This window comes from Parasteatoda tepidariorum, chromosome 10, assembly GCF_982258835.1.
Source record: "Parasteatoda tepidariorum strain Cologne lab strain chromosome 10, Ptep-v5.0, whole genome shotgun sequence".
In the NCBI taxonomy this organism is placed as follows: Eukaryota; Metazoa; Arthropoda; class Arachnida; order Araneae; family Theridiidae; genus Parasteatoda; species Parasteatoda tepidariorum.
Genome location: NC_141764.1, coordinates 30,608,459 through 30,680,547, shown reverse-complemented (window position 1 = coordinate 30,680,547; position 72,089 = coordinate 30,608,459). Strand labels below are relative to the sequence as shown.

The 72,089-nt window shown below is 28.5% G+C and overlaps 1 protein-coding gene across 1 annotated transcript; it reads right to left on the bottom strand.

Moving 5' to 3' along the window:
- Positions 1 to 46,241: 46,241 nt before the first annotated feature.
- LOC147802477 (uncharacterized) lies at positions 46,242 to 50,765 on the bottom strand. Its single transcript, XM_087153055.1, has 2 exons — positions 50,527 to 50,765; positions 46,242 to 49,215 (listed from the first exon to the last, which is right to left on the bottom strand). The coding sequence occupies exon 2, from the start codon at positions 49,213 to 49,215 to the stop codon at positions 46,390 to 46,392; it is 2,826 nt and encodes a 941-aa protein (XP_087009181.1). The 5' UTR covers positions 50,527 to 50,765; the 3' UTR covers positions 46,242 to 46,389.
- Positions 50,766 to 72,089: the final 21,324 nt, after the last annotated feature.

Genomic DNA, 72,089 nt, shown 5'->3' with positions numbered 1-72,089 from the left:
TCAAATCCCACAAATATTTCTTAAAGGATATAGTAATCTATTTCTCACTAAATTAATAAAAAAAAATCACCAGCGACGCCACGAATGCCACAATTTTTGGGAGTTACACTTTACTTTACACTTTGTTTTGTAGTGCAAAACTAATGCAACTTTAGAAATTTGAAAATGAAAAAGTGAGTAATAAATGTGCAGGGTGTACGAAGGCGAAGTAAAAAAATTACATTCGATAATTAGTTTCAGATTTATTAACACTTAAACTTGTTGTTAAAAGCACCGTGCAGACCACGATGCAGCTCACAAATGCAGTATGTCAAAAAAACTGTTTCTCTTAATACGAAAAGTGATGGCAATAAATTTACTTCAGAAATGTTGTTATAAAATACCCTTGATAGTCTCAGCATAGTGAACACCAAAAATAAACCATTGCATTTTTGAAGTACAAGTAGTTGTCACTATTATTGGTATTCAGTTTCACTAAAACTTGTGACTAAAACAGGCAGATAAGATAGATTCCAAATATTAGAGAGTAATTTTTTTATTATTTTTATGCTTTAATTTGTAGTACGAACTATTAATTTAGAATCTTTGAACGTATTCCTACGTATAGATATCGTGATTCTTGTAATAAAAATTGTTCATTTAGCAACCCTATGTACACTAAAAAGAGAATATTAAAAAACTTAGAATTAAGCTTAATGGAATAAAAGTTGATAGAAAGTAAATGTTATAATTGGAGATGATGTAATTGGAGAATTAGTGTAAATCGCCTCATGATAGCATAATTATCTTTATTACACAGCTAAAAATATGTATGCATCTTATAATAGTGAGCTTTTTTTCTAGGGTATGCATAGCAGAGTATGTGACGACAAAAAAACTAATAACTTCTAGTACTTAAGAATAAACAAACTGTCGTTTGCTATTTAACGATTTTCAAACGTTGCTAAGATGTGACGTTTTCGGAGAAAAAGAACAATTTATAATAGGTGCAAATGCATGAAAAATAAATGAAAGCATTCTTCATAATTGGTGTTTAGATTTAAGCACTACCTTTAAAGGTAATATATACATCCGATATGGTGTTAACTTGAAAAGAAATATTCATTCCGACATTATTTGGAGTTTTTTAAGAAAACTATACTACAGTTTTTACTGAGTATATAACTAAACAGTTGAAATTTAACATTCTGAGTAAGCTGTATATTTTTATAAACTTAACGCTGTTTCTTTTGAAATTCCAATTTAAAAAATGTAAAGAAATTTTTCTTAATTTCCTATGAGCTGCACAATCAGTCTTCCCGATGAGCAGACCAAGTTCTTCAGAAGTGGTATCCACTCTTTCAGGACCACCACAATGGGTGAGATACCGTTGGCCATGTTAATTTGGACGTCTGGTTTCTGCCACACTAGATGGCAGCACCGAGACTCTATTTGGATGCTAAAGTGCACTAGGAATTTATTTTGCCGGAAGTGCCAAGAAGGCACACCAGGGATGTTTTACATGCCGCAATAATCATACGACATGGCCGTTGAGGATTTTCTGCATCCCGAAAATCTGGTGTCTGGGCGGGGGATCAAACCAGCAGACTTGGACTCAGAAGGCCGACGACAAACCAACTGCGCCACCCAGCCACAATTTAATGAAATTGTTTTTTGCCTATTTATGAATTATTTAAGTTTTTTTACTTATCTCGAGATCTTTGCGTCCTTGTGACATGTTTTGCAGAACTTTTTGCGTCCTCGAGACTTGATAAAGAAAGATTTAAAATTATTTTAAGAAAAAAGTTATCTATCTAATGATTTATTTACTAAAGAATTTACTGCAGGATTAATTATTTCATGCTTCTCTGCGAAAATTAGAAGTATTGTGTAAAATTAAACTGACTCATTCTGAATCACAAGGAATTAAAATTTAAAAACTGAATAAATTTAATAAATTATATCTAAAATTTAAATAAAATATCAACGTATCATTTATATATCATTCATATTTAATGTCTTATTTGAATCCTGCTTTGTATATTTATTTATTTCTTCTTCAATTGAATTTGGAAATAAAGTCTCTAAAGGATATGAATTATTCATTGTATTAATGAAAAGATATTAAATTATTCATGACATAATAAAGAAAACTAAGTTATTGAAAAAAATATTAATAGATTTTTCCTTCTTCAAGAATAATGAAAGTGTATTGTTACATTGAACAAAGAAATTGTAACTTAATTCAAATATTAAATACCATTATTATTATTATTTTCTGATGAATCTTTTTATAAGCTTTGATAATGAGTTAAAATAAAAAAGAAATACTAAAAGCCAATTAATATCTATAAAATTAGTACAAAATAAAATATGACAAGTTTTTTTAAAAAAATATTTGGCTAGGAATTTGCATTACTTAAATTGCAACCAATTTTGGGATGATGTGTTATGTTAAAATAAAACTATTATTTTTAAAAAGAAATGTCGAAATATTTAGAAATATAAAGAATTTAATCTTTGTTTCACACATATTAATATACTACAAGGTGTCGAACGGCCTGTGTAGGGGTTAGGGAACTGCCCTTGCATCAGAAAGTTTCTGGGTGCAAATCCCGGGCAAGGCATGGATGTTCTTTCCTTTTCTGTACTACCTGCCATTACTGTGGGGGCAACGTTGGCCCACCTAATATGGTGCCCCTGAAAGAGTGGCCAACAAATCTACCCTTCAGGTGCCTGCATGACCTAGGTCATTATCCAGGTGGACATTGGAAAAAAAATATATACTACAAGGTGAAGCATACATTCTTAGACTCATTTATATTGAATTTAAAAAATGCTGCAATTTGGAAAACAAGAAAACTTTATTTTTACATAAATATTTTGTTTTCACATAAAAAAATATTCTTTTCACTTCGAAATGATTTCCTTTTTTTGTGATACAAAGGTGGAGTTGCTTTCGCCAATTCCCTCACGAATGTGGTTCCTAGAAAATTTACCCCATTCTTTCTTAAGGCATGCTCTTAATGACTCAAAACTCTTGTGCTGATTTGTGTTTATCCTTTCCTCCAATTCACCCCGGACTGCACAGTCCAAAGCATTTAGATCTGGTGATGATGGGGGTCAGTCTGTGCTTAATGTGGAATCAGAGAAATTTTGCTGGCATCTGATTTGTCTGCGTGGATGCGTGGGACATCTCAGTTGTTAGAATGAAAGTCTTGTTGGAATGTTTTCGCACTGTTTCTGAAGATAATATTTGAAATCGCACTTTGTTTTGTCACTCTCACGCACTGTTTGTTCTATTAGTTTATCATATATATATATATATATATATATATATATATATATATATATATATATATATATATATATATATATATATATATATATATATATATATATATATATATATATATATATATATATATATATATATATATATTTACCAAAAATGCTCTGAAAAGACTTTTTAGAATATTTTGAAAAATAGTGGCTTGTAATTGTGTAAATTTAATCTATTTACATATTTACGTTAATAAAACATTTAACTTTTTTATCAATTGTATTATAAAAATTTTATCATAATCATATTATTTTAATATCCAAATTCACGTACAGAATTAGCACTAATAAATGTCTGAATTCTACAATTTTTATTAAATAATAAAAATTGATCCAAAAAAAATTAAAATACATGTGCTGGTTTTTTCAGTTACAGGTTTTTAATACATGTCAATATGTAAGCATGTTCGATCTATCAGCCTTGTAGTTTCAGACTGTCAATGACTCCTAATGCTTCACAAATACGTAATTTAAGTTCTAGAAATCTTTTTAACATCGGTAGTTTATATAAACGTATGGTTTTTTGACGTAACCCCAAAGAAATAAATCAAATTGCGTTAGATCTGAGGATCTTAGTGGTCTAGTGATTAAGAGTAAATCACTATCACCCAAACGCAAAAGTCACTGTTAATAAACTGCCGATGTGGAAGGACTCCGAGAACTTACAATGACAACCACACGCTGACGTAAAATATCCTAAGTGGTAAACGTAAATTAGGTAAGAATCTCTTTACTGTTGGACTAATCATGGGAGGTTTTAATTATTTCTCTCTTCATGTAACGCAAATGCTTAGTTAATCCCTCGAAAAAATCTTCCACGAAGATTAGTTTGTCCTATTACCTAATCGATGAGTTCCCTTTCCTTCTGAATTGGTTTAAAAAATTATGAGGCTACCGAGCTGAATATTGATAGTCATAAAAATCAAAATTGGGACGACAATTGAATGGCGCCTGTTATTAAATGAAATAAAGTAAAATGAGGAATCACATTCTTGCAGCATTAGGAATATCTTTGGCAGAGTAAGACAGCAAAATGTGTTAAATGAACATTTGGTTATACATTAGACGTTTGTTGTGTAATAAAAGAGTTACTTATCTAACTTCAGTAACTGGACGTGCTTTAGAAAATTCCACTAATTTATAAGATTCCGTGTATCAATTATAGTAATATGTGCAATAGCTTAAAAATTTAAATATTAGATGTACGGTCATTCATTTGTGTCAAAATTGTACGAAGTGGTATCGAATAATAAAATAATGAATTCAATTCATCTACGATTTCAGTTCAAACCAATCTTGTTTAAGCTTACTTTTCGACAATTACTACTCTATTTCAATGATTAATAACTAAAATCACTAAATCGAGCACATAGAATAATATCTCATTTAAATTTCCCTCCATATCAGCTTTTCGCGTTAGCTAATTGTTTAAGTTTCATATATTATTAACGAAAGTGTGAGGAACGAATTAAGATTAATGGCAGTTTCCTGGCATTTAAATGATATTAAGCCGAGAATTGGGATGAATTATTTGAATTCCTCTCAAACTTTTCATATCATCTGTTTCTCAAATGATATAATTTTCTACAAATTTTACATTGTATTACAATAATTTTCCCTTTTATAAAAATTGAATTTATTGAAGAATTTTAGGATGAACAATAAATGTTGAATTTGAATTGATTGATTTTAAATAAACGTTAGTTGGAATGAACTCTTTCGAAATTATTTAATTTTCTATTATTTTTTACCTGAAAGTGAAATTATTTAACTTTATAAGGGCCGTTTTTTATGTTTATCTGCAATTGGTGTTTTCAAACTTTCATTTTGAAAAATAAAAGAAGTATTTATATTTTAAATTTTTTTCTGTCTTCTATAAAATAACTAAATACAAAGAATCCGGGTGTCAGCACAACAAAATCCAGGTTTGAATCTATTGTGGCATTAGAATTCTGTGAGTATATTGTGGTGTTCATAAAATCTAAATCGGTCTCCGAGCATTAAAACGTAGTGGCAATTATTTTGCATAATATTGTTTAACCTTAGCAACTCAATATATTAGTTTTATCTTTAATTAATAGATGGCAGCAGAATGATTTTTTATTCATTATTGGAAAGTAATTGGATGCTTTTAATAAATTAAACATTTTAGAAACATAAATTTTAAGAAAAAGCATTTGTTGAAAAAGATGAATTAATAGTTTGTGAAATAATTTAATTAATAGTTTGTTAAAAATTATTCTTATACTGTTGGGAGAATATATTTTTAGAATTAAAGCGTTTTTGTAAAAGTGATCTGAGTATGTTAAACGCATCAAAATGCTCCTACACTTGATAATTGCTTGGAAAAAAATAATTGATTCGTTACAGTTAAGAAAAATTACTGTGTTCTGGAAATTTAACCGACTAGATTGAGAATTTATTCAGTTTATTGCACATTCCCAGTTAAACATTCTTTTAAAATGTTATATTATGAATAATTTAATTTTATAGCTTCTCTTAAACAAAATTTTATTTCACATGAAAATAATTTTCTTATCTTTTTGAGGAATTAATATTTCACAAAGAATTTTCTACTATGTTCTTAATTCGTACTGGAAGGAATTACAATTAAAATTTTTGCAAGAAAAATTTCAAATGCTTTTTAAAGTTTTTAAATTTATAAATATTTCCGTTATTTTAATATCAAGTTTAAAGTTTTAATTTAAATTTAGCTTTCAATACTGTTTAGCATATTTTTGAATTTTTATTAAATTTCAGTATAAAATTACAGAATTTATGAAACATTTGAAGCTTCTACGGAGTTTTACTATTATTATATCAACACGGTGTGGAAAAATATATATATTTATCAAAACATTCAGTTGACTCAATTCCAACTCTGGGAAATTCTAATCCCTGTATAATTAAGGATTATGGTTGGTGTTGAGCTTTTGAAAGTTTCGAATGTTGACAGTCATCTTCTTAACTCTGTAGTATCAGGAATTACATCTTTGCAACATCTTGCGTAGTAAAACTTATGATGCATAGAATATTTGGGTCATTTTGGTGGTCTTACATCCAAAATTCTGATTACGGTCTTCTAATAATTGCTTCGATTCACCTGCGTGGATTATAAGAAGCAGTAAATAAAATAATCCTTGGAGTTTTAAGTATATTTGCAATTATTTTATCCATAGATTGAATAAGATAGAGGTTGGAAGGAAATGAAGAATTCAGCTAACGTGAATAATTTTTAAGAGGGTGGTGGGTACAAAAATTTAAGAAGATTATAATTTTTTGCATTACTTAGAAAATAATTGTAATTTTCATTCAATGGTACAACAAATGTATTACAACAAAGCTAAAGCAAGTAAGTGTATGTAGGCTATGACTTACACCGAAGAGCCATTACATTATAACTACCCTGCTAATAACATGTAGGACCACCTTTAGCCCTCAAAACTGCTTGCACCCGCCGTGGCATTGATTCCACAAGGTGCTGATATGTAGTCTGAGGTATCTGGTACCAAGCGCTTACCAACTGGTCTTGCAATTCCCTCACATTGCGAGGGGGTAGCGTGGCAGCACGGATTTGGTTTTCTAAATAGGACCACAAATGCTTTATTGGATTAAGGTCATGTAAATTTAGGGGCCAAGACATGACTTGAAAGTCACTGGAATGTTCCTCGCACCAATCCATGATGATTTGACCCTTATGACATGGTGCATTATCCTGTTGGTAAACAGCATCCCCCGCAGGAAAAACTGTTGTCATGAATGGGTGAACCTGGTCTGCAACTATGTTCAAATAGCTTACAGACGTCAGGGATTGTTCTATGAGGATTATGGGTCCTAATGTGCCCCATGAAAGCATTGTTCCTGGGCGAGAAACCATGAAAACCTGTGCGAACCCATTGTTATAGATGGAGGGTGGTCATAATGTAATGGCTCTTCGGTGAATAACTGCAGGTTATTTGTTACCTGTAGCTATAACTGCAAATTTTAGTTGCAGAGTATAACTTGAATTAAAATCCCCTTTGCAGTTTCACATCATCCTTATCCATCATTAATATCATCTTTGCTCCTCCTTCAATATCCTTGGGGACAAATATTTTTTATATCGTAACTATCGCAACCGTAAAAATAATCGATATCGAGTCGGATTAAAAGTCAGAGTCACTTTGCTATGATTTCAGAGTAGGGACACAGTTTCTGCAAATTGAAACGTTCAACCGAATTCAAAGTCAACGTAAACCCTATCGTAAGTAAACTTCTTCTTAGTAAGCTCAGAAAAAGAATCCCTTAATGTAATATGTGTGAACATGCAAATGGATAAGTCAGATGTGTACTTTAACACCATGTCCCGGAATAATACAACAGGTGCCATAAATGACGTGTACGAGGTCATTAGAGAAATCAAGTAGATATATTCACCACAAAGAAAACACAATCTCTCGGACGATAACTGCACTGTAGGCTGCAGGTCACAAATTTGAAAATTCGAAAAATTAACGAAATGTCAAACATGATATCCAGAAATCACAAATTCGTCTGGAAGATAGTAATAAATTGCAAGTTCGAGAAATTCATCTAGAAGACTTAAAAATTGCTAATTCAAATATGGATTGACGGAAAAAACTTCATTAAGATATAGCCAAAATCTGAAGATAAAAAAATTACGGAGGAAACGAAAACAAATACAGGTTGGCAGTAATAGAATAAATAAATATTTTGTCAGAAAATTACGAGATAAATTTTGATGGAACTGGTTGGAAATGCGTAAAACAACTGATTGGAAATGCGTAAAGGACTCGAAGTATATTTCAAGGTGAAAGCATTTCAAAAATTTCTGAGAAGAAAATTATGGGAGAAATCTATTTTGTCAATTTAATCATTTTTAATGCGGAAGTCTAATTAGGAAATAGACCAACTGATTGGAAATGCATAAATGAGTCGAATTATATTTCAAACTGAATGATATTTTAAGCATTGCTAAAAAGAAAATTATGGGGGAAATATATTTTGTCAATTTAATGATATTTTTAATAAGAAAATCTATTAAAAATATTCTGCTAAATTATAATATAATACTAGTTAGGTAAAAATGAGAAAATTGAAAGTTTAAAAAGTATTCAAAGTCAAAATATGATAGTAAACGATTATCAATAATCTTACGTAGCTGGGTCTCTATTCGTAGATTTGAATTTTCTTCTGCTAAAAGCATTGAGAGAAATTTTATCAAAGGAAAAACCACTCGTTTTCTCCAAAAAGGCGATGCTGCGAGTTTGTGGCATTTTGCCAAATCCGCTTTTGATATATATATATATATATATATATATATATATATATTAATATTTAGTAAATTGAATTTCTATAATTGGTATAGAAAGATGCTCAGACCAATCAACTCTTTGTCGGAGAGAGAAGGCCACCGCACAGGTTGCCATAAACGAAAAGTCCGATCCTTTAGTAATCCGAACGTGGTGGCGTGGTGAACGTAGCCACAGGGCAGTTCATGTGCGTCAAGTGGGACTGTTAAATTCATCCGTATGGAAAACTTTTCTCCTTTAGTAGGTTTTGGATCAATTTGAGTCAATTGGTGGTATTACTTTCTCTTAAGCCCTGCTTCCCAAGACAGTGACCTGGATTTCGTATAAACATTTCATGTTTCAAAAAATTTCTGTAAATTTAGTTAACATTATTTCAAGTTTTTATTCTTCCTAACGTTTAGATATTTTTTCTGTGTCGTTCTAAACCTGGAATTTTCTTAACAGTTGCTTCCTATATCCTTTCCCTTGCTCGAGTTTGTTCTCGTTGTAATTCAACATTCTTTTAGTCTTGCTGTAACTTGTTTTGCTATTTTCTTCTGTGCCACTGAGTTTTCCTCTTTTATTTAGTGTTCGGACACTCAGACAGGGTCTCATTACAGAACTAAAATTATAATATATGCTCATACTGTGGTTTTTTCACTTTACTTAGCTAATTTATGCTTAATTTTTGCTTTTTTCACAATATTTAGCTTAATTTTCGGTATCGTACAGCATTTGATCTACCTCTTAATTCTGACATGTATTTAATAAGTTGAAGAAACAAAGCGATATAAACTTTATAAGGTTTTATAAAATACCATAAAATACCATTTATAAAAGATCATAGTTTGTAGTAAATTTTTTATTTTTTTTCTGCGATTAATTTTTATTTATATCGAAATAGCCATACATATATTGCCTATTTTTACAAATGCAGAGCTTATTAACAAAAATGAAAGATGAATATTTTCAAAATTGATAATATAACTTTTTCATTACCATAATACGAACTGTATATAGTTATTCTGTGAAATTACTAATAATTTTATGATTGCTTCTTGTTATAGATCATAAAATGAATTATTTAAACCACATTTACATAACTAGCATTGCTAATTGATCATATTCGATATGGTTATAATATAATGTATAATATCGTAAACCAATGTATAATTGCCTCATGTAATACAGCCCCAGTGATAAATCTGTTATCCCTGTTTCAGTCTGCTTGATAATATCGGTGTAATGCCGCTTCATTAATCTATCAATCAATAATGGCTGCAGTTCCTGACATTTGACGTGGCTTGGTGTTGCCGATATGTGCATTTATCGAATTTCTATTATTCGTTTAAGAGATAAGCTATAGTATTCTATTAATACAAATATCATATAAGTATATAGTAAATATATTTTATTAGTAGTAATTTATGATTACTTTAGAATAATGCTCAACGTAAAACATTAAAAAAATCATGTTTAGAATTTCAATTATTAAAAATACGCTTAAATTGAAATTACGTGCTTTTTATAAAAAGTTATTTTAGATTATTCGATATTATTAGTTTTTGTTGGAGGAATGGATAGTTTATATTTACTTTACAAATCAGGTAATGACAGAACTGGAATGTTTTTTGTAAAAATAAAATGAAATATAACGTCAGGTGAAAATTTTGAACGTAAAAGTACATTTTGCTATTGATAATAATGAATTCTTCCATCTAAGTAATGTGTCATGTTTGGTCTTGATTATACTTTGCCATTCGTTTTTTTAAAAAAGTCTGTAAAATACCCAGAAAGCTTTTTGAGGGAAAAAATGTAAGAATCATAAATATATAAGCAAAAAGTGTTAGTAAGAATTAATAACGAGAAAGGAAAAAATAAAGCGAAAAAAAAACTATTCAAAGTTCATTCAAAGTTTTATTACATCAAACCAAATGTGAAAATTTGCAGAATTAAATCTAATTAAATCTTTTTGATTTGATGTTATTTAAAAAAGAGACAAATTTAAAGAATATGCTTTAAGAGTGTGGTCAAGATTTAACCAAAAAATAGTTACCTGTCGTGGTTTGTATATGAATAAATACACTCTATACTGTAAAAATTCCGGATCAAATTAGGATATATAAAAACTGGCAGTCAGAGAGCTGGTACATTTTATCATGAATTTCAATTTAGAGGAACATGTCACGGAACAAAACTTTGATGTACCTTGATTTATGCAATTATTAATTACTGTAAAATAACTGAATCACTCTAATTAAACAAATGTTTTAGTACAAATTATTGTACTTGTATAAATACTTTACGGTAAAATGGATTTTACAAATGATGCACCCAAAAGTGCTGGTACTTAAAACCGTAATTTGATCCAGAATCTTTTACAGTGAACTTATTGAAGTTTTTAAAAGAGGACATCACTAGAGTATGTTGTCTAAAAACTCTTTAAAAGAACATAAAACCTTTAATAAGAAAGAATCAAAATTTTTTTAAACATACACAAATCTGAGAAAAAAAAGCTTTCGAGTTTATCACTATCTTTTATTTAGGAGAGAGATTTTATCAAAGCAAGAGATTACCTAAGTGTAATGGGAAAAGTTTGAAATGATGGGAGATTATATTTCATTTAAGCTTGTGTTCAATGAGAAAAATATTCGAAAGATTTCAGACTTATTTCTTTGAAATAGTTGTCATTTTAGAAGGGATGTGACAAAAGATTTTTGTTACATAGCTATTTCAGATTAATATTTCAATTTTACTCGAATCTGAAACTCTTTGTACTCTTATGAAAAAAATTCTAAAAATTTTAAATCGCGTGTATTATTCTAGTTTCTTTCCTTGAAGATATTATTTTTCGAAGTAAAAGTATATAAACTACAAAAATGAGCTATAAACACTTCTAAAACTGCTCTAATGACTCCTAAAGACAGTCTTTGAACTTCCACCTAATATGTTTCAAACTGAGATCCATTTGCTCTAATGCATTTCTGTATTTGAATGTAAGAGATTCAGTAACAACTTTTAATGTCTTTTTCGGAATGCTTTTTAAATCCAAAATTGAGTTTTCTTTAATGATTTCAACATTATTAAATTCTGCTTTCTTAAGATTTCTTTAAAAAATTTTTTGGAGGTTGTGGACATAAGTAAGTTACACATACACTTCGGTCAAGTATTTTGAAGGCTTTAGGTTTCAAAACAAAACAAACAAACAAACAAAAGCATTTAAGGATGACGAAGGCATTAAAAACATCATAATCGAGTTGGATTCAATTTGAAACGTAGATTTTAGAAGTTGTTCCGCAACATTTCACATTCGGGAATCCAAAACATAGCAGCAGATACAGATTACTTTGTAGTTTATAAAATGGATGTGTAATTCCCAATACTTTTTCAGGAGTTATTAAATCAGTCCTGGAAATAAGTTGTTATGCCTCGCATTTACGAAAAAATGTGTGAATAATAATTCTGCGCGACAAAAATTAAAATCTTGATATAGAAATCAGAAAATAAAATGTTTCCTTTTCAGAAAAGAAAATGTTTTTAACATTCATAAACAAGTTAGATTCGACATTTTGATGCCAATAAAACGTATGAAATTAAGTTAAGCATAATATTAGAAGTTTATCTATGACAAACTTTTTTCTCAAGTCATTCTAATAATATTTTTAAATGAATATTTGTTGTGTACCAAAACTTTTTTCGACTATTTTGCTTATTTGGAATAGATCGGCATTTGACAAAAATTAAAAACTTCATGTAGAAAAAGGAAAATAAAATGTTTCCATTTCAGAAAGAAAAATGTTTCATATATTCATAAACAAATTAGATTCGACTTTTATGGCAATAAAATGCATTTCTATACGTAATTATATTTAAAATTGATGAAGTTTTGTTAGGAAAATATGGGTGAAGTTTATCTTTATCTAAATTTTTCTCATCCCTTAATATTCTAATAATAATTTTAAATGAATATTTTAGTCGCAAAACTTTTTTTCGAAAATTCGGCTCCGATCGTAACGCATATAAAGTATTAGTGGTTTCCTTTGTGTCTGTCTTAATAAATCTTCAATCGTAAAATTATACAAATCTGTTAGCTAACTAAACAGTCTTAGCTAGCCTGCTAACTAACTGAAAACTAAAATGATATTTATTTTCAAATGCTAAGTAACAGTTTTTTATTACAAAAATACTGTTTTTATTTATTAGATCGAAATTCCAAACCCAGGTGTAAATCTTAATTAACAAATGAAAGCCAAAAAAAAAACAGATGTATTTAATAAAAGTTTTTATATAAATATAATAAAAATATTTTTAGTTCATTTAAATTTATCAAATGAAAAGCAAAGCTAAAACTAATTGTTTGCAAGCAATTTATGCCTTTAAAACTCATTTAAATGAATTATTTACCGTTTATGGCTTTCAAATGTAATAGCAGCGAGTAAATTTAAAAAAATACTTCAACAAATTACATCAAAATTTTAAATTATCCCATTGTTTTTTTAGAATGTTTAATGTAATTTTTGTGAGTGTTTATGTAACATTCATGATACTTGTCTCACGCAAATATCGTTAATCCTTCTTAAATCTTATAATGTTATGTATGCTTAATGTAAAAAAAATAAGTAACATAAGTACATACAACATTACTAATGACAAAATTATGGTCAAAACAGAATACTAAGGTTTCCATAAAAACTATATGGAATACGATTGAAGAAAGATACATCTACGGTGCTGTAATCATTTTTACATTATAGTTTTTGCATGAGCCACTGAGACTTTCTAGACTGATTTAAGAAAATAATTTAAAAGGCTGCTGCATATATATTGCTAATTTTCCTTTCCGAAAACGCATCTTCAGAAGAAAAAAAAAGAAAATTCTAGTATCATATTTACTTCATTGTCTTTTTCCATTAGTTTCATAACAGAAAACAAACATTCGTTTCGCCATTTCGTTATCAATTCGGATAAAGGGATTTTTCAAACAAATCTTAAGGGATCTTATAAATGCTTGTTTGATATAGTTTAGATATTTGTATTCCGGCTTATATTTTATAAGAAGTATTATAATTGTGTTTCTTTATTTACTTTATTTAAACTTACTTTTTGTAAAAGAAGAGTATTACAAGTTTTGATTCATGTAAATAATTATATAAATGTTTCTTTTGGTTATATTATAACTATTATAAAGAAAACATTTAAATCCTTTTGTTTAAACTTATATATTTTTTTAAAAAGAAGTTATGAAGTCATTACAGCCATTTTTTAATATATTTATTTATATAAATTTTTGAAACCGAAAGAATACTGAATGCACAACATTTATAAGATAAATGGGTGACAAGAAATGACAAAAGGGATTTTGTAACAAAAGTTTCGAGATAGTAGTGTGACAAGAAATAACAACAGTGATTTTGTACCACATTCACGAAATAGTAGGGTGACAAGAAATAACAACAGTGATTCTGTACCACATTCATGAGATAGTTAAGTGACAAGTAATAACAACGGTGATTTTTGCAACATTTTCGAGATAGTGGGGTACCAAGAAATAACAGCTAAAAATAAAGAACCAGCAAAAATTAACTGCAGAAAATTAATAGAAGAAATGCAGCCTGAAATTTGGAGATTTGGCTAACTCCGCTACAAAATTTCTGCAGTATGTAAACTGCAGTAATTTTGCAGTAGTACCTACCTCAGAAATTTTACAGTAAACATGCAGGACTATTAGATTACGTAGTGGTGAAATCTACCATAAGCGATGAGAAATACTAGACATGTATTTTATTTAAAAAAGTTTTTTCCATTTTTTGAATCTACTCTAACTCAGTTTGGAAGACACTAAGCTTCGCTAATCACAAAAATTTTGAAAGGAAAACAATAAAAAAGGTACTTTCAGCAGGACTCTGCTTCAGCTCACAGAACTACAGGATGTAAAAGATAATTCACCTCGTACTTTCTTATTTCTCTTACTACAGCAAAAGACATTATTCTCCCGACTTAAATATAATGTTATTTTTACTGTTTGATCCACATTGGTGATAAGATTTTGTGCAAAGTCTCACAGTGCTTTTAACTCCCTAAAAATTATCGCTGCAAATTCTATTATAAATGCATAAAATTCCATATACATAAATCTTCACATTTTTTTAAATAAAGATTATCTTCTTAATTAAAATTTCGACCTGCTTTAATCTGTCTTATTTCAATGTATTTAAAGAAATATTTGGAGATATTCAAAATAATAGTTAAAATAAATCCTTATAAAGTACACAAAAAATGCGGAATATTTTTTTAACCCCATGAGAAAAATATTAAAAAAAATTTAAACAAAGAGTTGCATTAATTAAAAGTACAGATTGTTGCTGGAAATAGCCCATGCACTTAAAGCAGGTAAATTACTTACACAGAGGAAAGTTGCCTAAATTGTACCACCTCTGATTTCTGAAGATGTATTATATAGAGAACGCTCTTAGTTATATACCATGAAGCTTTGTTTTCACATGAAAACCCATGTATAAAAATAGAGTCACTGTGTGCTTTCTTTAAGTTTTTATTTGATTTGATTAGTTAGTGGGAGTTTTCAACATTCTTTGTAGCAACGTTCGTGACTGTAGCAGAACTACACTAATAAACAGGTTATTTATTGCATCCCATAATTTTTAAGAATATTATTCCGTTATGTTCTACTTTCTGTGTAAGGATTAACTATAGCTTGTAGCTTGGAATAGCACTTTGTTTAAAAAGTTACGTAAGGTACGTTTTAGATGCCTAAAACGTACCTTATGTTCATTCCTAAATCGTACCGCAACGTGTCAACTTCACTTAAATTGTTGAAAGTGGCTGAGAACTATTTATGAACTAACTTTAACAGATTACCAAATTTCTCACTGAACTTTGAAGCACGTAGCATCATGTTTTCTTCACCTTCTTCACACAGTCTCTCTTGAAAACTTCAATGAAAGTATATCATTTTTTAAGAATTGTCAAGGCAACAAGGTCTGCAACATTGCTCTAAAAGACACTCTGGAGAAAGCATACCATAACACTTTTGATGCCTAGAAATTTGGTTGGAAGCAATTACCTCAGACCCATTATATTCCGGAAAAACATTCAATAAAATCCCGGACCGTCACAAAAGATAATTGAAAATTTCCCTTTGACAACGCTTTTTTTCCATGATCCGTATCTTTGCCGATTCTAATTTGCAAAGGATTCTCAAATCAACTAAAAATTTTGGCGTCGGTCCCGAAGATTCTCTTTAAAACTTTAATGAAAGTACTTCGTTTCTGAAGGATTGTCAAGCAGGAGAGGTCTGCACCAAGACTCTAAAAGACACTCCAGAAAAGGCCTACCATGACATTTGTGATACTTAAGCATTTATTTGGAAGCAATTATTTCAGATACATTACATTTTCGACAAACTCTGCAATGCAATAGAGATTTGAACATCCTTTATAATGTGCTCATAAGTCGACAAATAAGCATATTATTGCAGTTAAGAGTTGCATTTGGAAAACAAAACATCTAAATATAAGTATCTAAATTCGCCACTTTAACCAGCTCAAAGAATTTTTTTTTATTTCTAAAAATTAATAGATTAAAGGCAAAGTAAAATTGAATGAGAAAGTTTATCTTGAATTCTTGCTGTGTAAAGTTTTTCTTAAAAGACAAGTTTTTCCATAAGTGCAATAGGAAATCATCATTTAGTTTGTACAGTTTAATTATTTAAAGCATTCTACGCAATGCATGTGCGTACTTTTTGCTTGAGTGATAAAATAAAACTAAAACTTTTTAAAAAACAAAACTAAAATTTGATCATTTAAAACAAATATAGGCGTTTCAATTTCGATATTAATTATATCAATATTTCCAATAATTTATAATTCTTGTGCATTTTTTAAATATTCATGCAATATGGATGCTTAGAATCGTGGTGGCTCAGGGAATAGAGCATTCACCTTCCAATGATGTGAACATGTTTCGATCTCCAACGATGATTGGTTGATACGAATTCCGCTCACAGCTAAGACCGACCATAGTGCTGACGTAAAATATCCTCAGTGGTAGAGGAGTCATGGGTTAGAGTCCTCGTGCCGTAGAAACCGTGAGAGGTTTCCGTGGTTTTCCTCCCCATGTAGCGCAAATGCGGGGAAGTTCCATAAAGAAGTCCACCATGAAGACTTCTCACAATACTTGATCCAGGAGTTCCCTCGTCTTCTGGATACGGTTTAAAAATACAAGGCTACGGAGTTGAACATGTGTAGTTGTAAACCTGAAAATTGGGTCAGCTTTTCAATGTCGGTTAAAAAGTGTGGAAGTTTCTTTGTGATTTACCGTTTTAAATGCCTATGTATTGAAAAGAGTTATGGGTTTCATATAACTGGTTATCTTCATAATGAAACCTGTAAAGACAATAAACAAAATGCATAAAGTAAAATCAGTAATATTGTATTTACCGTATATATTATCTCTATGAAATAATTCGAGCACCATTTTTATTTTAAACTTAAACTAATTTAATTCTTATTTGTGGGCAGGATAAAAAGAATGAAATGTACATATTATTTTTTTTAATTTTTACAATTAATTAAATTGTCGCAGATGCGTTTAATGAGAGGATGTAATTGACTGAATACTTTAAAGAGAAAAATGTAATTTAGTTAATTAAACATGAACAGGTCCATAGAAATACATTTGAAAAACAAAAAAAGTCAATGAAAGTTAATTGTTTGTTCACCAAAGTGGCTTGTTGAAATTAATTTACGTAGAAATATTCTTGTGAGAGAACATTTTTTGCAATAAATGACCGAAAATAATGAGAAGCAGATGTGTATTTTCATATTGTTGAAAATAATGAAAAATCTGCTCTGGCAAAATAATTTAAGGTTTTTCCACATGCAATTTATTTGGTATTTTTGTACCAATTAAATATTAATGTTTAATTAAAACGATTAAGAAATCATACTTAAGACATAGATATTAATAGTAAGTTTAGTCATTTGTTAATGCTTTTAAGATAAAGGATATGCCCATGTTCATAATATAACACAATTCATATAATTATAATAATTCGCATAATCCCTGTAAAATTCCTGTATTTACTGTAATTCTTTTTCGTCTCCTATATTTTAATGCAGGATTTTCCTGTATTTTAATTCCTATATTTTAATACAGAATAAATAATTCCCAAGAAACTGATGTATTAAAATATTACCTGACAAAAAACTTCGTTTACTTCGGAAAGAAGCGAAGAAGTAATAACAGTCGACATATTTCCAGCGCGTCAAAAATAGAATCGTGGCAAGTCTGGATATTGGGTGCCTATTTTCGATGCGCTTGAAATATGTTGACTGTTATTTATTACTTCTGAAGTGAATGCAGTTTTTAATCAGATACTAAGATTCCCGCAAGAAATATGATTACTGTAACGTATGATTCATATAATTAATTGAAAATTTTAATAATAAAAAGCATAATTCTGCAGGCATTGGGCATTTAAATAAACAAATAACAAAAGGTTCCAGGAATGGATAGATTGAGTAATATTGGACTTACATAGCGCAATTTATTATGCAATTTGGTTTTTATTTCAAATATTGCTTATTGAATATACATTATAAATTTTGAAAGACAGTTCTCTAATTTCTTGATTGTGATGGATTTATAATAAAAAATATCTATTTTAATGCAGTTATTTAAAATTATCCCACTGCTATGTGTTAACTGCAACTTGTGTTAACTGCAACTTGTGTTAACTGCATGAAAGCATTTAATAAATTATATATCAATTTTAAAAATTTTGCATTTCAGTTTGGTGCATTTAAAGTCAAGTTAAGGCTGCATAAGGCGTGAAATTGTGCAAAAAAGATTGAACTAGCATTCAGTTATCAAACGCTTTTTTAATGAAATTGTTTTCATTTTTTTCCAACAATTAACCAGTTTATACTGTTTAGTGACTCAGAATTTATCTAGTTATATCTTAACAAGCTGCCTTAACACACAGAGTTATTAAATTATTATTTCCTTAATTGCGTTTTATAGGTAAGGATGTATAAAAAAAAACCCATGTAAATCAACAAATTGATACAAAAATTAGCGTTTCTAAACACCAAAAATGGCATCAACTATTGTGCACCGTGATGTAGTGATAAAGTAGCGATGCACTTCAAATAACTCTTTGTTCTTGGAGTTTTACTACATCAAAAATTATTGATAGTTTCTGGAGTAGTGCAGCACCAAAAATGTTCTTTTAGACAACATGGATTTAAATAGCTTCCATCTCTTTATTCCGCAACACTAAAATTAATGATTACAGAAAGATATACACGAAAGAGTTTGCGAAATTATTTTTACGATACAATGTAAAGTAAGAATCATTGTATAAGGATTCACAACTACAATCCAACTGAGTAAAGGACTTGGTTTCTCTGAGTTAGTAAAGAGACGAAAATAATTGTCTTAATTTACGTTGCACTAGAGCTGCACAATGGGCTATTGGCGACGCTCTGAAACATCTCTGAGGATGAGCCGAAGACATGCCATCATAATTTTGATCCTCTGTAGAGAGGGTGGTTCCTATGCTTTGGTATCCGATACCACGTACCCTTGGTACTAACACAGGCTGATCAAAGTGTTCACTTACAGACTGCGGTCAGTGATGCTTGACTTATGTTTTCCACTGGGAACCTTGTCTTTACAATCAGTTCACCGTGGGACACGAAAATAATAAATAAAATTCCGAGAAATGAGGGAACAAGGGGTGCCTTTTAAAACAAAGAATTTTTTTTCGGTGTGCGAGGCTGGTTATTTTGTCAAAATTTTTCAGCGATACTAAAAGTTTTATTTTCTTATTTGTAATTTTTTTTATATAATTTTATTATTAACTTATGGAATTAAGGTTGAAGCCAAACTTAAGTATAGAATCCTGCAGTGAACTGATCGTAAAGACACCGATCCCAGTAGAGCACCGAAGTCAAACATCAGTGACTGCGGTCTGTAAGCGGGTGGGTGACCATTTTGATCAGCCTGCGTAGGGACCGCGGGTATCCGATATCAGTCCTCGTTAAACTGTTCTACCGTAAAGTGCTCGACTTCATGCTCAGGTCGTCGGGCTACCTAAGGAGGGGGGCCAGCCAGTCTGCAGAGGGTCAAAGTTGAGATGGCATGTCTTCGAATCATCCTCAGGATGTTTCTCAGACAGTCGCTAATGGCCCATTTTGCAGCTCTAATGTGACGTAAATAAAGTATCTACCTACCAACCTGTAGTATAGAATTTCTATGTCAAGTTCCCATACGAAATAAAATTTTTTTAGTTGTTCTGACCTCGCACGTTAATTTAGTATGTGTGTATATACTAATTCTTCAAATAGAATTAATTTGGAAATCAAATATACACACATCACAGGGAGAATATTAAGATGACTTTGAACTAGGCTAAACAAAACAGAACTGAATAGAAATTAAATACAGAAAATTACTTAATACAATTCATGCATGCATATATATCGAAATATAATCCTTATTACACAGATAAAACAGGCATTTGTTTTTTTCCGAGAAATTTAGTTGCTCTAGGTGTATAGCAGCGTGCAAGAGTACAATAAAATTAAACCACCTCGTAAAAAATTTGGAGATGAAAATCATTCATGAATGGTGTAAATACTTAAGCATAGCGTAAGTATTTCCTTTTACAGAAAGCGAAGTCTTTTGAGTTTCGTAATCCGCAAACCTCATTAAAGAAAACATTAATTTTCCAAACCAGTCTTAGATTTACGTCGGGCGATAACCTAAACACTGCACAAATTACGTCGTTCTGTAAACTTAATCACTAGGGCGATAACTTTAAAAGCACAGCGTTAAAATATACACAAGTAAAAAAAAATTTTGATAGTTTAAAAAAAAACGAATTAAAAAGAAGTAAATATTATTGTAAAAAAAATCCCACTGAGGACTGATTGCAAGATATGGTTTCCAGTTAATCACCGAAGTCAACCATCACTGGACAAGGTAAGTGAGGGGTTGACCACTTGATTGCCTGTGAAGAGACCGAGGGAGTGTGATATCGTACTTATTAAACTGCGACAATGCTCTCGATTTTGAGCTCAGGTCAGTGGGTTTTTAAATCGGGGAGACATCCCCTCACGGGATAAAATTGTGATGGCATATCTTTGGATCATTCTCAGGCATAGTTTCCAGATTGTTGCCAAGAGCCCATTATACAGCTTTTGTGAGATGTAAATAAAGATCAGTAAATTTGTGCAGATTTAAAAAAAAATCAGAACACTTCTTTTTATAATGTTTCTTGCAAGTATCCATTGTGCAGTTGTTTTCTTAAAATCAGAACCGCAATATCTGTGTCCGTATTATGATGATTTTTGATTTGGTCCATTCTTGCATCTAGTTTTTCTGTATTTTGATTTTATAAAAAAAATATTTGAAATCAATTTATATAAATATTTTATTCGAAATATAATCAAATACTAGTGAAATTTAGTTATAGTTATAGGATAAAAATTTAGTTACAGGATAAAAATTGTGATGGTATATCTTTGGATCATTCTCAGGCATGGTTTCCAGACTGTCGCCAATAGCCCATTATGCAGCTTTTGTGAGATGTAAATAAAGATCAGTAAATTTGTGCAGATTTAAAAAAAAATCAGAACACTTCTTTTTATAATGTTTCTTGCAAGTATCCATTGTGCAGTTGTTTTCTTAAAATCAGAACCGCAATATCTGTGTCCGTATTATGATGATTTTTTATTTGGTCCACTCTTGCATCTAGTTTTTCTGTATTTTGATTTTATAAAAAAATATTTAAAATCAATTTATATAAATATTTTATTCGAAATATAATCAAATATTAGTGAAATTTAGTTATAGTTAAAGTCAAAATATTTTCGTGGGTTAAAATGATTTTCAAAACTAAGTCAAGTGTTACAAGTTGTAAACGGGGATTTTATAAGTAAACAACAAATTTCACAAAACAGTATTGTCAGTCAAAAGTTAAATTTTATTCCGAAGGGAATACAAACTTTTCGCCAACAGAGCAGAATCTTTAATGCAGCACTGTTTCTAAAAATATACTCACAAGTTTATCTTAGAGGACGTTAAAGTTTGAACAGACTTTGTAGTACAGATATTTGCTTTGTGAACTTTTATTCAAAAATCTCTAAGAATGATGTAGCGTTCCTGTTTGTATGTATCTTATATTCTCTGTTCGCTTCAAATAATACAAGCTATGCACTATTTAGATTCAGGAATATTCTAACGGTTAAAGTCAAACATTGTTTGAATTTATTGTAGTACTTCATAAATAAAATAATATTCTTAACTTCTTTGATGTTCTCTAGACATATTTCTTTAAAGTTATCAGACAAATAGACTGAATAGTTTGAAAAGATGAAAATTGGCATGAAAATAATTTAATTTTTATATTGTAAATGGCATAAAATAAATCCTTGTTTAAATATGTCTGATAGAAAAACTGCATATATATGACTGTAAATATCGTATATTTCCAAATCTAAGCTCACCATTTTTAATAAGCAGAATAAAAAAAATTTCTATAAAAATTTACGCATAATTCAATACCCTTAGGTAATTCTACGTAAAAAAAATATCTTTGTGCGTAACTTTCAAATTCTTATTTGAACAATACAGCTCTTTTAGTTTAGTGGCTCACTTTTGTTTAGAAATAAATAGCTATTGAAATTCCCACCATTTCTTTATTTCCTACTTTTGTTTTCCCTTCTTTCTTTCTCTTAAACCTTTCAATTTACTAGTCCAAATTGATTTTATCAGTATATCATTTTGGCAAAAAGCTAATGTAAATCAGACTTTAATAGCGGAAGATATTAGATCTTTGAGCATGCTTAACTTTTCTGTTTTATGATGAAAAATGAGCAGTGAAAGAAAAACTGGCTGTTTAATTTCTTAACTAAATAATTAACTGGCTGTAAAAAACTAGAAAAAGTTTTTCCTGGCTGTTTAATTTCCTATTATTCGATTTCTTATTTCGCATTACTATGAGGTTATAAAAGCTTCTTATCATATTAATGAAATTCAGATTTAATATAATTATTATCATTCATCATAATTAATTCTCTGTACAACAGATGGAGCATGAGCTTACGAGTTAGGTGTTCCATAACTGCCATTCTGCACTGCTTCACTTGGGCCATCCTAGGATGTTTCGTTTCTTTATTACCATTTGTCTGTTGGTCAGTTTCGGCCGGCCCATTATCCGTTTTCCATCCGGCGCCAATGTCAAAGTTGCACTAGTTGGGTGTTTTGGGGTGTTCTTAACATGTGTCTTATACATTATCTCTAAAACTATATCTTTCATTAATTATCTAAACTATATCTTTTATTAATTATTAGCTACTACATCTCTATATTTTAATATTAACTTCAAACTTATTTTCTTGCTTGTACTTTAGTCCTTAAACGCCTTTTTAAGAATAAAAATGAGATAAACGTTTAATAAGTTTAATGAACCACACAATATGACTAATGTAATGTAAATATAATTATAAATATTATTACAAAATTAATATCATAAAAAATATATAAGGAATTCATACAAAATTGTTAAAAGTATGAAGCTCATTTTCAGTAGCGAAGAAATTTAAAGGAAGCATTTATTTTTTAACACTCTTTTACTTTCATTTTGATTCTTTATTACTATTATTTAAAGGATGAATACTTCTTATAAATCTCTGAAAATGACACTTTTTATTGATATAGATTTAAATTTATTTAAATGCTCTCCACTGAATTTTCTTTCTTCTGAAATACTTTTTCAACTTCGGTTTACGTGATATACTTAAAATCTTCTATTCCATTAGAATGCAAAGAGTTGAAGAATTGTTTACCTCACGAACGCTCCAAAATACGAAATCTCTGAGGGAGCATTTAGAATTTCTGTTTTTTGGCGAACTTTTTTTTCGTTTTCATGCAGCTGCATAAATTTTTCATGAAATTTTAGATAATTTTGTTATTTTTTATATAATTGTTTTGAACGATTACTTTATAATTATTGAAGTAACTTGATTAAGTAGATGAAATAATAGCACTGGTTTTATTTTTTGATAAGACAAATTGCGAATTTAGTTACTATATCCCAAGTAAAGTAATTGGTAGTTGAAACTCATTTTTAAAATTTTCTTTACGTGTACTTAGTACATGTAAAGTAAAATTGTAAAGTAAAGTATAATAGTACATGTCAGTAAAATTTTCCTTACAAGTCCTGAAATTATTAAGAGTTGTTTTAATCTATCAGCTTGTTTTGTATAACTGTTAAAGTTAGTCTCAAAAATGCCGGCTGTTATAACTAGGAAAATATTCAGAGGACCGAATATTTATTTGTGTGTTTCTACTGAATAGCAGAAGCATTGAACTTTTCCAATTTTTTAATGAATACTAAAAATAAAATTTAGGATATTATAAATTAAAATGGATCAAAATTCGCTCAAATAATCTTTAAAATGTGATTTTTATTTGTCCGTGCATTTATGTAAAGTACTTTAATAGCCAATAATAAGTCAAATAATTAAAACTATAGCATTGCAATACATTTATGAAATGAGCTAAAATCATAAAATACATTTATTATCAATTTAATTGGGAAGTAATTATTATATAAACTTTGAATACATTTATTATTAGTTAATGAATTTTTTATTCACTAAGCATCAAGTAAAATGTTTTTAATATCAATTGAATAGGTATGGAGTTTTGAGTTATTTTGAGTGAGTGCAATAATTTTTAATTTTAGGAATTATCCTTATAAATATTTCTTGTTCTATTGATTATAGTAAAAATAGTGTTAAAATACATATTATCAAAATCAAATTTAAATAAAAGTTCATGAAATTATCGAAATATAAACTGATTTTTTTTTTATCATAGGAGACAGCGGAGAATTATTCTTAAACTTGAAAGCTAGAGTCAATGTTGTTCAGGTTTTTAAAAAAATAAATTACTTTAGGTTTAATATTTTTTGCCACAATGTTGTTAAATAATCTAAGTAGTTGAATAAAATTAACTTATCATTACCAATAAAAGCGAATTTAGCAAAAATATTTTAGTTATTGTAATGAAATAAAATATTAGCTAATCACAAAAAAGCATTGTAGCATCCATTTCATATCTCATAAAAAGCTTCACAATTTAAGGGAGATTTACTTAAAACTTACAAATTAATGAGGAATTTCTGATAATCTAGATCACAGCAGTGTTATATAGTTTAGATAACATGTATATGTGGGAATGCGAAGTTTATGTATTAAGGATGAATATTACGTAGATTACCAATCTGCACGAGTGGTTACACTTAATTTAGACCCTCTTGACATTTGAGTTTTATATTTTGAAAGTCCTTTATCTTTAAGAACGACTTTTTTCTGAACTCTAGATAAATTCATTTTCAAATGCATGAAAATAATGTAAAACATCTAATGTTTGCCATTGCTAGGAACTGAAGAAAACTAAATAACTGATAAGAGGACAAAAAATGCAATCAGTTAAATTAAATTTCGTTGATTAAAGAAGCACACTTCAAATAGAAAGCAGAATTTGGTAGTTTTTTCATTTCACAAACAGGAAAATTTACGCTTTTTTGCACTCGGAAAAAAAAGGCGAAAATGCTTCAACCATTTTTTCTTTGCTGAAGAGAAAAAGGGGAAAATGAATGACATAAGAAATCCCTCCTACTGGGAATCAACTATATTTAAAAAAACACGAATAAAGCACAACATCAAGTAAAAACAAATGTGTTTTCGTCGTTTGTTTGACTTGCGGATAGGCTTTTAGGGATTTTTTTTAGAAACGTTATAAATGAAAAAGGGAAAAATATGCCGTAATAAAAAAATTTAATTTCGGTTTTGAAATATAATTGCAGTGGTTGACTATTTATTTGTAACGCAAATTGTATAAAATTGTATAAAAAGGAAGAATTAAATTTTTTTCTTCCTATATTTTAAGAAAATATATTTTTTTAATGTTTAAATTTTTTTTTAAAAAGAAAATATGTAGTCTCTAGCGATAATTGATAATAAAAACTGCATTCATTTATTAGTTACATTTAAATTACCTTGCCTTTTAAACAATACTTTATCTCATGGATAATTTTTGAAACTTCGCATATTAATAGCAATTGCTGCTGAAATTTCAATTTTTCAAAATATTTTTTATAAATTTTTTACTATCTTTATTATATCATTTTTAAACATGTTATTTGATTATAATCTACATTATGTTCTTATAGAAACTGTAAGAACGTAAGTAGAAAATGTCATTTAAGGTAGCTCCTTTTTACGTACTGTTCATATGAAGTCAGCTTTTAATTTCTTCTGTCTAACTTGGAAATTTTAAAAAATACCTATGTAAATATATAACTCTCAGTAATTTGTTAGTTTTTATCCAAATCGTTTTTCTTCAGTTTTCAACAAAAAGTATATTCATCGAAATCTGCGCAGAGTAAAAAAAATATAAAGTGCAATTTATCTTGATCTTAATTTAATAAAGCAGGTAGAAAACGAACATCAAAAATTAGACCTGAAACATTGAATGTCAAGAAAATAGGAATTTTTATATCACATATGAACTGAAGAAGAATATACATATGCTAAAATAATTGTGTGCTGAATTTGCATTTACCAGTCATTTTCAAACATTGTATTTACGAACAAAACTTTTTGTTTCTGAAATATTTCATTAAATCTACTGAACAAGACGACGCTTACTTAAGATTAATCTACTTTTTACTTTATTTATAACCGCGGCGTAGAATCCTCTATAATTTATGTAGTTCGAAAGATTATTGTGTTTATTTTTCTTGGCAAGAACACTCCGCCTTGTTTCTTTTGCTAATGAAAGACAAGAGGTATTTATTAGAAACTTTTCGTACCTAATTTAATAGCACTGGAATAAATATAGTTAAGAATAAACGGCTGCTGTAGATAAGTGTCTGCTGCATAATCTTCTTGGTAAACAAGCTGAACATAGGCTATTTATTTTGCAGTTCTTTATTCGTTTATCCACCGCTGTAAATAATTTGTTTTAACATTTTTTTTCTGCAACTTATTTTGTAGAACGAAACAAAAGTTTCCCGTTAATACTTTATATTAAAATGAATTTTTTTGTATTGCTAATGAAAGAGGTATGCTAATTTGTTGCAGAAGCATAAGTAAGAATTTTCTTAGACGCATATTTTAAATCATAATTAGTGAGCAAGAAAATTTATCATGGTGTTTTAACAGCTTATAAAATTTCTGATGCATGCGTTATAAGTAAATATTTAAGACAAAAAGAAACAAAATGATAAGTAATGAAAAATAATATAATTGGCCAATTCCAAAAAAATGATGAGCATCCCAGAAAATTGGGTGCGTAAACTTAAAAGGGAGCTGATGAAAAAGCGAGATGACACTCAACTTTTTAACTACAAGTTTAGCTATAAAGATATAGATTTAGAGTCGGTTGTTATGTGGCTATAAAGCTAAAGGTCAAATGATCAAACATGTAGGAGCAAAATAATGCATGCGAGAGAATATGCATACAAAATAAAATAATACTAATACTCGTAAAGGCATGTAATTCAACTAAACTAGATATTTTGTGCTAATTTTGTAAAGAAAAAACCTATTACAGAACCTTGGAATATAAAATATGAAAGAAACTAGATTGAAATTTGAAGAGCTTGAAGGTTAAACTAAACTCAGCGGCGCGACAGCCCATAGAGGGTCAAGGCCTACTGTGCCCATCTCAGTTTTCTTGACCTTGGGCTCTAGGGTGCAGGAGCAGATGTTCCGGTCTGGTGGTCAGCCGAACGCGGAACCCCCAGTGTTTAGTTCCCAAACATGCTTGGCACTCATTTATCGACCTACTGAAGGGATGAAAGGTTGAGTCTACCTTGCCCGCAAGAGGATCGAACCTAGGACCTATGGCACGGGAGTGCGAGGCGCTACCACTCAGCCACCGGGAGTCAGAAGGTTATCTTTCCAAAAAAAATATCCATTTATTTTTGACTTTGCTTAAAAGTATTGGGTTACACTTACCTCACAAGTAGCCTTATAATATAACCTTTATTTTTCCAAAAATTGTAATCTATAATATTAAAATATGGCCTCATATATTGAAATAATCTACCACACCAAGTCTCAAAACTAATAATAAATAGTAATAATAAATAAGAAAATGAACAAGGAGCGGAATACAAGTTTTGTCAATATATCCTATATGTTGTAATATTTACCCTACAAAAAGTATGCTGTAATATTTACCCTACTTTCAGCAAACCGAACTGATGAACTTTGATCTTTGAACCTGATGATCTTTGGATGAACTATGAACTTTAATTGTTGAAAGGCAGTTGAATTCACATGATTAAATGACTTGAAGGCACTTGATTGAACTTCAAGAACTTTGATTGAACTTCAAGAACTTTGATTGAACTTCAAGAACTTTGATTGAACTTCAAAAAACTTAGATTGTTCTTCGAATGAATGGAGTTTTCCGACTGAGCTTGACAAACCTTGATTGAACTTGGACCTTTTCTTAATGATTTTTAAGGAAAAGATGTGAATGCAATTTATTTTTGAGAATGAAGTAGTCTTCGAATAGAAAACAATTAACTGCTATTTTAATTTTTTGTTCTGAAAGTATGAGTTTTAATTTCTTTCTTGGGGAGTATTTCTCGCTATAAAAAATCCTCCAATCATAGTTTAGTTTTAAAATATATTTTACCATTGCAATGAAGTACGGTAAGTTTGATGCTATACCAAAATTATTCAATTGTGTAGAAGTGAATAAACATTATTTTTACTATCGGCTGTATGAATTATGCAAATTTTTTTGCAATTTATTTCTTATTAATTGTTTTACAGTTACATAGAGTTTTTATTGATTTTAATTTAAATTTTTATGTACACAGAAATTTAAATAAATTATTGGACAGCAGCGTATAACAGCGTATTTGAGTATCATTCACCTAAGGTCGTTATTTTTTTTTACGGTGGTTTAGTATGCAATCCTTAAAACACAAGAAAGTAATCTGCAAAATTTCCTTTTACCTTTAATGGTTTAAATAAGATATAAACAAAATAATTTTGGATCTAAATATTTCTAAATTAATAGAGATTAAAGGAAAAAAATTGATTTAACATAATATTCAGACCTTTGATTGAAGGAGCATTTATTTTCAATTATTAAATTTTCCTATTTAATATTTTGAAAATTTTTAATATATTTTTCAAAATTTTAAATCTTACAAAATTTAAATGTCGAGGTTTAAAAAAACTTAAAATTTACAAATCACAACAGCTTTTAAATAAAAGTTTTAAGCTTACAGTAAATTAATCTAAACAATGTACTTCCGATTTACCGATTACTATCCGTTAAGAAAGAAAAAAAAATTACAAACATTTGGCGTCCTTTAATTAAAGTTAATTTAAAGTTAATTCATAGTTCTAAAGTTAATAAGTAGTAAAGTTAATTCATCAAATTATATCACTTCAGAACTTAAGCGAAATAATCGAAGCAGTTTGATTTTTTTCAAACCGGTTTTAAAATAACACTTTTGGAAGTAGTTGATTGGGAACTATTAATCATCCCAGCATAGATGTTTTAAATGAACATCACAATCACTGAGATATTTACTATGCAATTCTGACTGAGATTGAAATAGTCCTTCGGCTATACAGCCTAATTGTTATATATACATGAGATCATAAATGTATGCTTAACGCACGTCCATATTATAATATCAGCGATAAGTTATGACAACTGTTAAATTTAGCTAGTTCCAATGCTGTATATATATGGGTGTTTTGGACTATAGTAATATTCTAATTCATTTGATTAATATGATATGTAGATAGTTTGTAAGAATCCGAATAACATGCAAATTATGACGTGATTTACTTATTTAGATGTTGGTTTAATTTTCTGATATTGTAAGCTTTCATTAAAAAGTATTTTTATCTGGTCCTTTTTTCTAATCTAATCTAATCTTTTTTGTTCATTTCATGCCGGAATCATAACTTACGGTAGTTTTTTTTACTATAAAGGTATACAAGGCAGAACAAGGATTTAAAATAAGTTGCATTTGAACGATAAAAAAATCAAAGTATTTGCATATGTATGTACAGTCGAAATAGCTACAATGAGTGACTGGCGAGCTTCCATTTACCAATTCAAGTTACATTATAAGGAATTTTGGATTAAATTACTAAAAAAATACCATCGATCAGGGTGACGGTACTTATTACAGTAAAATACATTTTCACCGGAAAATGTTACGGTACAAAAAACTGATATCTCGTGTTTTTTACCGTAATATTTATCGTAAAACCACAGAATCACTTAAATCAAAAAAAATTTACTGTAAAAATTATGGTATAATATTATATGGTAAAGATGGTATAATATTATTCAGTTCTACATTTTACAAATGATGCCGTAACTTTAAACAGTATTGCCGGTACCTTATACCAATGATAGTACTTTGTGCCGAAGTGTTGGTACTTTATTCCGTAATTTGATACGGAATTTTTTAGGCTGTAGAGCACGGGATAAAGGGGCATAAGATACAGAAAGCTGAGGAAAACTGAAAGTAATATCAGTATGATGTCATTATAGTTGCAGTGCTAACAAGTATGTATGCTTAATCTTGGATAAAAAACACGTTACAGTACATGAGCAATAAACAACATTTCATGCACCAAAGCTCAGAAAAACCTATAAAAAAGTGGAAGGAGAACTGCATTCCACTAGCTGCACTGTTGTTCCTCGATTTTTCAGATCAGATATAACGAACCTATTTTGATTAGCATGAAGGTTAAGTTTCAGTTTATTATTATTATTTTCAAGTGTCCCGTATGTATCTTGGTTTATTTATTTAAAAAAAAAATTTAAGACGCTACTTTGGTTCGAATTGCATTGTGTAACTGTTATACATGTTATTATAACTGTTGTAACTGTTATAATATTTGCCAGTATTGACTTTTGATAAATCTGCAACAAGATTGTTTCTTACAATTGGTTATGTAAAATTTATTAATGAAAGCATCTTTCCATGACATTGTGCAAATTTACTATTGAAAATTATCTTACTTTACCTTACTCAAATTTGTTTAATTGATTTAATTAATTAATTTAATTTGGGCTCTTTCTTTATTACTTATCGCACTCAAGTACTTCCCAATGAAAGCCAGCACTCTCTGAATTCCTGGAGTAGTCACCCTTACATACTGGGAAATTGTATTCTTTCTTCTTTTTTCAAATGAAGTAGTGAATGCAAGCAATTTAAAAAATTCTTCTGGAGTGCTACCAAAATACATTTCACGTGCAACCAAGTGGCAAATGCACTATAGGTTTGTCATAGATAATGCAATATTCAGTAGATATATTGTTGTAGATAATACAATATTTAATATTTGAAAATGTATTATTATTTTTTTAATGATAAGTGGACATGGGTATGGTACATTTTCCCGACGACAACCGGCTTCCCGGCAGATATGTTTGCCCAACAGCTCATTTTTTTGACTTTCTAAGTTTGCCATACAGGTTAGTTTGCTAACCTTTTAATGCAACTCAGATTCAACTAACATTCTGGAAAGTCCCAAGTCTTTTAGTAAGCAGAGGGAGATGTTTATAACAGAAATGGTTACTACATAAACAGTCATTAAATAGCACTTGCACTTTAACTCCAAAGTAGCCCAACCAATCTTAGCGTCCATTCAGGAGACGCTCGTCCTCCCTGGTTGAAAGGTTATTCACTCGCCAACAAAGACTGTTATACTTTTTTCCCTTGCATGGCAAACCTGTCTGGCAAATGTACACGTCGGAAAAAAGAAATTAATGCGGAAACGTACCTTTCGTGAAAATGAGCTAACGGAAAATTTGAGCATTGGAGTGTTCGGGTAATTCAAAGTCGTTGAACATACGGATTACAGAGTAGAAGCACGTCGTCACTGTTATTTTACGGTTAAAAAAGTACTTCTAATTAAAAAAGACATGTATAGTAATTTTATCGTTTTTTTAGAATGACGATAAAAGCAATATTTAAATATTTTAATACTGATTAGTATATTTTTAACTTTTCTGTAACTAAATCAAAATGTACGTTTCTATTTAAACTATTTATAAGTTTTTCATTTTTCATTACTCATTTTTTCTTACTTTGTATTTATCTTGATTAAATCAACATGCAGTGTAATATTTGAAATTTTTTTTGAAAGTTTTATTCTTTCAGTTTTATATTTTTATTAGCATTTTTTTATATCTAAATCAAAATAATATCGCATAACGTATTTTTGACTAATAAATTATTCATTTCAATTCTCCAAGAAAATATATTTAAAATTTATATGCTTTGATTCAAGTCGCTACTTTTCTCAGGAATGCAGTGTGTGTCTGTGTGTAACCAATTCTAATAATGGCGTCTTCCAATTAAAACAACTTTACATTTACAACAAAAACTTAGCTTTGAAAAATAAGCTTTGGAATTTTCCAATGCTGATCTTCTTCGACCCATTGTATAATAAAATCATCCTGCAACTTCTTTCAAAAACTTTTATTTCTATTGTCTAAAACATCTCGACAAACGTAATAAAAATATTTGCCTGAATACATAAGAAAGACGGAAAATGTTTCTTTTAAAAAATTTCCGTCAAGATGTCAATGGCAGCGTATCTTTTTGAAATTTTATTATTGCCAGAGGAAATCTCTGCATTATATTTATCATTCACAGTTTTAAATAGAGCCGTACTTTTTAGAAATTTATTTATTTGTTTCTTAACAATTGAATGGCTTAAGATGACAGCTTTATGTTTTTCTCACTTTATGTATTTTATTTTAGCAAATTCATATTTCCTTTTATTTATCTAGTTGCTCATGTGATTTTTTTGACTTTATTACTTTTCGTTGGTGAAATATTCAAAGAAATTTATTTATTACTTTAGGCGAAGCTATATTATTTCAAACCTAATTCCTTGTGACAATTTTAAAATATTGTAAGAATAATATTTCTGTTACAAAAAACAAATATTTTTTTCTTTGCGAATTGAAAATATATTAAAATTTACTGAATTAGATTCAAAAATAGTAGGAGATACATCATTTAAGATTTCATTTAAAACAAAACAGACATATTTTTAATAAATAAATCAAAAAGGAATATAAAATTTAATTAAATCTGAGATTACCTTTAAAAAACATGCGGACGTCCTTAAACATGAAAAAAGGAAGAGCGAATTTAAAGGAGGCATGATTTTAAAGCTCCATGGTGTTTAAAGGAAAAATGTAAAAGAATCCAAAAAATTAGAAAATTTAAAAGAGTTCTTGAGATTAGAAAAATAAAAGATTCAAAAATATTTCATGACTTTCTGATACTAAATATTTTTTAGACAAACATTGCAAACACTGACGCACATATAGATTATTCATAAAAATTTAAAAATAAAAAATTAGAGAAATCAATATTTAAATAACTTTATATTAATTTTATAATCCTAACTCACTGTTTTTCCATTTTCCTTGCATATTTTATTCAAATTAAGAATTGCGTTGCTCAATCATTATGTTATCATGACAGTTAATTACTGTCTTTAGTCTACCATAGCCTTCAGTTTATAGTTCAGTACAGTCTAAGGCACTAGAGGTTCTAGAAGTAGGCACTAGAGGTTCTTAAGAGGTATTAGAAGTTCACTAATTGGTAATTATTGACTGTGGAATGTTCATCATCTAAAATAATATGAAATCAGTATCACACAATTCATCCACTATTCAGTTTATAGGGTAGTTACTGTTAGAAATCAACCGGTCTCCGCACCAAGCTTCTAATCGCTGAACCATTTGGGAGCTTTATCAGTTCTGAAACAACCGAATAGTGAATTCCGAATGACTAGGACATGATAGAATTCACGCTGTCTTTCTCTTTAAATTAGAAAAAAATGTTTACATTTTTTTTGGTCGAAGCTTAAATTTGAAAGAAAATTAAGAAAGTTGCGCTGAAGCAATTCTGAATGTCTATTGATATAAATGTCATGAAAAAATAAAATGAAATTCTTATGCAAACAATAATACTACATGTTTTATAATGATAAATTTCATATTTGCTGAAATGCGTTATGAATTTATGCATTTATATAAAGTTTTCTAAATGTATATGATATGCTAATAAACCAAATTTGAAAAACATGTTTAATACAAACATTCAACAGTTTGAATTGTTAAACTAACAAGATATGGATATACAATAGTTATAGACAATAGCAAAGTTATTTCATTGACGTTTATAAAGGAAAACCAACGTGTTTGTATTCATTTCATCAATTATAAGAGGTTCCCTGTATTTCAATGAATACTCAACTTAAAAGTTATACTTGTTAATATAATGTCAACACACGTATTGTTAATAGGATAATTGAAATCAGTTTGTAGGAATACTTTGATGTTTAATGACAATGTAGGAGTAATCAGCTTTATAATGTTTGAATATAATCATTTGCATTAAGAATATAGTTGAATAAATCAGCAATCTTATATAAATAGTTTCGAATAACGCGATTAAATATGTTTGTCGATGCAGAATATTTTGAATGTTTTAAACATACAAGTTAACTGTTGATTGAATATTACATTATTTTACACTAGAAAACTCGGCATAATATAAGGAATAAAATAAAATTTAGTAATATTTCAATATTTATTATAAATAGTAAATTCTCGAATATGTAGGGTGTAGTAACAGAAGCTTAACGATAGTTGTAATTAAATATTTCAGAAAGCTAATTTTTTAAATAATACTTATGAAACATAGAAAATTAAGTAAAGATAATTACTAAATTTTTACAAATAAACATTCATAAAAAACATGCGTTTAAGATGTTGAGGAATATGCTTGTGTGGAAAAAAAATTTATACCTGAAACCTATGCAAGAAATTTTTTCAGTTTGTTCTTTGTTTCAAGTGAAAAAAATAAACGAGAAGAAGTGTAGTGATTGAAAATTCATAATAATTCTTTTCCAATTAATTCTGAACTTTGTTTAAGGCAGAAAAGATTCAGTTTAAGAAAGCAGATAGAGTGTTCACTTCCCAATGAGGTGATTCCAACGATGTATGAATTCCAACGATGGCTGGTCGAGGCAAATTCCACACTCGGCTCGCACGGAACACAGTTCTGACGTAAAATACCCTCAGTGGCAGACGAGTCATGAGTTAGAGTCCCTTTGTCATCAGACTATCAGTGGAAGGTTTTCGCGGTTTTCCCTTCCAAGTAATGTAAATTCCAGTTAGTTCCCTCTAAAAGTTCTCCACGAAGGCATATTTCTTCCATTATTTGATCCAGGAGTTCCCTTGTTTTCTGGATTGGGTTCAAAATTGCAAAGGAAGTGGAATTGAACATTAGTAGTCGTAAACTCAGAAATTGGGTCGGCTGTTCAACGACGGTTATGAAATAAAATATGTTTTCATCAGTTTTTTTTTTGATGATAAGAGGAAAAAATAATTTGACAAAATATTTAATATCTTACTGATTAGACATGTATGTCTGAAATAAATTTATTTCTAAACTTTTGCAAGAACTTTTTTCTTCTATTTTGCTTTGTTTTGTTTCTTGTAGTCTCCAGTCAAAAGAGATAGGTGAGAAGAAAGCAAATGATTTAAAATTCACATCTTTCGCAATTTTATTTATTCTTCACAGATTTTAAGACTTAAGGAAAAAATCAACAATCCATTTGCAGCAGTTTTCCTTGAAGATAAGAGTAAAAAATCGTTCGACAAACCATTCAATTTGGAGATTACTCATTAGACATTGATATCTGAAATAAATTTATATCTAACACTGTTAGAAGATTTTTTTTCTTTCTGCAATTTTGTTTTTTTGTTTCGAGTCAAAAGAAATAGGTAAGAAGATAAGGAATGATTGAAAATTCACACTTTTTGCAATTTAATTTATTCTTCACAGAGTTTAAGACAGGAAGGAAAATCAGCAATATATAAGCAGCAGTGTTTGAAATTATCGGTCGAAACACTTCGCTTTTCACGCTTAGAATTTAAACTAGATCTAAAAAGGTTAGAACTATGCAAATTTCTTTTGCCGCTCTCACAAATATAGTTAGACAACTGTGAAGAGGAAACCGAATGAGATAAATTTCCTCCGGCATTTTTGCATTCTGAGTATTGGCATAAATAAGTGCAAATCCTATCTGTGAAAAAAATTTAACACTATCTCTATTGTTTGAAAGCAAATTTACTTCTAAAATTTAATATAGATGCGTGAATGTTAAGTATGAGATACCGTAAACAACAGTTTTTATTTTATGTAATTCTCTTCGCTATTAGCAGTGCAATAAATTGATTTTAAAATAGGAAACACGGAAATGACTTTCGTATTAAAATGGACGATGTTTGTGAAATAAATTTGGTTTCTCTTTGAATATTTTTGATTTGAAATTGAATTTTCCTGTTTTAGTCATTACGAATTTAGAGAATCATTTATGTTGTGGACTTGGTTTCGAATGAAATATTAAGTTTTATAACTGGTTATATAAATGTAGAATTATATATAGATGTAGCTAGTTATGTAAATGGAGCATCACGCTTTTGAGTTTTTGTAAATATGCATGGAGTAAAATCTCTTTTAATGGCTATAACTTACAAGAAAGTTGGGCTATTTCAAATAAATAGACATTTTATTATTTTTGATTAACTTTATAAAACAGCACACGTTGAATTTTTCCATGGTTTAGATATATGGTTCCCAGAAGGGAGATGATGGTATTATACAGAGATATTTAGCATTGAAAATATGAAAACGCCACACATTTTCGTGGTCTCCCGCCTTTTATTTAGATATTATGGAAATGAATGGGCTGCAATGCATGGGCTTCTTTGCGTATTTAAGCGTAATTCAAAACGGAAATTTTAGAGATCTTGTTAGGTACAAAACATGAATCCAACAAATTTTGATGAACTCGAGGGAATTTTTGGGACTTTCTAGATGAGTATATTTCCAACAATTATTACCTATTTACTTAAGAAAATTATCTTTTAATTAATGATTCGCTACAAATTAAAATTAACAAGAGAAATATATTCAATTTACTATACATGCCGTAGTGACCAAATATTTGTGGTTGAATGCTATGATTTTTATTTATGCTGAAATTGAGTGTTTTGATTTCTTAACTTAAAAATTGTGAAATGTAGTGATGACTTATATGAATGTAGTGAAATCCACTTGCAAAGCACAGTTTATACGACGTGACACATATTTAAAAATCGAAACAGATATTAACATTTTTTGACTTAACAACGGGATGCTCGAAGTTAATTATATTAAGATAATTTCTTAATATAATTAACTTTCTTTGGATTGTTAACCAGCTTTCTATGCAAAAATTGAGAAAAGCTGCAGGGGAACTAAAGTTTTAAATTCTTGTGAAAATCAAGGCATTTTTCAACGTTAAATAGTGTTGTAATATATTTTTTATTTCGTTATTTATTTTATTTATTTATTTCAGACAAACAATTGTAAAAAGTAATAATACTAGAATTTATTTATACTGAGTCGAGTTGGAAATGTAATTAGTTCTTTCATACCAAGCCAAGACAATTACGAATGTCAATGTGTATTCAATACAAATTTCCTCTATGATTTGTTTATAATCCTTCAGAAATTCCTTACTTCCCTAAAGTATCTTTAATCTGGCTAGCACCCCTCTGAAGGCCTTAATTGTTCACTGGTGGATAGCATCCAAGTTGGTAACGATTTAATGTATACAAATCACTTTTGTCTTATGAATTGCAAAAAATATTAATTTAATAAATTACAAGATTTACTACTATCACGTATACGAGCAGCTGTGGTTCACAGGATTGAGCATTCACGTCTCAATGAGGTAACCCAGATTCGAATCCCCACCAGTGAGTGATTGATTTGGATTCCACGCCTGGTTCATACAAACCATAGTACTGATGTAAAATATCCTCAGTGGTCAGATTCTCTAGTGGCTCGGATCTCAGATTCTCCTAAGCATGGGACGTTTTCGTGGTTTTCCTCTCCACGTAACGCAAATGCGGTTTAGTACCATCAAAAAAATCCTCAACGGAGACTAGTTAGTCCAAATGATTGATCCGTGTGTCCTCTTGTCTTTTGGGTGGGGTTCAAAATTACAAGACAACCGAGTTGAACATTAATAGTCGTAAACTCGGAATTGGATCGCCCGTTCATCTCCGGTTGTATAATAAAATATAAAATATCGCGTGTATGATATTAATTTTTATTCTGCAATGCACTTCTCTGCATTGAAATCGATGTTTTGCACTCTACCGTATTGAGATATCAATCAAAGTATGATTCATAAAAGAATATATTTTGACAGCATTAATTCTATTTTCAAACATACATTTATAATACACTAATTCATTTCATTCCAATGGAGGGGGATATTTTGCATATGTTAGTTGAATAAGATTGATTGCGATGAATAAATATGCAAATTTGATGAAGATATGTTTAGTCAGTCATGCATTTGAACTGAATAATTTGATTAACTAGCTCTTCCCAATGTTTTTGAAGGACAGATGGGCGTCACACAGTCCATCAAAAAACTAATAACGACCACGAAGATTCTAAAATAGTGATTTATCAAAGTCACGTATATTTCAATTATTCTAGTACGCATGAAGAAAATGAGTAACTGACCAAAACATTTACTCAGGGAGATCGAAATTTGTTTCTTTATTAATTTTTAATTTTTAACAAACTTAAAAATAACATTTATTAATAAGCGTGTTTTTGAAAAAACGTAAAAAAAGAAGAAGAAAAAAACTCGTTATTATTTTTTAAAAACAAGTTTTCAACAATACTTTTGTACTTTTAAGTCCATTGTTATTTATAGCAGTTTTACAGCTATATTGTAAGGTTTACTGTATTATAATATAATATAGACAATATTTCATAATATATTAGTTAGTTTACGTGATTTTTTTTGTCTTTTTTTTTGTGTGGCTTTATTGTGTTGTCAAGTAAACCATTTGTTATTTTAGAGTTGATTTAGCAAGGGAAAAGGTGGAGTGAATAATTTGTATTTTATCTGTACACAATGAATTTACACAAAAGTGTAGATTTCCTAAAGTAGGGTTTCTTAAACTTTTTGATGTGGGAAACCCATAATTTTTGCAAAAACTTTGGGGAGCCCCATAAGTATTGCGCAATCCGACATATGAGTGAGTAAGGCTGTCAGTTTCTTCATTTGCTCTGTAATATTCTATTGCAGTTTTAAGTAATTATACAATACCATAATAAAAATAAATTAAATTAATCGGGTAAATTAAAACATTAACTATGGCTTGTCCATTGATTGTAGCCGATTGGAAGGTCACTTTGGCAAAAATTCCCTCTTTTTTTTAAAATGGTGCAAATCAACGGTCAAGGTGTGCTTGTTTGTTTTTAGTTATGCAATAAAATCTTGGCAAAACAGTTGGCACCGCCAGAAGAATTACTTTTTAAATTTTATTTTAGATTTATTTTCATGGAGATTCACGCGAAAAGTTCGCCTCACTCAAATATCTCGTAAAAAAAAGTAAAAGGAAGTTTATTGTTGCTTCAGATATCGTTTGAAATTTTTTTGCGTCTCCTGACCAAAAATTTTCTATAGACTTCGTTTTTATCTATTTTCAGAAACTTAGTGTAAAAATATTTGGTAATTGAAAAAATATTATAAAACTTTAAAGAAATATCAAAAATGCCATAATTTTTGTCGAACCCCTGCTGCAAGTCCGGAGATCCCAATTGAGTTTGCGACCCACAATTTAAGAAACTCTACTCCAAAGCAAGCTTCAGTGGGAACGGGATAGATTAAAAGTAAGAGACTTTGTGGTCCAATGCACAGTTAGAATCTTGCCCAATTTTAGATCCTATGCACTGTAAACTATTTTTATGTTATTTTAAATCATCAAGTTTCTTTATTATCGCGTTAATTATAATGGTAATTTTCAAAAGTCATTTTTATAAAGTCTGATTTTGAGACATGCATGAAGAATGCGTTTCTAAACGACAAGTGTTCTACCGTTTCATCAAACAATTTTAAACTTTTTTTAAAATATTTTCTTCTTTACAATTCTAGTTTTAAATAATTTTTGATAAGCAGGGAATCGTCAAATATTAATAATAGTTGCTATAATGTAAATTTTTATTCATTTAATCTTGGAGCAGAACAGATTTCATTTAACAAGAAATTCAATGTCATAATACCATAGAATCGGAAATTTTTTAAGACGGTAGTGTGGTTGAAACATAAGGATTTAGTTACCATTCTAAAGACCACGACTTGAACTTGAATACTTAATGACTAATTACTAATTACTTAATTACTAGCTAGTCTGGGTAGCGAAGGTGGCTCGTTAACACACTCTGTAAAAATATTTTCTGAAAAAATTACAGTAAAATTTTACAGAATTAAAAAATCTGATGTATCGCAATTTCTACTGTAATATTTACTGAACCAGTGTAATTCAGTAAATAATGTATAAATTAGGTGGAAAAGTTTACAGTAAAAATGGATTTTACAGTAAAAAATATTGACAACCTGAGTGCTAGTAATTTTTTTCCTAGTAGCTTACCACATCGCAAAAATTATACCAAATATTTAAAAGTTAAACATTTGTTGTTTGGAGGCTTAACCTCCATGACCCGTTTGGTTGAACACTGGTTGTTGCAGAAATTTGAAAGCAATAATAAGATATTTAAAAAATTTCAGAAGAAGATATTTTATAGATAAATGTTTAGTAAAAAAGCTGATGAACCTAATTTAAGCTAAGCAATTGTATTACTAACTTTATAGTCATTTAAATAATTAGTGAAATTCTATTCAATAATTTTTCAAATATTTTTTCATAAAGAATTTTTATGCTTGTTTTTCTTATGCAAAATTTCTATTGCATTGGAAATGTTATTTAAATTTTATAATTTTTGAAACCTTGTATTTTTATGAAACTCTATTCAGTGTATTTTATGATTAAAAATTTCCTATTATTCTGAATAATTTAATAACATTTTTCAAATTAGATCAGGAATTTTTTCATAGCGAATTCTTATGCTGTTTCAAATTTCAATAACATTTTCAATATAAAACTTATTGTGTATCATACTTTAAATCAGGTATTTTTATGAAAATTCATGTGATGTAATAAATAATTAGTTGAACATTAATAGAATTAAAAAAATATTATTTCGGAAATTACACAATCGAATTTTTTAAAGAAAGATTTTCCAGTATTTTTTCTGGAAGCATTTTATCCTAAGCATTTTTTATAGGATTTAAATAACATCTCCAATGTGCTATAAATTTTATGTTAATCTTTAAACTTATTACATTTATGAAACTCTTTTTGATATATGAAATAGTTAGAAAAACTTTAATCGAATTTCAAATTTAATATTATTAAAACAGCTGAGCAAATTTTAAAAGCCTTTGCAATTTTTTTTCTTTCAGAAATGTTATTTAATCTTTTATAAAATTTAAATAACATTTAAAATGTAAAGTAATTTTTCCTTTATCTTTTATTCAAGCATAAAATTATAAAAGTGAATGAAAATTAAAATAAAAGTTATTTATATATTTTTATATCTTACATTTATAAAACAATTTCGTCTTTTGAAACTGTATATATCTCAATTTATGAAAGAGCTTTAATATTTATTTTTATTATTTCCTTTATTCAATAATATGGTTATTTTAAATTTAAAGTTTCTTTATTCATTTAGCTGAAAAAATTGTTTTGTTTCACTTATAAGTTAGACAAAATAAGCTTTTATATTCAAAAATTAATTTATTGCTCAATTGTGTTTTATGCGATAAAAAGATGCAAATATCAGATTAAACTAATGAAATTGGATCACACAAAAAAGATAGAATGATAAATGTAATCAGAGTGCCAAAACAAACTATAATGTTTTTAGGGACAATTAAATTACACAGTATAATACCATCTTCCCAAATATTAAAAAAAATAATTTTTTCCTTTAACTAAATTTTCAGAGTTCCTTATATAAACTAATGTCATTAGGGATTCACTGAAAATAAAGAATACTTAATTTAATATATTATTTGCCAGAAGCATTGCCTTTTTTAAAAACTTTTCTCACTTTTTATAAATAATTAATTTTATGTACTATATTATTAAATTTGCAAACTGTATTTTTTTTTTAAAAAAAATTTGATTTTCAACAAAGAAAATATAGCAAATAATTAAATTTTAACAAATACGTGTATTTAAGTTAAATCTTATTTTTTGAAATAAAGAACTGTTTTAAGAATTTATTGACATGTTGTTTTCTGGAGAGAAAAAAACTATAAAAGAAATAAATTACTAACTTTTCGCAAATATATTTATTTGTTGGAGTTTTTTATTTAAAGAAAATATTGTCAGAAAGTTTGATAATTTATTTAATTTGAAGAATGATAAACAAAGTATCAGGTTACTTATTTATTATTGTATTAATGTGTTCTGCATTTTTACATTTGTTTAATTAAACTCCTTTAATATAATTAAACGATGATTAAGCGAGTTATATTGATAAAAAAATTAAATTTAAATTGAAACATATGTTTTGATGTTCTATTTCTTGCAACAACAAAAAAACTAACCCCAGGTCAACTTCACAGAAATATTTTATCTTTACCGTAATTTGTGTAGGAACAAATTGTTAATTGTGAATTTGCAACTTATGATACTAATAACTTATGATACTGATAAATTTTCAATGTTTTTGTTGTGTATTTATAATAAAATTCTATTATCACTTCTATTCGATAAGCGTCCATAATTGCTATTATGATAAATTTTATTTAATTATTTTGCTTATTACCAAAAAGCAAGGTAGTTTTTATTGAAGCGGTTTCGTAATGACTTTTTGGTAAACTTAACATTAAAATATGCTTTTATAATCTGTGGTAAACGTGATGAATTTTTATTATTTGTATCATGATACCTAATGTTATGGTATTAAAACCGTTTGTTAGGTAAAATTTAACTTTATGTTCTGCATTATTTCACTGAATATCTAATAATAAGGATATAAATTTGAAAACAAGAACTTCCAGTAAAACGCTATCATACGAACGGAGAAATTACAGAATGAATAATTCTTATACCGTATATTTTATTTTTTTAAATTTTTTTGACGGAATTATTATAGGAATATTTATTCCGAATATTTTAAGAATATTTATTTAAGAATTCCTATATTTTAAGAATATTTATTTAAGAATTCCTATATTTTAAGAATATTTATTTAAGAATTCCTATATTTTAAAAATATTTATTTAAGAATTCCTATATTTTAAGAGTATTTATTTAAGAATTCCTATATTTTAAGAAAATTTATTTAAGAATTCCTATTTTTTAAGAATATTTATTTAAGAATTCCTATATTTTAAGAATATTTATTTAAGAATTCCTATTTTTTAAGAATATTTATTTAAGAATTCCTATATTTTAAGAATATTTATTTCTAAAAAATTACTACGAATAATGAACATGGCATTTAGGACTTTCGTTTAACACCTAGTTTGCCTGCTAAAATTGAAAACCAACATTCCATTATACCTCTGCTGTAATTTAATTTAATATAAATTCTCCAACTGTAGGTTTAGAGACAGTTGAAACTGGATGTATCACATTTTAGACTCACGATGCATTAGCTTGTAATTTCAAAATTTATTTTTGACTGTAACAGTTTCATATATTAAACCGCTGGTGGTAAAGCAAATGGGCAAATTTGGGGAAGAATGTTTCTCCCATATACACTATTCCCCTATCTATTAACATGTAAAAACTGGTTATGCCAAAGCCTCCTAGAGAAGTGCGGAACAAGCCGTAAGATAGCGAACGTGACGTCACTCAGGGAGTGCATCGCTGAGGAAGAAGCGAGGGTGCTTTTACACTGAAATTAGCTTTATAACGCTCTTTTCAACTTTAAATCTGGAAGGGATAAATTTTTATTTTGTAGCTATTATTTTTTTATGCCCCTTCTTTTATTCTTAATAAATTACTATAAACGCAAACTTTTTATTTTATTCTTTTTGCATTTAAAAACAGAAATTATCATAAATTGAAATGTGATTTTAATAATAATAAATGTGAATGCAATTATTAATGCTGATGTACACTTATATAAAGTATTGGTCGTTTTTTCACTCACCTACATACCTTTTTTCATATTTTACTTAATAATAAAAATGAAATGAATGTGAAATTCGCTTTCTAACTCTTCTTCATTTTAAATCAGGAAGGGGTAAATTTTTTTCTTGGAGCTGCTAATTTCATTTATCTTCCCTTTCTTTATTCTTAACAAAATAATTACAATAAACAAAAATATTTTGTTTTATTCTCTCTGTATTAAGAACAAAAATTATCATGAACTGAATTACTATGATTTTAAATAATAATAAATGCATTCAATAATTAAGGGGATATTCATTTAATATAAAGTATTTTTTACTTTCGACTCATCCTCACACCTTTTTTCATATTTTACTTAATAATAAACATAAATGAAAATATATGCCCTAAACTATATTAATGATAGAGCAGTTCATATTATTTTCTTGCCCTTTCAAACTAAAATTGTTAAAAATAACATTAAATCTAAAAGCATTTACAGATCAAAATATAATAATGAAAATCACAAATTGCTAGCTACAAAATTTTATATTATAATACTACTAAATCAATCAAAATAACACAAGAAGCAGATATTTACAATTTTATTGAACTCTCTCCAATCATTCTTTATTATCAACTTTAAACATATATAAATTTCAAAAGAGATACAAACATACATATTTAGCATACTCTTCCAGGGGAAATAAGAGCAGATTTTAGACTCTTATACAAATACAAACTTATTTTGATTAAAAGGATACAATTAGCATAGAATATATGAAAATATTTGTGGACTTAATGCATGCATTACATTATTTTCACTCCAATAAATAGTTTATTTAATCTGTTAAAAGTAGACAATTTTAACAGGAGCATCGATTGAAAAATTAGCAAACCAATTCTTTGATTGATAAAATAACATTTTTGGTTAAATAACTCACTTATTTATTCTTTGACAAGCAGAGTGTCAAGGATTTATATCAGTTGATTTTTTAAAAAAAATTATTCACATAAATCAACTGATTTTTAAAAAATCATTAATTAAAATTTAAAAAAAAAAAAAAAACTTTGACATTTTTTTTAAAAATTTAAATATAGCTTTCGTTAATACATGTTATATGTGCCTATAGTTTAAGTTTAAACTAATAAAAAATGTCTGGGGGAAGGAAAAATTATCCACTTTGGTTATATTTTCATGATAATTTTGAAGTAGATAAGATAGGCAAAATAAGAAATCAAGTAACATAGTAAAATAAAAAACCAATTAGTGGTGGAAAAGGCTGCCAAGCTGACAATTTTGTTCAACAAATAACAAATAGATTCTTGAAAAAGAAGCGACAAAACAAATTTAAACAATAAATAAAAATGAATATTATTGTTATTGCATGTGATTAATATTTCTGTAAAGCTGTATTTCTAAAACCTTTCCTATGAAATTTGTAATAAAATAAGTCATTATATGATTTGTCAATACTGTTGCTATGCTCTTGAAATTATCATCTACTTAAAAAAAATACTTTAGGTAGTCATTTCATTATCTATGTGCTAAACAAATATTTTATTTTCAAATTTAAAAAATATGATTCCCTTTAAAAGTATATGTATGAATTTATTTTTTAAAAAATGCAATTTAAATCAAAATCTTATCTTAAAAAAAAAAAAAAAAAAAAAAAAAAAAAAAAAAAAAAAAAAAAAAAAAAACAGATCTTTTTATACCCTGTTGACAAGTAAAAATTATAATTTTTAAATTGATAATTTATAAATTGCAACACACAATTAGCTTAAATATTATCAACTTGAGGGTTTTGCTAAAATATTTTGTCTTCGTTATAATAACTAAAATCAATAATCTAGGTTACAGAATGACAGCTATTACATTGTCTATTGTTACCAGGACAATGAGAGACAGCGAAATAAAATAAACGAAACAAGCAGCCACTAAAACATTTAAGTATACAAAAAAGAAAAATAATACGGCTAAAATGAGGGTTTATAAAAATCATAAGATTCTTATACAAATACAATACAAAGAAAAAAGAAATCAACAGTATATTTTATTATAACCAACTAATCGTGGAATAAAGTAAATCCTAGTTATTTTTTATTCAAGCAATATAATATATTTTCTATTCAAACAAGCAATATATATTCAAGTGATTCCTCATGAATTGTAAAGTCTAAGTCACAAAGCTTTCCTATTGGATCAATATCAAATAATGAGTAAATAAATTTATATCATTTTTAAAAAACAAACAAAAATTCAATTATTCCAAAATACTATCCTTGGCAGAACAAAAGCAAACTTACAAGGTTTAAAAGTATACATAATTAAATCAACAAGAAACTAAATAAAATTGAGTTCTCTGTTATGTTAATATGTTGTAAACATAAATGGTAAGGTCATATTGATAACAAAGCTATAACAGTTTGCTTAAAATTAATCAAAACAGAATTGCTACTGCACATAGCAAAAAAAAAAGTGCAAAATAATTTTTATGACTTTTGTATCTCAACTCAATAGGTATAAAATAGTAATTCTCACATGTAAATATGGATCAATGCTGACAGATAAACAATTATTACTAACTAAACATATATTTTACTTTTTTACAGTAGCCAGTTTTCTAGCATTATCTTTTTTAACAACTTTTCTATCATTCTTAAATTTAATATAATTATTAAGTAATATGTTACTCATAGTTTTAATACAAGAATTCAACAAAATACTTACAGGCTTACTGCAAACACAAAGAGCTTCATAATCTATTTCGTCTCGCAGTTTTTCATTGGATAACTCACACAACAGTTGCCATTGATTAGGCACTTTTAAAAATGCATCCTCATAATTAGCACTGATGCAAGTTTGAAAAATTTTAAAAACTGCCAGACATATATTGAATGTGAAGTCACTTGGCCATAAAAGACCACCTCGATCAAGTGATGAAAGATATTGTTTTATATCGTCGGAAGCTTGATACGAGAGTTCTTTATCGATTGTCAATTGATTTTTGCAATCAATGCACCCATCCAAAGCTTTTCTAGCAACATAACCACCTATGTACATTAGTACACTGAAATTTTCCTCACTAACTTGGACCATTTCAGATAAGAAAAGAATATCTAAAAAAAATTCTGAAGATATTGCTGTTGAACTTTTCATCTCAGTCGCATCCTTAACAGCCTCCAAAAATGACTTTATTTGAAATGTCCCCATCTTATTAGATTTTAAAGTCATCAAACTCAGAAGCTTGAGTTTTCGCTCAGACTCCAGCACTTGGGAAACACCAATGTGGTAATTTCCACCACTCATACACCGATATTGGCCGAATCTTGCTTCAATACAGTCTGTTTGAAATTTACCAAGTAATATATAGCTAGGTTTATGCTCCTTAAATAAGTATGTAATTAAATTGATCAGTGTTCGAGTTGTGTGAAGAAGAGCAAATAAAGTTTCTTTAGATAGTTTTCCACAACGAGAATTAGGCTTGGCAAAATATGGACTGGGAAGATTCTCCCATTCCTGCAGCCACAGACAAAATTCTTCTAAAAACTGAACATTGTGGCAGGTAGCCCCGATAACTGGATCACAGTATAAATCTCTTTTATGCTTGCCCTTTTCTGGTGTTTTTACATTAATAATTTTCCACCACTTGGAAAAAATATCAATGAAATGCATGGTTCCGACTAAATCTTCGCCTATTTTTGATTTAGACATTTGAAGAGCAGGGATCAATTTGTCATCAAATAATTTTAATGCAGTCTGGACATCCTGGCGTTCTAGGTGATTGGGGAAGAGAGATTTTCTGGTAAGCGATGGCGCTAACTTTACAGAACATTCTTTTTCCTGATTATATAATTGTTTTAAATGCAAAATACTTGCATATGCAGGAACAGTTTTTATTGCTTGCCCGGAGGGTAAAAACTTCATAGCAGGAATGTAAAAAGTCTGATTAGTCTCTGTGTTGTTCAACCAATTGTTTCGAATGCTTTTCATCAAATGAACTGTGTCGAACAAAATAAAAATCTGTTTCTCTGGATCATATGGATTTTCGATATTAGATTTCAATGAGCCACCACACATTATTTCAAATGCCTTCCTATTAATACGGTTATTATCTGAGATTATGGTTAAAATCGCATACCCAGCAAGTTTCAGAATTTCTAATATTTTATGCAAAATTGGCAACAAATCACTAGCTGTTTGATTTTTCATTGGAAAAAGTCCTACAACATCTTTATTCTTAGAAAATAGTGAACTGATCATGAAGCATTGTAAGGTGGTAGCTTCCATATTATCAGCATTTACTGCATAACCTTCTACCTTACCCCCTTTGTAGACAGCTTGTGGCTTAACATATATTTCATCCATTGTTACATTTATCAGTCTTTCATTTTCAGAAAGTTCACTACACTTTTTGGATAAGTAGTTCAATTGGATTGAGTTTTCACCACTTTCCAAACTACCTAAATTTTGAAGTAATGACTTCAAATAAATGGGGTGTGGGAGAACAAGTTTCCCAGAATTGCGGACAAGTCTGTATGCAGAGGGAAAGTTGAAATAAAATTTTGAAGCCCACAATAGCATTCCCGAAGAATAACGTGGGACACTGAGAGTAAGCAGTTTTAACTGCTCGATTAAAAATTCTAAGTTTTTATTTGATGACCAGTCATCACTTTCAGAAACAAATTCTTTTAAAAGATCAATGGCAAGAGTTTGCTTATTAAGTTCGAGATTACCAGTCAGACTATTCAAATGGCTCATCAAGCAGTCGAATTTTGTCCACAATTCACACTTAAGTTCTTTTCCAAGCAACCACTCTAGCTTTGAAGGAGGTAATTTAAAGTTTAAGTGCCACACCGAAACACTTAAATCACTAGATATGCAGGCGCTGACAGTTATTGAAGGGAAAACCTCAAAATTTAATTTTCCAAAATAAAGGTCTTTTTCATCTGAAAGTACAATCCAATTTTTTGGAAGTTTCAATCTAAAATTAGATTTGAAATTCTCAAAGCCATCGATTTTGTCTTTCGCCATCCATTGCTCAAATTCAACTTCATTTCTATTCATTTGTTCATTCTCTCTTTCTTCGGGAGTTTTTCTTTTTTGAGGCACTGATGTGGTTAAATAGGCAGGAAGATTTGGAAAAATAGAGGGAAAAGCTCCTGGTAGTAATACTGGACACTTCCTTGGTAGCACTAATAATGTTCCATCTGGTCTAGTTGCCTGATTGTTCCTTTCAATAAAACGTTCTTCAAAATGTTTGATACAGACAACACTATTTTTTGTTACGGTGTAACCTTCTCTGTGTATACTATTCTGCCACTTTAAATTTAAGTCTGCATCCTTCGGGAAGTGGAATACTGTAGTATACTGCTCACCTCTATAATTTGAACGGCATTTTGGGACACAACATGTGCGAGGCATCTAAGAAGAAGAAAAAAAACAAATATTCAAATTAACAGCATTTGAATTAAATTACACTCAATACAGAAAAACTGTTGTTTTCCAAGTTACAAAAGATGTGAGAATTATTTAAAATATTTGTACTCGAATACACACCTTTTCATTAGCTAAATTACATATAAGCAGACTCGTATAAAACCAAAAGCTTTCTGCGCACACAGATGTTGGGCCAAAAAGTGCCACACCGAAAAACATCATGGTGTCAAACAAAAAATTTTAAAGCGTAATAAAATACTTATAAAAGCACTATTTATTGTATTAACACAAAGCACTATTTCAGATATCAATTGAAAATTTAAAAAAAAATTAAAAGCTATTAATTAATGAAAGGAATTGATGAATTCTAATGGAAATGAAAACAAAATATATTTCATTACTGACTGTCAGCATGGGCATAAATTAAATCTCAAATTATTAATATTCATAAGCACAAAAACTTTTAAAACAAAGAGAGATTTTTTTTTTAAACATGAGCTATTAGTGAAAGGAAATGTTTTTCTTATGTATCACATTGGCCTGCCTATGTGATGGGTGAGATTTCTTTCCAAGTATGAGAGGAAAAGTTAATCTCTTCAAAAATAAGTACATTTTTGATTATATATTATGATTATTATTTTTTAAGACTTCAAAAATTTTCTGTGAAACATGAGAATTTTCCGTGCACAGGGCAAGTGCTTGCATTCCATTCATTTGCATGTAAGTTACAAATTCAATATATTAAGAAAAATCAATTAGTCAATATATATTGTAATAAGCTTTTTTGTTTGTTTGTGAGCAATCAGAAAGTTTTCTGACAATTGCAGCCATTGATTTGTAACTTATCCATTAATATAATTTAAAATGTAGGCAATTCTTTTAAAATAACCTATAGGGTAGTTTGCTAACCCATTCACATTCTTGTAGTAATTTATGTACAGTTAAGATAATTTACTTGAACAGAAGTTTACTAACAACAACATTGTATAATTCCATCAACTTATTAGGCTAATGGAGCATTTTGTTAGAGCATTAGTTTAATTATAAATTTAGGTTTGAAGCACATGTTCCAATCAGGTTTGATACAAAACTAAGTTTGCATCTATCCGTGCTCAAAATAAATATTGTTAAAAATAAAATCGAATTTCTTGTAGAAGAAATTTGAACTATGAAAATAGTTCGTAAACTTTTGGCAAATCGTTTAAAACCGACAGTAATTTCATGGATAAATATTTGGTAATTGAACAATATAAACTTAAATACACACAAGCAAGAAAAAACTGATAACTAACTTACCTTTAAATTCTTAGAATAAATCCAATACGGTCCACATGGGTAGAACAGTTAGTGCTCTAAAAAAGACAACTAAGGAATAAATTCATCCTTCTAATATCGAAAACTAGAATACGGATGAGTAACTTCAATTACAGTTGCTCTGAAATTCAATTTAATTCTTTAAAGAAAAGGAATCAGAGTAATCAAATCACAACTTTATACAATGTCGCAAGCTCACAGTGAGAATTCTTGCACTCCCTATGTGACGTCACACGCACCGGAAAATGTAAACATTACGGCTTGTTGCCACTTCTCTAGGAGGCTTTGGTTATGCTATGCAGAGAAGACTGCAGGTTAAAATGCGACAATTTTTTAGCAGAACCTTCAGTGGGTTAATAATTATGAACTTTATATTTGTTACATAATGATTTAAAGTTAACTTCTAAATTTTCTTCTATAGCTTTTTTCAACAAAAAAAATTGTACAATTACTTTCACAACATCATGAAATTCTATAACTATTAATATCTTAAAACTAATCATCTTGAAAAAATGTTTCGTAAATGAAAATCGTTAAAATTAGAACAAGATTGCAATAAGGCTTGATTACATTCTAGTTTTCAATCAGTTTAAAGATTTGTTTAAATAATGAGGAATATTCTGATTTATATGTGCTTGTAAAATACCTTAACCAAAATTAACACATAAAACTAGCGTTCAGCTTATATCCAAAACGCAAAGAACGACCTTCAAAATTTTACGTCCTTGCCTTGTTTCCTTTATTACGCTCATTTTGTGTGGTTTTGTTCGAAAACTTCAGCAAAATTAGTTTTAGACGGTAATAATGGTTTTATGACTTCGTTCCATGGTTCTAGAAAAGTTTCTTTCGAAGATATTAAAAATGCAGGTAAGTAATCAATAAATGAGAACGTGTTCTCCCCAAAAATACCATTGTCTTGATTTGAGTAGAAAAGTAATTTCTATACTCTTGTTCTTTTTTTTTTTTGCAGTGTGTAATAACTTCAGGTTTCTCTCAAAATTAGCAATTACCTCTTATGGTGTTCGTGTTTGTAGCATTTAACGTTCTTGTGAAGAGTGATTTATCAAGAAAGTGTTATTTTTTTAGTATGGTGAGCGTCAGTTTTATTTTTATATCATTTTTATATCGCATTAGTCGTGTAATAGACACATAAGCATTTTTCAGTAATTTTTTCTTATATTAGATTGTGAAGAAAAATAAATTGTTTACTGTTTCAAAAAGTATCATTTTAGTTAATTAACTACTTATATATTTTTTATTTTAAAGGAACGTTGATTTGTATAGTAAATTTACGAAAATATCCTCCGTAGTTTTGATTTTAACATAGGTGATCAAAATCTTATGAGACAAGTAGCAGAGAGAAACGCACTCATACACTGCAAAAATATTCGAATCAGATTACGGTAAAATGTACTGGGTGCATCATTCGTAAAATTTATTTTAATGCTAAATCCACTTTTACCGTAAAATCTTATACCATAACTTTTACAGTAATAGTTTTTTTACTACTAGTCATTTAGTGATATAACAATAAATATTACGACAAAAATGACGACATATTAAATTCTTTGTTCCGTAAAATGTTACGGTAAAAATATATTTGATGGTAAAAAGTACGGGCATACTGCGTGTCCGTACTTTTTCACCGTCATTCATTTTGGATGTGTTTTACTGCACTCAAATTAGACCCAGGGTCCAGGGATTTGATAATAAGAGCAACAGAGACAATATTAAAATCATAAAAATAATTTTGCAGGAGTATAATATATTAAATATTTTTATTAAAAATTAAGAAAAAAGAATTCCGCTTTTTTTCCCTTACTAAACAAGCCTTACAAATTAACTACAAAAATAACTCTCTCCGAATGAAAATTGAGTAGTTACACATTCAGAATATAAGTAAAAAATTTTACGATATGGTGTGCAAATGAGATGAAATTTGAACGAATTTGCACGATGTGAAAGTATTAGGAAAACCACAACATTTATAAATTGCAATAGCAAATTCCAAGATACACAGAAAGCTTCATTTGCTTTAAACCAACAGAGAGGCCCATATGAATATAGATGTTTAATATATATATACAGTTCAAACGAAGTAAAATTTTAGTAACTTTTGATCAAATAGATGAATTTTCGTGTACTAAGACAAAATTTAAACGTTTTAAGATTACCTATAATTCAGTGGCTTTCAATTTCTAAGCATCCTAAATATGTGTTGTAATTGCAATCTGGGTGAGTTCTTATTTGTTTAGTCAGAAGATTGATCCAAAGTTTAGGACGTTAAATTCTTTTTTTGAAATTTTTAAAAAAATTACACATAATTAGAAAACTTTATTAATCAAAGATAGTAAGTTATAAAATAAATAATTTCAATAATTTGATGATGCTTGAAATTTTTAAGACTCTAACAAATTTCTATTCCATTTTAAATTAAATAATTTTAAGTGACAACCACCAAAATTGCAAGAAAATCGATTGAATAGTTTCTGAGAAATAAGCAGTAAAATGTGTTTTTTTTTTCAAAATTTCATCACTTAAAAGCAATACGACGAATATCACACAAATTTTGTATTGCGTAATTTAAAATAACACTGCATAAAATCAGTTTAAAATAAATAGTAGCATTATAAAAAAGTATTTAAAATCTTAGATAGTTATATTTTTCGTAAAAAGATTTTTTTTCACTTTTGTTTGTAGATAATGTTTACTTAATTTAAATATACTCTTATGTATAGTGATGTATGTAAAAATTTAAATTAGCATTATTGTATCTAAAGTTTAGATCTCTTCCCTAGCTAAGCTAATGTAACCACATTCTTAGATAGCAATTACTTCAAATATTTTGATGCTATGTATCTAAATCTATCAAAAAAGTATGCAAGGAAAGTCCATTTTATAGTCTGGTTTCGTCACTTAAAGCAACGTATGTTCTAGTTAATTTGTTTTGCAAAGTATGCCCTAATTAACTAGCCTGTTCAACGTCAATCTCTTGAATTATTATTGCATTTTAATACGTCAGAATTAGGTTATTAGATCAAAAAACCTCATTTCATGATCATTCATTCATATCATAACATGATCTCATTTTTTAAATTTTGCGTTTTGAATAAAAGCTATAACTAATTAGAAATATTTACTTTATTTGCGTATGATATTGCATATGATATTTGTTTTAGTCAGCTCAGTTGGTTTAGTAGTTTCTTTAAAATGCATTAAAATATGATATTTTTGTTTCAATTATAGTTTTTTTAAGTGTTAAAAATATTATTCAAAATACTGTTAAAAATTTAATTATCTCATTTTTATAGAAATTTAAGTATTAGCGAATAATTTAGGCATGATGCAATCAAGATAAGTGTGGAATAATAAACAAATTCTCATTTTTTTGTGCTGCAATGTAACTCTTACTCCCGGAACCAAAAATCTGTTGCTAAATTTGTTCCATTTTCTAATTCGAAAACGGGTCTTAAAAGAAATTTTCAAACCATTTTGTAATTATAAAATTATTTTAATAATTATTTGAAACACAAGTAATATCCAAGTAAAATATTTCAATGAAAACTATCTTTCCAGCATAATAGTTGTTTTTAGAGTTATTCAGTTGTTTAAAACAAGTCTGACATAATAGATCTAGCGAAAGTTAACAAAACATGAACAAAGCTAAAAAAAATATTAAACTGTTTATAGTAAAATGAAGGGTCTATTTAAGTTCAATGTTTAACACCATAATAAATTTATTAGAAACATTTAAATTTGTATTTTTTATATTTATTTTAACTGCCGATTAAAATGTTTCTAAGTACACACTCCTTAGAAAAGCAAATACGTGATTCTATTTAGGTAGTTCAATTTTTCTGTTTTTCTCAACACATCAACAAAAGTTTAATATTGTTTAAATAATTGTCAAAATTTTTTTCAAATAATTGTAAAATAAATTTAAAATTGAAACTACTTTATTGTTTAAAGTTTTAAATATGCAATATAAATTTCGTATATTGCTCAAGAAATAACAGTATAAAATTTGCATTCAAGAAATTTCAAAAATTTTATTAATTAAATACTTATTTATTTTGAAAATTGCTTTCAATAATTCTCATTTACTTAATTACCCCTCATCATGCTCCCAAATATCCAATTTGAAATCAGGCTTTTGAGGTATCTGACTAGTGCATAAACTAGAAGGAAAAAAAATCGGAATATTGCTTATTATAAATTTAGAATTCCAGTACTCTTAGCTTTCTAAAATTACATTACTTTTGTTTACACTACAATTATTTAGAAGGTTATAGCAGTTTTTGTGTAAGGTGATAACAGTGGATAGACTAATAATTTTAAGTCCTTAAAGGCGTTTATTCATGAGTTACAATTTTTCATGAGTGTTTATTATTTATCACTCACGTTTTGAACTACAGACTAAGAGAAAAAAGTAGAATTTTATTTTTGAAGCATATTCTTTTACAAATACAAGTGCAAAAATGTTTTTAAAAAAATCACTTTTTTAACTGCGCTGATCCCTAACTCAATAGTATATAAACTGGCTTTTAAGATAATAGTTTACATAATAGTTAATTCTTTACAGTGTTTAACGTATAAGCAAAGCAAAAAATGCCTTACTTTTATCTAAAAATGGTCATTTAAAAAAAATAATAGTCTCTTTGCTAGTTTTATAAGTTTTCACACATAATAAAACGAATAAACTGGTTTTTTTTAAATTTATATTTTTAAAAAAACAGTTGTCAAAACTAGTCGGATTCCTCAAAGAATCTCGTAATAAACGAAATATTTTTACGTTTCTTAATTATTTTTAACGCGCATGTTATCAACAAGAATTATGAAAATCATAAATTAAATGTACTTTAAAACATAATTTGTTGGAAAAAAGAACATATTTTTGAGCATAACAATTGATTTTTATGTTGTTCAAATTATCGGTCATCCAAAACAAGCCCTACCTTATTAACGTTGCAAACTTTAACTGTACATTAAGAGAGAAATTATTGGAGCAACAGCAATATGTCAGATGATACTGCATGCATTTAATCTTTATTTTCATGATAACTAATTGGACACATACCTTCAATAGTCTTATAACGTAAAGCCGCTGGGAAGGGCAACAAATAATAATAAGTAAGAAAAAAAAACATTTGAATTATTTGACTTAAGAAATCCCTCACAACAAACCTCCAAAAATATGTTTTTAAACAATCTCTTAAAGAAGGAAGTAATTATATTTTTTTCATAATTATTTTTAACCAATGAGTATCATGAAATCATAAATGAAAAGTATTTCAAAACACAATTTGTTAGAAAGAAGAATATATTTTTCTGAATAACAATTGCTTTATTGTGTTGTTTAAATAATCGGTTATCCAAAACAAGCCCGATATAATTAACGTTGCAAAAGTTAACTAAACATGAGCAGAGAAGGAAATAAATAAACCCAATTCGAAGTAAAAAAAAAGATGTAACTTAAAAAGATTCGAACATGAAGAATCTCTCTATCTACCGCTTCATTAAAGAAAAGAAAGCAACTACTGCGTGAAAGCTGAAAGTGCAGTTTATTTTAAGTTTTATTCGAAAAAGGCAGGATTGTTAGAGAAAAGGTAATGAACTCGCATGTGCCAATACTGCTTCGTTTGCACTAAGAATGAACGTGAATGGGCGGATGTAATGAAAAGAAATGAAATTCAAAAAAAAAGAAAAAAAAGGAATGAAATTCAAAGAATAAATTCAGATGGAATTTACTTTATTTTTCTTGAGGAAAAGGCAAGGGATTGTTTCGATTTCAACTTAACTTTGCTAAAGAAATTTTAAATTCAAATGAAAATTTAAATCAGAAAAATTTAATAAAATTCCTCGTTTTGGGAGGTAATATTTACTTAACCGTTATAGTTCTGGGGAGCCATTGCAGAAATTGTGCATGAATACAAATGAGAAAAATTATTTATGGAAATTTTTTGAGTTATTTATTCAAATTTTGAAAGCGTCGAACTAGAATAAAATAGTTTTTTTTCCATCAGTTTTTTTTTCTCACGAAACACGTGATATGCAACAAAAAAGCTGCATTAAATATAGTTTGATTGACTAACAAATTTTTTCACGTAATAGACTTTCTCAAAAAAATACTATTTTGATAAATTGGATATTTTTCCTGTTTTATAAATAATCTTTTCAGCTAGAATATAATTTAAATGAGTTATAGGTGCTTCCAAAGGGAATTATATTATTTCAAACATGAGTGAAAAATTATTATTATTAGAGAAAAAATAAATTAATTTGAACAATGTAATTTTTATAAGTATGAGTTTTATCTGTTGGAAAAGTAGAACTTTCACTTTTAACTGGTCATACTCTATAATACTCATTGCAATTAATTTGTTTTAAAACATTGAATTTAGATTTCATAGACATTATTTTTTTATTGCAAAATATAATTGAAATGTGAGTCATGCTTTTTTGACGTATATATTACATTTTAATTACAGAGTATAATCATATAAGTCTTCACGCACACTGTAAAAAAATACAGATCAAATTAAAGAAACAAAGTAATAGTACTCGGGGTGCATCAATTCCTGGGAGTGAGAAGTCCACTTTTGCGTAAAAATCATTTTTACCGTAATATATTTTATATCGAAATTTTTGCAGAAATGTTTATTTAATTTCAATGATACAGTGATTTTAAGGTGAGTGAAAAATTACGGAACATGAAATTTTTTTTCATGAAATTTCGCTGTTAAAATGGATTTTACGGAAAAAAGTACTAGCACCCTGAGAGCTGGTACTTTTTACCGTAATTCGTTTCGGAATATTTTATAACATAGAACATTCTTGAACTCACAGTTATCATACTTTTATAAACTAGAATCATGTTATAAATTTTCATTCTAACTTCTAACTGTCTTCCTAACTAATATTCTTCTTAAATACTTCTTCTCATTAAGAAAATGTTTAATTATCTTCATTAAAAGTAATAAGTATTCATACTATACTTGATCTCCATTATTTTAAAACAATAATGAGGTAAGAGAAAGTGCTATTTGGGGAGAAAAGGTCATGATAATTACAATTTTACATAATCGATGAACTTTTTCCATTTGAACTTTTCATTTTCTTGACATCAGTTGATTGCTTTTAGAGCGTAAATGGGAAAAGAAATGCAATCTCTTCTTCGTAATAGCAGCTATTATATTTCTTTGAATTTTTTACTCATTTCCCATTTTCGAGATATTGATTTTCTAATTATAGGGTCATTGTGTTACAAATGAAAAGAGAGGAAAAAATAAATGAGTCGAACTGATGAAAAATATTCCAGACTTCATTTGCAAATTTATTCGAGTGAAAATAATAAATAACACACTATTTATTCTTCAAATAATCACAGCTTAATTTTTCATCCATGGCTCATGGTTCAAAACTTAATACACAAAATCACAAAATATTTTTATTATATGTTTGTTTAATTTCTTAAAAACTATAAACTGAAATAAGTAATATATATATATATATATATATATATATATATATATATATATATATATATAGTATTAATATATATATATATATATATATATATATATATATATATATATATATATATATATATATATATATATATATATATATATATATATATATATATATATATATATATATATATATATATACTTAGAATCTATGATAAATTGAAATAAAAAGATCTGACATAAATACTTTTCTAGCAACAGATCAAAATTGCAGCTGTATTATAATGATTTACTTTTAGGGAATGAGGTCAGGATAGCATGGCTGGCAGGGCGCTGGACTCACGTTCGTGAGAACACGAGTTCGAATCTAGCCTGCCGAAGAATCCCCGTGTAGTAAATGGTAACTGATGCACGTTAAATCTTTTGAGTCACAAAGTCCTCCGCATTCCCAAAACAAATTATGCCTTTGGGGGTATTGAATTGGAGATTCATCATTCTCTGTTTCAGGTCAAAATTATGATCAGCGCATGAATGAATGGATCTATGAATGGGTCTGCCCTATAAGCGGGAGTGACGTGTGGTAGAATTTGAATTCTGGGCCATAGATGGCACCACTGGAACGCAAGAACAACCGCACTCTTTGCCTTAATGGCCTACGACAACAACGGTAACAACTTTTAGGGAATGTATTGAAATTGTACACACTCTCAGAAAAAAAATTGTTCTACGTTGAACCATAATATTAATTCTTTGTTCCGCAATGAAATGCAAATTTGCAGCAACATTAATTATATATTAAATTTAACTATAAGAGTAAAACTTTAAATTTAACCATGTTTCAATTCAAGTTTAACCATAATTATCGTGTAATTAAGCTTAAAAAGAATATCAAACTACTTAAAACATTACTAATGTTGCTAAACGTTTGACTGATATTAGCGTTCAACTTAATCCAACATATCTAAGCAAGTAGTTGGCGATTTTTTTTTATTTAACTCCATTTTGTCATATTGGCATGGATAATTCATTTTCTTAATGATTTAAGACACATAAAGGGAAATGGAGATTTCTTACACTTTACTTAAAGTAAAAAACTAGGCAAATCAGTCGTGACAAATCAGATAAGAACATTTTCAAAAGAGAAATATTTTTGGTTATTTAAAAATTCTTTAGTCCAATCTTTAGTTTTTTTTTATAATCAATCAAAAATTATTATATCAAAATATCACATAATTTTTAACGAGATGCAAACTACATAGTTAGGTCTATGTAGAAATCTCTAATGGTACTCTGCTTGTAGCTTTCTTATTGGTGCTCACTTAAAGTTATTTTGAATGATTTATTGTAAAATAGTAAAATAGTTCTCTAGGGTGTAGGGACTGCATTTTACAGTAGTAATTATAGTTCACTCTCTTTAAAAATGTTCACCACTCGATGATGATTCAGTCACAAGCAAAAATTATCCTAGTTTTTTTACGTAAAAATCAATTAAAGCCTTTGAATCTGTAATAATGTAATGTTATAAAATATACGTCAACCTAAAATATTTCCTCATGAAATAAGTAACATTTAATGGAAAAATTTTATGTTTGTTGTTCTCGGTCACCAATGTAAAAGAAGCGCAAGAGCTTTGCTTCTAGCTAAGATCAATCCTGACACCTTTATGTCCGCAGTCTCATACTTTAAAAACCAAGTAAAAGGGTTTAAACCCCTAAATTAAGTTAGATAGATTTATACGGTGATTACCACAATTGGAATTTGTTTAAAACTCAACTAATAACAAAAGGAATTTGGTTTGATCAGACTAAATGTCAAGTCCAGTTTAGGTTTTGAAATAATTTTCATTTATTATTATTGCAAATATGAAAAAAAAAATAATTTTGTCAATTTATATTTTGTTGTAATACTTTCATCATACATTAGTGTAAGAGTAACATTTGTAAAAAAAAAAATAGAAAAAAGTAAATTAATTAAAATATATTTTATTGTAGTGTATTTTATATATATATATATATATATATATATATATATATATATATATATATATAACTCGGACATCTATGAAAAAAGCGCTAAGGGTACAATAATTTTATTTTAAAAGCCCAGATGAAGGGTATATTTTCTTCTCAGTGTACTTTTATCTATATAATTACAAAGACAGTGCATGAAAGATTTTTCATTTGGAAATTATTAATTAGTTTTTTTTTTGTTATTAAGAAAGGAAAAACATTGAAATTAATCAAATGGTCCATGGTAAAAGCAAAATAAATAGGTAATTAAGTTTCGATCCATGAAATAATAAAATGCTTTTAATGGATTACCCTGCCAGCATCCTTCTTTATGACTTTATGTGCTAGTTATATTTTTGCTACAAATTATTTTTTCTAAAAGCGTAAGGCAATATCAAAAGGTTTTCTTGTTATCCCATTTTTTATTCATTAAATTTTCATTTGTGATTATTCTGCAAGATGAAATATTTATTTCAGATTAATAAATTTTTGATATTTAAAATTCTTTAATTTTGTGAAGAGTGAAATCAATGATGATTTAACATTAGCATTAGAGAAATTGTTGATATTCTAAGAACGAAAATCGTTTTTAAAAGGCGAAAAATACATTATGGGTGATTTATAAAGAGGTAAACATTTTCGCTGCACTATGAATCAATGTATGTTCAAATAATAATTGAAACTACATCCAAACTAAACCAGATGTTTTATGTGTGACCTTTTAGTCACACGACATACATTCAGCCGGTAATCCATTTCCACTGAAATGGATATTAAGGTATCTGAATCAAATCCATTCTATAAAATACGCCGTATCTGAATAAAACAAGACAATATCGAAAGAAATCACGAGTTTCTAGGGCGGGACTTCTGCGTGGTCATTACATAAGTCTCATAATCCCTGGCTCCTACGATCCATCGTTGAAAGAGACATTTATGAAGGCAATCTCGCACATAGGTCAACCAGCTTGGTGATGTACCATTCAATTGTAGAATGAAGTTGACAATATCGTCCTGCAACTGCAGCATCAACAGAGAATTAACATATCCAAAAAAAGTGATTTCAGTGACAGTTTTTTCTTGAAAAAAGAAGGCGAACACTTTCCTTCTGGTCACTGCACCGAGCAAATTTTTCTTAGGTAAATCTCGCCAGTATTGCTCTAATAAGTTAGAATTCTCTGTTCCCCAAAAGCTAACATTTTGCTTACTTACCTTCGAATTAAAGTAGAATATTAAGACATCAATAAAAAGTATGCAGAGTTGATCACTATTGATGAAATTCTTAGATTATGGAAGCAAAATGAAAAAGTTTCTAGTACTTCCTAATTGGTCTAACTCATTTTAGACTTTCTGCGATGAGCCTAAAAGTACATTTGCAATGGGAAAAAAAGCATAATTTCTTATTTAGTTAGATTACGTCTTATTCTAAGGCTCTTTTTTTTAATAGCCGTCTTTGAACAGCAGACCCAATTCTAGGTTCACGACTACCACTGTTCAACTCCGTATCCTTGTAATTTTAATCTCAATCCAGAACACAAGAGAGCTCCTGGATTAGTACCTCCAGAGATGTTGATTTGTCATGGGAACTTGGAGGACTTTGTGACCCCGCCAGATTTAACGTGTATCAATCACCATTTACTACATGGAGAGTCTTCGGCCGGTGGGGATCGAACCATGACCCCTTGGACATGGGCCCAGTGCCTTACCAACCAGGCTATGCCGGCCCCTTATTTTAAGGCTTTGGCATAATAAAAAGCTAATTTCATTACGCCAAAAAATAAGGCAGAAAAACAGTCGTAGATATTTAATTAGCTTAGATGCATAAGCGCTGATTCACTTGGAGAAAAATATCAAACTATTTAAAAAATATTGGAGATTTATCCGAGTAGAATTATCAAAGAAAGGTCATGTAGAATGACGGTGATATTGTAAAGAACCGGATTTTCTCCAAGATTGGTAGACCATCATTTAAATAACTTTAGTTTTTTGAATTATGTCGTAGATATTCTTTTTTTTTTACATTTTATCTACATGATATATCTTTATAGATTAATCGTTTCTTACATTATCTATTGAAAAAGTTTTCTTCTCTTTATCAGTAATCAATCTACCTTATCGACACGTTTCAACTCTAAGAATTAATTTTTCCATGCAACAAAAAATTTCTTTGCTTCCTTCCTTTTTTATATTGTTTACCCTTATCAGGTAATCATCATTCCTTTATCACATTGAACAGAATTAATAATTACAAACAATAACAAGGATCAATGTCATATCAAACTAAAAGATTCAAATGGAATTAATGTATATTTTTTCAATACGCTCATCTTAAATAGTAAAAGACAATGAAAGTAACTGTGATAAATGTAATATGCTAAGTATTATCTCATATACATTTAATATCTTTTATTGTCAGGAGAAGATTTTAAAATAGCATAAATAAATATCAAACAATTTTAAATAGAAAGATATATTACCACATGTAATGATCAAAAATCTTCCCCATAACTTTCAAAATGTTTGACAAAGTTTTTAAAATTGAATAAATAAACAATTTGCGTTTGTAAATAAGGAAAATAAAGCAAATTTTCGCTTCCGTTTTTGATCTTGAAGCTTTAAAAAATATGGGTATTAGGAAATAATAAAAAAAAAACGCTGACATACTTGTGTATTTTTTCCCATCCATCATTTTATCAATTTATTTGTCTTCATTTTTTTCTATATAAAAATAACTTTCACTTCAGAACAATAGAGAAAACAAGATTTTAGACAAGAAAATGCTCTTTTTCAAAATTTAAAGAAAGCAAGAGTGAAAGTTTTGTTTGACAAGCCAAACCACTTTGAGGAAAGTAAAGAAAATGGAGCCATGAGACAAGAGAAGGCTCAAAAGCTATAAACTTTATACATCGAGGGACAAGGGAATCATCAGTTCGAAGCCACAATCTTTTTAGAGAGAAATCCTTTGAAACTTTCCATTTATCTTTGTCGAGATTCTTTTTCTGAGGTTTAAACTTTTCTGAGAAATTTTGTGCTTCAGTGGCAATATAAGAAAAATCAAAATAACCTGTGATTTCTAATCCTTAATGTTTCTAACTAATATTACATAGAGAAAACATTCTGGTTAAAATACCGTATTGCATGGTAATGACATTTCTGGAAAAATATACTCTAATTCTGGTAAAGAAGAATCAAAATATATTGTATTTAAATCGGTTATTTGGTAATTTTAGTCTGATAATTGGATAACTTTTTTTCTATTGTGTTACTAAACTCGTTTTCATGCATGAAAGAGATAAATTTGCAAACAAAATTTTGACTTATTTCCCACATACATTAGTATTTTTCGAAACAATAGTCTCCAAATTTTTCTTCAATTTCATAAAATTAAAACATTTTTATTAATATTTTCTTCCTTGGAATTTAAAAATAGATAATCATTTATTATATGGAAAAGGGGAAAAATGGTAAAATTACCGTACCGTATGTCAATAATGTTTCTGGTAAAAAAAACTATGTTTCTTGTAATAAAACATACACGGTACTTAAACCATTTATTTTGTGATTTTTTCGTTTACATGGTAACGGTTTTGCAGAATTTGCGGTTTTCAGAATTATAGTTCTTATTACCAAACATTTAGTAAAATAAACGAGACTAAAAAATAAATTTAACCGAATAAATGGTTCTTATGTGATTTTCTAACGTTGCACGAAACAATTACCAAATTTTACCACATTTATCAAATTTTATTACGTATTGCATAGTAAAATTACATAGTCAATTCATGGCATAAAATACTTACGCATTGTGAAATTCATTTTCACATCATCTGTAAAATTCATTTTCAGAATAAAATATTATAGTTTTTACAGTAATATTTATTTAATTAGAGAAATTCAATGATTTTACTGTAACTATTACAAAAAATTAATAGTAAATAAAAATTTTTATTTCGCAAAATTTTCTAGAAAAATAGATTTTATGGTTTATACTGGCATCTCCGGTACTTTTTACCGTAATTTAATAAGCAATTTTTGCAGTGCACAAAACTATATTATTGACAATTTTACCAAAACCACTGATAAAGCACTTAAAAAAAATACCTAGCTTTTTGGTGTCTCCATTGAGCTCAGAAATCCGATAAATTTTAACATATTCTGGCTGTTTCAACATTAAATTTTTCTCTCGCTGTAGAAATATGCCTCATATTTTAAACAACTAAAATCAGTTCCAGCCAAATTCTGTTTAAAAGGATGATTTCCCTGGAACCAGCTTTATTTCTTTTAGTCGAGTTTCTTTTTTAAGAGTTTAAACATTTCCTAGATAATATGAGTTGCATTATGAATTTTATAAGAATAAAAATTATGCACAATCCCTTATGGTTTCAACAACGGATTTTCAAAAAATGTACATAATACTCCGAATTTTAATTAAAAAATAAAGAATGGCAATAAGAGGCATTAAGAAGATGAAAACTTACCAAAGGTAAATAGTATGGATTAGCTAGACTCTTAGAAAAATTCTCTGAAAGATGAATAGAAATATAATTCAAACGATAGTACCGGGATAGTTTTGTTTCAATTAATATTACTTTATGTTGAGTCATATTTCTCTTCAGGTTTAAACTTAACACAGGGACAGAAGATCTAATTTATTCAAAAGCACTGATTAACTCGGCACCACATAACACTCGCAGCAAATTTTAACGATTTTATGGTAAAATATGCTAAGGTTAATATAACGCAGTGATCCCCAATCTTTTCCTCGCCGCGGACCGGTCATTGTTTGGTAATTGCTGCTGAGGAAGGGAGAAGGGGAGGCTGTTTGTTTATATTTTAGATTATTTTGATTTAATAATTTTAATTTAATTGTATTTAAACCTGCCTTCAGAATAAAACCTATTTGCATGTACGGTATTGGTGCTGATTTAATTGACGCCTATAAGTTTCCGGTTAACCTATGGGCTATGGAAAGTCGTGCTAAAGTCGTGTAGTAAAATTTATATAATTTAATGTTTCGTAAGTGGCCTGTTACCATTTGATCCACGAAGCGGTACCGGCCCGCAGTCCTGGGGATGGATCGAGACAACAATGTTAACGTCCTTGACGCATTTTCAGAACATTATGTCTAGCATATTCCAAAATTCTCCACCCAATGAGGTGGCCTGGGTTCGAAGTCCAGAGATGGCTGGCAGATATGAATTCAGCTCCCCACTCACAACCGAGCACAGTGTTGACGTAAAATATCTTCAGTGGTAGACAAATCATGGGTTAGAATCCCTTGCTTGCAGCTAGGTTCGCCGTGATAAATTTTCGTGGTTTTCCTTTCCATATGACAATGCGGGTTAGTTCCATCAAAAAATCCTCAACAAAGGCAAATTTCTTCGACACTTGATACATGTGTTCTCTTGTATTCAGGATTGGGTTAAAAATTTCAAGGCTACGGAGTTAAACATTGGTAGTCGTAAACACGTTATGAAGCAAAATAAAAACATATCTGAAATACATAAACTGTAAATTATTTTAGACGGTATTTTAATACAGGAAAAATATTAATAATTACTAAAACATTTTTATTTAAATAATCGTAATAAATGCCATCTTAATTTTAAAAAAATTTAAAAAAAGTGTTTTGTATACTAAAAGTCCTTCAACATTATAATTTCTCCAAACAAGAAGTAGTACGCAAAAGAAATTATCGAAAACAACTTTATTTAACATAAAATACAAACTGATGTTAAAATTCTTCCAAGGCATTCCTTCCTTTAAGGAAGAAATTCGGATCCCGAAGCTTGGAGTGCTCTGCATATATGGGAAAAGTCAATTAATAAATGTGAGAGATCATTCTTTCAGTTGAAGTCGGGTGGCTTTTGTTTGAGATTTTACATAAAGAGGAAAGATATCCTTTGTTCATATATCGCAATTCTCGGTCTGCCACTCTTGAAAAATGCTTTATGTCAGATATGAGTTACGGCAACACAAAAGGGGGTCATATGATATGGATATTATAAATGACGTACTTCACCAAAGTTGCTCAAGAATTTGAGTTCATTGTTTTTGATCTTTTTTTAAGAATGTGATAAGAGGGTGATATGGTGAGGTATTAGAACTCCTTTGTTTCGCATCCCATTCTAGATTATTAAAATTTCAATATTGTACTAGAGATAATTGTTTTGTGATTTTTAAATTGTTGAATTAGTTTTGTTCGGTTTCTGCATAACGAAGATTGTGTTGGTGTACGAATATTGATTAAAACTAATTAGTTTTTGAGATGAGGAAGAGGTCTAAAATACAAATAACTAGATATCTTTGTTTTGGTGAATTTGCATGGAAATTTTAATAGAAGTAAGCAAAAGTATGGATCATAGCTATTTCATTGCTCAAATTGTTTTATTTTAATCAGAAAAAGCAAATGTAGGGCAAATAGTAACTATTTTATTCATATTTAACTTTTCATTAATTAATTTATTTACAATTTTTTTTAATGGAGGATAGTTGTAGACCTGAATGAAAGATCATTTAAGGAAATCTGATTTAGTGGGAAATTATGCTTTGCTTTTTTTTTTTCTTACCCTAATGATTTCACTTAAAAACTACCTCAGTAATCCGAAATTTAGTTAAACAATAAATATGTTTTGAAATAATGTACATATTTTTATAAGTCAATTTAAAGTTATCTTTGTGTTGGTAAATTTATGTGAAATTTACATAAATATGTATCTTATTTTTTTATTATTTTTATTTGAACTGTGCTTTAATATGTTAGTATTTTGCAATGTACTGATTGAAGAAAGGTCCATTAAAGGAAAATGATTTAGTGAATAATTATGCTTTATTTTAATTCTTTATCATCATACTTCCAATTTAAAAAAATATCTCAGTAATCAAAAATTAATTTAAATTATAGAACTGTTTTGAAATAATATACATGTCTGAAATATTAAATAATTCGAATTTATCTATGTACCTGTAAATTTATGTGTACCTGTAATTACCTATGTATCAAAAATTTTTTATTTGTACTATAACTTTATCATTACTTATTTTTCCCCTTTTAGACCATCTTCTAGTACGATCGACTAATAGAGAAAATAAAAGCAAACATTGTCTAATTATCTTTTTCTTCTTTTTTGGCGAATAATTGTAGAGTTAGGGGAATGAAGATTCAAAGTGACATGTGAGTGAATGTGAGTTAATAAATAACTATGCTTTGACTTTATTTGTTTTCTTTAAGTTTCTAATTAACGAATCCTATGTCGGTAATAAGAAATTGCTTAAAAGTAATTAGTTTTGATTCTTCGAAAAGTCTAAAATATAAATAAATTTGGAGATATCTTTGTTATGACAAATTTATGTGGAGAAATTTAAAGTGATAAAAATATGTATTACAGATATTGTATTGTATTTATTTATACTGTGATTTCAGTACCCTGTTAATTTTACCCATTGCAATTCCTTCTCCAGAATCTCTACTCCAAGTTAACTCTTGTGCGGTGTACTGAAAGAGAAAATGCGAAGCAGGTGGTGGTTAATTCTTCTTAATAAATAATAATTAGTATTATTTAATTACAATAATTATAATTTAAAGTTTTGAAATTCTAGTTTATCTACTCTAGAAAATAATTATGTTTTGTTTTTAATTACTATTCCCAAGCTTCCAATGTGCGAAATCTACAAGCCATAAGTCTTATTTAATCTTTCCACGGTATAGAGTTTGTACTTTTGATTTTACTTTACTGTCAAACTTATTCCGCAGCTTTTATATTTACTTTACCGCCAACGACTTTATTTTTAAAGTTTATCCACCGTCTTTCAGTTGGAAGCGCCTTCTAACCTTTTCCATTTCACAAATACTCAAAGATAGTTATTTAGTTTCTTGATTAACTGGGATAACAATAATTTATAACATCTTAATTTAATGACAAAAAAAAATTCAATAAAGCAAAATGGTAAAACTTTTGTTGTAAATAAGAATTAAGTATGATCAACAAGAAAGTTCTGCTTTTTTTCTGAAATGTCGTTTAGAACACTGTTAGAACCTTCTAGCACTAACATCTTTAGTCAACAGTTCCTTCAAAGTTAAAGGAAAGTAAAAAAGGATAGTAATTAGGTTGCTGATTATTTATTTCCCCACAACATTATTGCTCGATCTTAAATTTGATAACAATAATATGCCTTACGTATTTATTCCTTTTCACATTAGAAAATACTTATAAATAAGTCGTTTCTTCTTTAAATAAAATTATCTAAAAATCAAAATCTTTCAAACTAGTGTGGATTTTTATGCTTTTATGCTTTCATTTATGCTTATTTTTTAGAACATCTGTTGCGTTTGGCCAAAGTACTCAATCATTTATCTAATGACTCAGGTTCTAATGGGGGAAACAGTTGGTTTTAATGACTCAACAGTTTCACCGAATAATTTATATCCATGCAGTTAAAAATGTCTGGAAATGATAAAAAAATAAATGTGACTAGGCATAAAAATTTTTCGAATATTCAAGATACTTTGAAATTTAGCTACTATCTTTTGCAGTCTTAGAATTATGGGTTTAAAATTATTTGGAAGAAATTTGTGAGCTATCAAAACAATAACAGAATTTAGAACATTTTTGAATAAAAGTAACAAGAACAAAAGCAGAAACCAGAAAAACAGCTAAGTTTTCTACTTAACAATCTAAAAAGGTTAATAGTTTACAAATGCAATTTCGATAGTTATGAAAACAATTAAAAGATTTTATTAAATAATTAAAGGTAATAATCTTCTATAATTTTTAAAAAAGTGTTCAATGTAACGACAGGTGCAGTATTTTGAGATGAATTATCATGTTTATACCAACCATTCTTTAACAAATAACTGTCAAGTTTAAAAATTCGTTTTTTAAATAATAAGTTTATATGGACTTAAGGTTACAAAAAATAATTAGTTTCAAAGCGAGAAATTTTTTTTCAATATCCGAAAAATTTTCTTTTAATCAATAAAATATTGATGATATGATTTTTTGACCACGACACTCGAAAATTGCAATAAAATTAAAACTAAAATTTCGAGAAAAGAAGAAATAGGTGGTATTCTATTATTATTATCATCTATCTATCTATCTATAATTATTATTATTATCATCTATCTATCTATCTATTATTATTATTATTATCATTCTATCAATTATTATTATTATTATCATTCTATCAATTATTATTATTATTATTATTCTATCAATTATTATTATTATTATCATTCTATTAATATTGTTATTATTATCATTCTATTATCATTGCTATTAGTATGGAAGTTTTGCAAGAAATAGGTGGTATTTTTCTTCTCTGGTCTTTTCTTCTTAGTATGAAAAGCTTGTAATATATCGAGTTTACTGCTATAAACTCATTGTTTAGTGCAATTCAAGCTGATAGAAATTGTCTTTTAGTTTAATTTTTTTTGCATATTTTACTCTTACTTCATTGATGAGGCATAGTAATTTTTAGTAACTCGGAAATTTCAGTTCCTTTTTTTTTCTTTTTTGTTTTGCAAAGAATTTTGCTCTAAGTGTATTTTTAATCCAAAAGTTTCTTCTATCAAATGCTATGAAATTTAATTACATTTTTTATGCATTTTGTGCTAGAGAAAATTAATCATTTATTAAATGGGAGCTGGCCCAGTGTATCTATGGAGACCAATTCTCTTTTCAAAATATAGCAGCATGGGGATTAAAGAAGTGATAATAACACATAAATTAAGAATTTTGATTGCTCTCTTTTCTATTCAGGGAGTTAAGCTATTTCAGACAAATACGTAACCCACTACCGAGTGATGTTTTTTTCTCAGCAGATGTCACTTATGATGTTGCAGATTGAATAGAAGTGTATTTTGATTTTTTAAACTGCAAATGTATTTCAGAGAGTCACAGAGAGAAAGTATAATTACTTACCTTCACTTATAACCTTGCTTCTTTGATGTTAACGTTAAAACAAAAGACATTTATGCAGAAATTTAGATATTTTTAAAACAAAACCTATGCTACTACCTTTTAATATAAATATATCAATTCAAATTCAAATATAAAAGCCCCCAACCAAGCCAGGAGAGTCAATGTGAAACCAGGAAAGGGTAATTTCGTGAAGGCGAATATAAGGAAAAAGCCACAATGCTGTGATCCTGTGTACGATTTTTACGCCATCCGTCTAATTTGTTTCTAAAATACCAATGTCATACAATCAGATCAATGATACGAAATTAAGTATAATGCAGCAAAGTAGTGAGTCCGTGAAGGTGGAAAACAGTGAGGAATCTCGAAGTGGTGAGTTAGAGTAGATGAGCCAATTGGTCACTGCAGGAGGCTAAATAAAGTACTGTTGGCTTAAAACTCTGTTTATCATGATACTATAAACGTTTTCATAAGACTTTATCATTATCATCGTGAAGTGAACGAGCATAAGTGATTATTAAGAACATTTTTACCTTATGAAAATGTTCCTAAATAATGTTTTAAATTCTCCTGAAGTTCCTTAAAATTAAATTTTTTAAAAAAAACCCAAATAATTTTGAAGCGTGTTGTATCGTATTTTATAATTTAAAATAACTAATAAATATATCTACTTTTCCATTACTTGACTATAGCAAAATATAACCAATAATAATGGTTTAGCATAGCAACCAGCTTCAACCATTACATAGAGGGTATAACCATAACCTAACGACAGCAGAATTTTTGTAACTATCCATTCTAACATATTGAGGCAACAAAATGTAACAATTAAGTTAGTGATCTAGTTTAGAATTGGTTTGAGATAATTTTACATTATTTAATTTGAAATATAAGATCGCTGAAAAAAAAAAATTCTAGCAAAATTTAAGGAATTTTTTTTTTTTTTTTTGTTTGAGTCGGGCTTCCGATTAACTCGATCAGCGTTAATCCCATTTAGGCCAGAACCACAATTTCTGCAGAATTTATTTGTTGAGTTGGATCTAATAGGAAAAGAAGCGAAAAAAGAGAAAAAATGTCAAAAACGCTTCAGTGACTTGAAATGTGATAAATTTCTAACTGGAGCAAAAGTAACACGCGAGAGGAACCGCAGAATGTATCGAAAGTCCTCCCATGATATAGTACATTAATCTTCCAGGAAAGTATTAAACTGCTTACGGAAATTTTGGAAAAGCATTATTTATAAAATAGAAGTAATTCGAAGTAAAATTCGATCTAGTGAAGATTTATTGTAATTAAGATATTAAATAGTACCCGTATAAATCAATATTTGAATTAATGTGATACTGATAAAGACTTGGTTTTTTAATAAGCTTAATGAGTAAAAAAGTTTAATCGTGGTCATGAACCATGCTTCAAAGCACGATTTAAGTAAATAAAAATGAAAAAGAATGTTAATCGCAGTGTTACTTTTTTCCCAGTTGTTAATCTAATTGTTTGTTGTTTTTCAATTTCTTTTTTATGTTATAGTTCCTCCTCATTAGTTCAAGACTAATTTTATAATTTTTGCAGTGCAATCAGAGGAATTATAACGACACATTTTTCATGCTAAAAGATATTTTATATACAGCTATATACTTGCTGAAAGACATTTTATAAAACGATTCCTTTATAACTTTTGATCTAATGATTAAATTTCCACTTACTATTATGTTATCTTGATAATATGAGGGACTAATCTTCAGCGTGCAAATTAATATGTTAATTTGGAAAATACGGCTTATTTCCTCTTCTTCTTCCGTATTTCCTCTGAATAAATTTGACTCTTTTTCATTGATTCGGACTCAAGATGGGATTAAATAACACAAATTTGTTCCAAAGAAATATACTTATTTAGGTAAAGTCCATTGTTGTGTCTATTTTCATACTTTAAAATATTATCAGAAAAAAAATATATTTGCATATTTAAGATTAGCCTCTAAAATTATTACGACTGCATTTTTGTAGTTGGAACTTCAAGCAATAGATCATACGTAATTAAGTTGTTCGTTCTCTCCCTCTCTCTTATTTATTTCTCACGCAGTGCCAACAAAAAAAAATTGAGCATTGTTAATAAACATTTACAGTACATTATATCGGCAAAATAAATG

Bases quoted from the DNA above. Each gene is read 5' to 3' on its own strand.
- LOC147802477 (XM_087153055.1), bottom strand. From the start codon at position 49,215: ATGCCTCGCACATGTTGTGTCCCAAAATGCCGTTCAAATTATAGAGGT.